Source organism: Triticum aestivum, chromosome 6A (genome assembly GCF_018294505.1).
Source record: "Triticum aestivum cultivar Chinese Spring chromosome 6A, IWGSC CS RefSeq v2.1, whole genome shotgun sequence".
NCBI lineage: Eukaryota > Viridiplantae > Streptophyta > Magnoliopsida > Poales > Poaceae > Triticum > Triticum aestivum.
The window spans coordinates 301,941,087-302,013,175 of NC_057809.1; the positions used below are offsets into that span (position 1 = coordinate 301,941,087).

Genomic DNA, 72,089 nt, shown 5'->3' on the forward strand with positions numbered 1-72,089 from the left:
AGGCATCTACAGACTAATCTACAACGTTGCAGTGAAGTCATATGAAAAAACCACCAAAAAAGGTCACACAAAAAACATGGTGTATATAGCAATGATACTCTAGCATGCAAACAACACATATATTCTGATGCTGATGTCGAGCGTAATTATATTTATTTATAAATTCTGCATATGCCTTATTTATTTATGCAAATTTCATATTAGTTTTTTAATCAACAACAGATTCTATAGTATATAAAACTTTCTTGCAGACAAGCAATTTGAATGGCAATCTCGAGTCATGGATGGCAAGGAATAAAGAAGGAAAAGAGATAGAGAGCGGTATGTATGAATGACCAATGATGAAAAAAAAGCTAAAACCGTTGTGAAGCCTATCAACTAAACAAAATAACTAAATATTTGACCCATCTGCAGAAAAATACACACAAGGAATATAGAAAAATGCAAACATGAAGCAAACACAAAAGATAAAAAAGCGCCATAAGAAAGGTATAAAGACGAAAATATGCAACCATAGTAAAAAAAGCTTGAATAGAGAAAATTACAGCTAACCATGAATTAAGATGCAACACAACAAGAAAAGTTTCAATTGCAATGGAAAATCCTGGATATATCACGACACAACATGAAGTTATACATCTACGTATACGACAAGGACTTCACGGTTAACACACACAACATGCTTAGACGCTAGGCGAAGTATACGATAGTTTTATTGTGTGATATCAATAACTCAACAACATAAGTGTTGCATGTATTTTTTTATCATCATTGCGATGGTTAAAATACTGGTGAGATATGTGTTGTCACTATATATTGACAGTCTAATACAACGTCTTATTAAAATGAGACGAAAAACATCATGTGTGCTCTAAGTTCAAAAATCCTTTGAATTAGCAACTACTCCTGAAGAATGTGCTTCAAAGTTGAGAAAAAATACACTCGGCGAAAGTCCTCCATGCATCACCCTTTCTTCAATCACTCCCTTCCCCCTAAGCAATGCACGGGCATGTTTCTTAGTTGTTTTTTAAGCAATTATGTCCGATTGGACGATCGATGTTAGTTGTCGTGTGCTCAAGTTTGTGAGAACTGGAACCAGAAGATCCAACAGAGATATACCTGCTGCTGTTCCATAGTATCTACTTCATGTCATGCAGAAAAGAATTCTATGCTACCAGGTCTCACGCGAGACTCATTCTGATAAATGACACGTGGCATTCACAAATCACAAAACATTTACCCCACCCATCACTTGAAATCAGGAGGGAGAGATTAGATGCTTTGAGATTTGTGAATGACACTTGTCATTTATCAGTGCGGGTCTCACCTGCTAACCGTGAGACCTGGTCTCAAATAAACTTTTTCCGTGTGGTGCTGTTCCAATCAATCCGGAGACTCGGATCAAATTCTATTACCCGCCGCAGATATACCGTGGCATATATACGTACTAATATTGCACGCTCCCTTCCTCCGCTCGACGGACCGCCCTCCTTCCCTCTCTCTTCCTCACCCACGCGTTCGCCAATGGCGACGACCCTGGTGAGACGTGTGGAGTCGTGGGTGCGGGACCAGGGGGCGCGGCTGCCACCCTGGGTGCCACCAATCGCCGTGCCGCGGTGGCCCTGGCCCCCGCCGTCGGCGCCCGCGTGGCCGGGCGACCGCCGGCGCCAGAGGGAGCGCATGTTCCGCGAGGAGTTTGAGCGCCGCCGCATCCAGCTTCGCGAGCTCTGCCGCGCCGTTCGCGTCGACACCATCGCCGAGCTGCAGGAGCTGCTCTGCGCCATGGTCCTCGCCGAGTGCGTCTACAAGGTTCCCTAACCTCCCACCTTCCCTAGTCGCCTTGCGTTTGTGTGATAAGGTTCCGGTGTTTAGATAGATCCGGAACGCTGGTACGTACGAATGATGTGGTGCAAGTGGGAAGATGAAACCAATTATTTTTCAACAACGTTAGAAGTTTGAACGTTTTGGTCCAGTTTTCGCAAAAAGAGAGAACCTTTTGGCCCAGTAATTGGCTATGGAACTAGTAGCCTCTTGTGCTCGGGAAAGGTGAATCAGAGTTGGCAAGTGTCTATAACTCTATGTGTATCAACCAAAGTATAAACTTCCCAACTCGGGAAAATCATGTGCAGTTGATGTAACTCACATCTTGTGCTATCCCGCACGAAAAGACATCTTTCCAGTAGTTGCTTGATATGGTTAAGTCTGCATCAACTCTTTCTTGGCTTAGTATAACCTATCCGTGTACAATTTCTGAATTTTATGACAATTTCATTTGTACCTGTACATAAGTCGATTATCTGTCTGTTCCTCAGAAATTTTATCCTATTCCTGTATATATGGTATAAACACGGAGAAAGAAAAGAGAATGCCTAGACTAAGAGGAACTTCTGTGATGTTCCACAGTTTTGTCTGAGTCAGTCTGGCATCTTTGCTCCAAGGGGTCATTGTTGTCCTAGTTTAGTTGAGTGTGTTTGTGTGTGTGCGTGCGCGCGCGTGTTTTTGCATTGGTCACAAGTGCTGATATGACAATGAGTATTATATATTAATATATGTAAAACAATGCACAAAAGGATCCACAAAATCCCAGTAAGGAGGCCACACGCCTTATGAAAATTATTGCAACCAAGTCGACATTAGCATTTTCCTCTTCTTTTCTTTGAGGCCCTATGATAATTTATTGAATGCGCCCTTTGGAAATATCAATGTCAGTGACCATAAGCTTCCTGCATCTGTATTTATTTTTGGGAACTCTGTCAAAAAATACATACGTTCATGTTATGTGGGGAACCACATATGGTTCGAGGGCCCCAGCCCTGGCCGCACCACCCCTGATCCAGCCAAAGTGCTGCAGCCCCAAGCTTATTGGTGTGTGCGTGTGGTCCAAATTTTTTGGCGCACAAGTGCTTAAAGAGATCCCAAGATGGACGGCCCTTTGCTTTAGCATACTTGTGATACCACAAGTGAGCATCTCCAGCAGATGGAACGATGCCAACCAAGCCTGATTTGCATCTGGAGTGCACTGGTGTAAGAGGATTAGAGAGTAGGGAGGAGAGAATTGGTGGAACCGCTTGTTGTTTTGCTGAGCCTCGAGGGCTAGTATATATAGATTACAAAGACTTGGAGGGCAAGAAGCCTCTTCTAGAGATAAGGCAGGAAACATATAGGAGAGAAATCAATCTTAACAAATCCTGACCTACCGTAACCTATACTCTAACATCCCACTCTCAGTCACAACGGTAGCACAACGGTAGCAGAGCATACAGTGAGACTGGATAAGAAGCCGAAGGTCAGTCAGAATGATCGATGCGTCGCGGATGTTGTGGCTGGAGTGAAAACCGTTGCTCAAGCAATGTGGTGTAGCCGTTGTCAAGGTAGCTGTTCGAGGGACGTCGTGGTCGATGTCGAGGTCCGGTTTGACGCAGCGCGCGACGCGTGTCCCGTCGTCTCTCCCAACCTTATCCCCTCGCCCTGCGAAAAAAAAACCTTATCCCCTCGCGATGCCCATCCAGATTTCTTCCGAGTCTTCGTCTTCCCTCGCCTCTCTCCATCTCACATCTCGCTGCTGCCCCGCCCACCATCTTCTCCCTGCCCACCATCTTCTCTCATCTCTTGCGGCAAGTGGCTTCCGGCGAACCTCGCGTTGCCTGCTGCCAGGTCGGCGGCAGAGCTGCATTGCAGCAGGGCGAAGCACGAGGACGCCGCTGCCGTGCCGGCGGCGGAGCTGCGTTGCAGCAGGGCTAAGCACGAGGAAGCTGCTGCCGCGCCGGCGGCGGAGCTGCGTTGCAGCAGGGCGAAGCACGAGGACGCCACTGCCGCGCCGGTGGCAGAGCTGCGCTGCAGCAGGGCTAAGCACGAGGAAGCTGCTGCCGCGCCGGCGGCGGAGCTGCATTGCAGCAGGGCGAAGCACGAGGACGCCGGTGCCGCGCCGGCGGCGGAGCTGCGTTGCAGCAGGGATAAGCACGAGGAAGCTGCTGCCGTGCCGGCAGCGGAGCTGCGTTGCAGCAGGGCGAAGCACGAGGACACCGCTGCGTCACTGGCGGCGGAGCTGCATTGCAGCAGGAGAAATGCTGCTGCCACGCCGGTGACGGAGCTGCGTTGCAGCAGAAGAAGCATGGGGCGCTGCTGCCACATATGGCGGTGGAGCTGCGTTCCGGCAGGAGAACCACTGGAACGTTGCTGCCACGCCCACCGGTGGTGCTGTAACGGCCATGGAGGACACCGTTGCCATGTCCGACAGCGGAGCTGCATTGCAGCAGGTCACCAGTTGCAGATGCACTGCCACAATCCAGCAGCGAGGCATTCAGTGCGTCTCGCTGGAGCTCGTCGCCCTACCCAGCACTCCCTGTGTGCGTGGAAGAGGAGAATAGAGCGTGGGGGAATTTTTTTGTTGTGATGCGGGAGCAGGACGAAGCTGCGGCAGCGTTTGCGTGAGAAAGATGCAAGTATAAATCCAATGGGTGCGGGGGCCTAGATCGGACGGCTGGTGAGCCGACTGATTTCCCCCTGAAATCAGCCGGCTTACTGTCACGTCCTTGCCTTGGGGCGAACCCTAGGATTTGGGACTGGTGGGGTAGGCAGCGACTTGAGGAAGAAGAAGGTCAGAAGAGGCAAAGAAAGGCAGAGCACAGAGGAGATTGAGGAGAGTACTATCTCATTTCATATGATTGTCGATGCCGGATGGCTTACAGGCTGGAGAGCATTTATACAGCCTCTCTCACACACACACACGCTACCCTATTACACGGCCCACAGCCCGCACAGAGGGTTTCGGCCCAACACTAGAATTCTATCTTAGCCACTATTGCTTGCCACAGGCCCAGGTGCTTGCTTGCACTGATCTGCATCGCCAGATTGAATAGGGGCGATGACAGTGCCCTCCCCTTGAGATGCAGCTTGTCCCCAAGCTTCCGCCTGAGGAAATCTTTTCTGCAGTGAAGTGTAGTCTTCCCAAGTAGCAAAGTCAGCTGAGAGCTCGCCCCAGCGCACCAGCACTTGTAACAGAGCTGCGTTACCTTTCTTGACCAGCCGTCGATCCAAAATTTCTGACGGCGCCAAATCTTCAGTGTCCAGGGAAGGTAATTTGGGTAGGGACTGAAATACCGGTGTGTGGTCTGGTACCTGTTGTTTGAGTTGGGAAACATGAAACACCGGGTGGATTTGAGCATCGGATGGCAAATCCAATTTATATGCTGCAGGGCCAATCTTTTCCAGAATTTGGAAAGGTCCAAAGTACTTAAATGCTAGTTTGGGGCAGGGTCTGTTGACCAAAGAAAGTTGTCCATAGGGCTGGAGTTTCAAAAATACTGACTCCCCCACTGCAAACTCTCGGGGAGACCTGTTTCTATCTGCATCTGCTTTGAACTTTTGCTGAGCTCGTTGTAGGTGTTGTTTCAAGTGCTCGGAATAAGCCTGTCTTTCCTTTAACCATTGTTGCACATCAGGGGAAGCATCTTCCGGAGGTCTTAGGAACTGTCCCATGTGTGGTTCCTGCCCATAGAAAGCCAGAAAGGGAGTGCAATCCAGAGAAGAATGATAAAGTGGTATTATACCACAGCTCAGCCAAAGGCAGCCAGTTATGCCACTTAGTAGGAGAATCGTGCACAGCACATCTGAGACACATCTCCAAGCATTGGTTCACTCTCTCTGTCTGCCCATCTGTCTGAGGGTGCCTGGCAGTAGACATTTGCAACTTAGGTCCCCAGATAGCAAGTAGTTCTTTCCAGAAGTTGCTGGTGAATATTGTGTCTCTGTCTGAGGTTATAGTAAGAGGCATGCTGTGCAATTTCACCACATTTTGCATGAACATTTGAGCCACAGTTGCAGCTGTGTAAGGATGTTTGAGGGGCATGAAGTGGCTGTACTTGGAATATCTGTCCACCACCACCAAGATAACACTGAATCCATTTGATTTAGGCAACCCTTCTATGAAATCCATAGTTACATCTTCCCAAGCTCTGTCTGGTATTGGTAAGGGATTGAGCAGGCCTGGATATTTACAATGTTCATGCTTTGCTTGTTGACACACCTGGCACTGTTGCACAAAGTTCTGCACATCCTGTTTAATGCCAGTCCAATGAAATAGTTTCTTGACCCGCTGATATGTAGCTTGCATCCCACTGTGTCCACCAATAGGAGATGCACGAAAAGCTTCAATGAGTCTGGTATGTAGTCCTGCATTGGAACGCACCCAGATTTTCCCATGGAACCTCAACAGTCCTTGTGTCAGAGAAAATCCAGGTTCTGCATCCGGTACCAATGCTAATTTGGTGAGTAATTCTTGGGCCGTAGTGTCCACTGCATATGAATTCACCACTTCTTGGACCCAGACTGGTTGTGCAGTAGAGATTGCTTGTACTGCAAATGCATGCCCCACTCTGGAGAGAGCATCAGCTGCTCGGTTCCCACTCCCTTTCTTATACTGAAATTTGAATTGTAGTCCTGCTAATTTGGCCATTGCCTTCTTTTGCAAGTCAGTGTGTAGCACTTGTTCCTCCAAGTTGCAGAGACTTGTGGTCTGTTCTTATGACAAATGGTCCTCTGCTGAGATAAGCTCTCCATTTGTCCACAGCCATCATTACTGCCATAAATTCTTTTTCATAAGCGGGTAGTTGCTGATTTTGCACTCCCAGGGCTTTACTGAAATAAGCTACTGGGTGACCTTGCTGGCATAACACAGCACCAATACCAGTGTCGCATGCATCAGTTTCTATTGTGAAGGGCTTGGAGAAATCAGGTAGTGCTAACACAGGAGTTGATGACATAGCAATTTTCATTTTCTGAAAAGCTAGCTGAGCTGTATCTGTCCATTGGAAGGTTTTAAGCTGGAGCAGTGAAGTAAGTGGTTTTGCCAAAGTGCCATAGTGAGGAACAAACTTTCTATAATACCCAGTCAGCCCTAGGAATCCTCTCAACTCAGTGAAGGAAGTTGGTTGATGCCACTGTTCCATTGCTTTTGTTTTCTCAGGATCTGTTGATACCCCTTTGTCAGAAATGACATGGCCCAGATAGTTCAGTTGTTGTGTAACAAAGCAGCATTTGCTCATCTTTGCATACAGCTCATTTTCTCTTAAGGTCTGCAACACCTGTTTCAGATGTTCTTCTAAGGTTCCACTAAACACTAGAATATCATCCATAAAGACCAGGACAAATTTTCTAGCATACTTTTTGAAAATAATGTTCATTAAGCACTGGAAGGTGGCAGGTGCATTGGTCAGCCCAAAGGGCATAACCCTGAACTGATATTGCCCATTATGTGTCTCGAAAGCAGTTTTCTCCTCATCAGCCTCAACCATTCTGATTTGATGATATCCAGACCTTAAGTCTAACTTAGAGAACCACTTAGCTCCAGCAATCTCATCCAACAACTCTTCCACTACAGGCATGGGAAATTTATTCTTGACTGTCAAGTGTTCAATCTTCTGTAATCTATACAGAACCTCCAAGTGCCATCTTTTTTTCTGACTAGAAGCACTGGTGATGCAAATGGAGACATGCTGGGTTTAATTAATCCTGAAGCGAGCATTTCATTAACCTGTCTCTCAATTTCATCCTTCTGTTGAGGATTATATCTGTAAGGCCTCACATTCACCGGTGCACTATTAGGCTGCAAAGATATGGCATGATCGGACACCCTATGTGGAGGCAAGTGCTTTGGATCTGCAAAAACATCAGCAAAATCTGCAAGTGTTTTGGATATGCACTCTGGCACTGCATGGTTTTCAGTTTCTAGAGAAGGAGACAACACAGCAGTGGCCCAGATGTCATTCCCTTTCTGCCACTTAAGCATCTGGTCCATTGTGATGGCTTGAATTTCTGTCTGTTGCTTCTCCACAATCCCTTGCAATTTCACTTGCTGTCCTTGTTTTACAAACTGTAGCCATTTTTCCTCCCAGTGACAAGTCATAGCTCCCCATTGAGATAACCAGTCCATACCAAGGATTGCATCATAGCCCCCTAGATCAATCACCTTCATATCTGAAGTAAAAGTGTGCCCACTAATCCACCACTTCAAGCCTGATAACTCAGTATTACATTGCAGTTGCTCTCCATTGGCTACTTTCACCTTCATAGTTTGCTTTAACGCTGTAGCTTTATGAGTGAGTTTGTCAGCTGTTTGTCAATGAAAGTATGGGAGCTGCCCGAGTCCACCAGGAGCAGCATGACCTTGTTTTCCACTAGAGCTCTGAGTCTGATGGTCTTGCTGTCAGCCGATCCTGCTATGGCATTGACAGATAAGTAGGCTGCTACTTCCTCTACTGCTTCCTCAGCCGCAATAGCATTTAGTATCTCATCAGAAAGTTTCCCTTCAATTTCTTGTGCTTCCAGTGCTTTCAGCTGCATTGGTGGTTTGTTAGCACACACATGGCCCTGGCTATACTTTTCTCCACAACTATAACAAAGACCATTGGCTCTTCGAAACTCCTTGAGCTGTTTGGCACGCCAGAGATCACCAACAGCAAACTGTGGCCGAGAGGAGCTTTCTTGTCGAGGTGCTATAAACTTGGTCTGATTGGTCTGTTTCTGAAATTTTGGAGCCCGCACTTTCTGACGCTCTAACATAGTCTCCTGTACCAAGGCGTATTCAGCTGCCAGCACCACCGACGAGGGCAACTGAATTTCAACAGCCGACCGGATCTCCTCCTTCAATCCCAGAACAAATTGAGTGACCAACATAGTTTCACTGATTGCTGCATCGTACAATCGCACCTGATAGACCAATTGATTAAACATGTTGCGATACTGCTGCACTGACTCGTCCTGTTTCAGCAGCAGTAATTCTCTCAGACAGTTGCGGTGTACATTTACATCAAATTCCTGCAGAATAGCTGTTCTAAACCGAGGCCAATCTGCACATGCATCTGTATGCTTACAAGCTTGATACCAATGGGTAGCATTTCCTTGTAAATGCAGGGACGCAGACATGAGTTTAAATCCTTCAGGGATTTGATACAGCTGAAAGTAAACCTCACAGTTATCCAACCACATGCGCACTCCTTCGCCATCGAATCGGGGAAACTCCATCTTAGGCATCCATGGCCGCTTGGAGCTCTGCTCGTCAGGAGGGCGTGGAGATTGTGGCACTCGTCCAGGATCGAAAGGTCGACGGAGCGGGGGAGGTACCTGGGCAGCGGACGCTGCCTGCGCGGCGGTCGGGGACGCCGCAAAACAGCGGGGCTGCGCGAGCCGATCCAGATCCGCGTCCTGAGTACCGTGGGACTCCTTAATCACGCGTGCCACATGAACCTGTTCCTGGTGGATCTCCCCGATGGACGTGACCGAGAGATCAACCTTGGCTTGCACTTGGTCCAGGCGCTGCACCTGCTCAGAGAACTTCGCATCGAGGCCATCGAGCCGCGTGCTGATCCCGTCGATGCGTGCGACTTGTTCACCGATCCCCTTGAGGGCTGCCAACTCCTTCCAACACGCGCTCCTCAAACGTCGCCATAACATCCACCAGATGCCGGGTCTGAGCTCTCGGCTTGAACAGAGCCGTCGTCACCCTCTTTAAACCGGACCAACGCCGATCTCGGATTTACAGGCGACTACCGAAGCAGCCACACAACCGATCGGTCGATGTTACAGTCCGATCTCGAGGAAGCGGGGAACAACGGATCGACGAGGCTATCTGATACCAACTGTCACGTCCTTGCCTTGGGGCGAACCCTAGGATTTGGGACTGGTGGGGTGGGCAGCGACTTGAGGAAGAAGAAGGTCAGAAGAGGCAAAGAAAGGCAGAGCACAGAGGAGATTGAGGAGAGTACTATCTCATTTCATATGATTGTCGATGCCGGATGGCTTACAGGCTGGAGAGCATTTATACAGCCTCTCTCTCTCACACACACACGCTACCCTATTATACGGCCCACAGCCCGCACAGAGGGTTTCGGCCCAACACTAGAATTCTATCTTAGCCACTATTGCTTGCCACAGGCCCAGGTGCTTGCTTGCACTGATCTGCATCGCCAGACTGAATAGGGGCGATGACACTTACGCCTAGCAGCGGCCTTTCCATTGATTATATTGCCTCCCTCTAGCTTACAAGAGTCCTTTACACAGGACACGACTAGTACTACTTTGACATACCCTGGACTCTAATTGGAATCTGACTGAAACTAGACTACCTTACCATAACCTGGAGACTACCAAAACAGGGGCATCCTTCCGGACATCAAACTGCTCTTGTCTAGCCACAACCTAACCTGCCCCTGCTGCCTTGCGCCTAAGGAATTCCCCACATAACACCCCCACCACCCGCATGCAATGGGCAAAGCATTATTATGATGGCAAGCACCGTGAGCTGGCATTTGACGTCGGAGATTGGCATGGCTTCGCTTTCACCATCGTGCAGCCGCATCGTTACCAGGCTACAAGCATGGCAAGTTGTCTCCTTGCTTCTATGGCGTGGCAAGCATGCAGTGGGCAAGTTGTCCCCACAGAAGTCATTGGATCCGTTGCATATAGACTCGCGCTGCCTGCTGGTACTCGGCTCCATGATACGTTCAGTGTCAGTCTCCTCAAAAAGTTTGATGGTGACCTGCTGCCCACTCCTGCTGTACTGCCCGCCATTGAGAATGTCGTTCGGTGCATGCACCAGCCAAGGTTCTTCAGTCCAGCCTTCGCCATGGAGTGAAGCATATCTTTGTGCAGTGGGTTGGGGCTTCTGAAGATGATGCAACATGGGAGCCTTTGGATGAGTTCATTGCACGTTTTCCCTCATTTCAGCTCAAGGACGAGCTGTTTGTGGAGGGAGGGAGAGATGTTATGTGGGAAACCACATATGGTCGGAGGGTCCCAGCCCTGGCCAAATCACCTCCCTGATCCAGCCCAAAGTGGCCAGGATTCCCTTCCTGCTACAAGTTATTTCTTTAGGTTCAGAGTCGTACTAGAGGATGACGCGCGCTTTGCCGCACCGTCCTTCTATGGTGTGTTAAGCCTCTCGTTTTCTTACACGGGTTATTATTGTCAGTTGGTTCGTTGTGTATTTCATTTAAGCTATGAGGTAGCTATTTGTGTGAGAGACAGCTGGATGTGCGAAGCTCAATACAATGCCAGGACAAAAAAAAAATTCATACAACGCATGTGCTATTCCGTTTGCTACTTAACATTTTGGTAAGTATATGGGAACACACATGGGATATGGGAACATACATGGGCAATACGTTAGCATTAGCTAGTCCCAAAATGGTAATTATCCATCATCTTTCCACTGGCCTGCTCTTAGCTAGTCCCAAAATTTAAATCAAAACAATTAAAGTTTGGGCCAATCTTGTCGGCACCACATTGTATGATGTGTTGCACATGTACAACAGCATCGATCTCACAGGAGTCTGGCATGGTATTGATGTCAAGAAACCCACATCGTATGACTCAATTTTGTTCATCCGGAGGATACTTGAATACATCATAGTTGTTGCCTACTCAAACATTTGCATTTTTGTCTCTGAATGTCCCTTTTCAAGTCCACACATCCAAGTATCCCTCCAGTAACTGAGTAAATTATAAACTTGGATAACTGTCTAAAACATGGCTACATTCTATATAGTGATTGAGGCGGGGACAGAGACAGGGGCAATGAAACATACCTTTCGCTTAATGTAAGAGAAACAAACTATAGTAACTGCGAAAATGGCTAATTATAACGCCATGCCCATAGTAGAACAAATTGGTAGCTTGTATATTTGCACATACCACTCACATCTAGCAACGCATCTCAAATACATGTAAAAGAATGGTTGGTTGCAAAAACATTCAGAAAGTTAAAAGGAAAATGAAGCAGCAACCTTTCTTAATGGTAGCATCATCTCGTCATTAGCAATAGAAATAAGGACCTACCAATTCTTTGTCCTTAGGGATGCAGAGCGGCACCTGGCCCGTCCTGCTCTATAGGCAAAACAGGTCAGGTTAGTTATAGCAGTTTTTTAGTGATGTAGTTCAGTTTGAATTAACACCATGCTTTTGGAGGCTTATGCGGAATGATGCCCTACACCCCTATCTGTACTTAACCAAAGAGCTAAAAAGATTGTTGGAGAGCAGTTGGAGACTACTTGTTATGCTCAATAAGGAGAGCTAAAACAGTTGTTTGTAGGAACCATTCATTGTGCTTAACCTGAAAAATAAAAGAAATTACTGGTAGCCTGAAATCACTGAATCCCCAATAATACATGGCTGAAATAGGAACACTAAGTTAGCAATGACGACAGGTTAATCTTTAGAAACAAAAGTAAGAGTTCATGCCATTACAGAAAAGTAGTCACAGAACAAAAAGATAAGAAAACCAAAAGATATTAGCAGCCCATAATCCAAAGTGTAAATAGACTTAGCATTGACGATGGCGACAATGACACTATAATTCAGCGTCCATAAATATTTCCATGTGTCTTGAACTACTTCTCTCAACTGAACATAGTACTATTTGCCCATGGATTTTCAGGAGTACACCAAAATCCTACTGAAAGAAAACAATTGATTGTGGACAGCCTTAGATTAAGTGGGTGACATGTAGAAACAATTTAAAGCACAAAACAGAAAAAAGAGCAAGATAAGAAAGAAAAATACCTAAATGACACAGTGGGGACTACAATAATCTCATAGCCTCCTAACTGAAAATGATCAGAAACAGATTGGATCCTAAATATCCCTGCTGCACCAACTGCTAGCGAATAAATATGAATCAGAAGGGAGCAGTTAATCGGACGCCCTACTTGTTTGTGCATAAACAGTATAAAGCTTTGTCGTCACCCATATTCTTTGTGCATCATTATGAAGTATTGGAAGTAAATGAAAAAATATTACATTATCAAAGTATATATTTAATGAGAAATTGAGAATAGTCAAAGCTCTTAAGTTGTATCACTTTAATCAAACATTTACTTCACCTTAAAGTAGTAAAGTCACTATCAGAAACAATGTAAAGTCCTCTCCACACAAAATTAATCAAGTGTGTGCTCTTATACATGCATTACTGAAATTCTAAAAGTATAAAGAATTTCAGTTTTCAGAAGCATTTGAGCATAACCCAAACAAGTTTTCCACCTCCCAACAGAAGCACTTGAGTATAAGCCAAATAAGCCCCCCCCTACCAATAGTTTTTTCTGTACAAAAAAACTGTCGAACCATGTATGCTCACCTTCAGCTGCTTATACCATAGAAATACACCTAGTATGCTTTGTCCTACAACTCTACCAATTCAGTTAGACTACCCAATAGTTCAATCTAAGTTATGCTTATACATCGTATTTACTTCAAAATTTCCATGACAGTATATACGTACAAAGGGAAATGCAGAATGAAAATTTCAGACCAAAACATGAAGGAAAAAAATCATGATTGAAGTAAAGCTTCAGCTGCCCTTTGTGCCACTCGTGAAGCTTCTGTTTTCAAGTGCAGCTTCCCATCATTGTTAGCACTTATCATGGATAAACACTTTGTGCAAGTAAAAAACTTCGGTGTTATTTACGAATATCAAAGAAAAACATAGGCTACATACTTCAAAACATATTTCTTACATGAATGCCCCAGGCATAAAAAAGAGTCTTCAGAATGTCCGATTTCCCATCTCTAGCAGATAAACATGGTTCAGCCTTTGTGGAGGTCGGTAAAGCTGAAGATCATTTGCCTCGCAGCTTGTCATATCTAGATCCCTGATATTCACATCTTCAGAAACATGCTTGTCATTGTCTTGCAAATAGGAGATGCTCGTAACCATTGGAAACAGTAACTTGCATGTGCCCTTGCTAAGGCTCCAAGATTCAAGGTTGCCTACATCATGTATGTGAAAAATAATTTTAAACCACAAAGTTGAAGAAATAATGCATTCGAACATCCTGATAAAATCAATCTGCACATCCATGTGAATTTCAACTAATTGGTAAGATTTACATATCTGCAGTTAGCGAAGGAAGCAAATCTGGATTGGACAATCTTCTCTTTGATATGCATCTGCTCCATCTCATAAGATTGGAACTCTGCTACTTGCCCCTTTTGGACCAGAGACAAAAAAAAATACTCCTAAGCAAAACAGAGTTGCAATGAAGAGCAGCAATACGAAAAAGGAAAAGACAGTGGTACCTCTAGATGATCTCCTAGTCAGGATCTGCAAAATAATAATTATCGGACCATCAAGGACAGAGAAACCTTGGAACCTGACGGAAGGAGCAGGCGAATGGAAGACAGAGACGCCACCGTAACACGGGTCGGTGTTCTAGGTTAATAAAGCGTCATATAACATCATTGTTCTTCCACCTCGACTCAAACACATATGAGCACCGGGCTAGAAGATTGAACCTCGTTCGCCTGCACAGGTTCTCCTCCCCCCATCCCCGAAGCGAGCTGATGTTCCACAGAGAGAGAGAGAGAGAGAGAGAGAGAGAGAGAGGGAGGGAGGGAGGGAGGGAGGGAGGAGAGGGGGGGGGGAGGGAGGGAGGGAGGGAGGGGGGGGGGTGGGAGGGAGGGAGGGGGGAGGGGGAGGGAGGGGGGGGGGAGGGAGGGAGCTTGAGAGATGCATTCGTTGCGCTGCTTCCAAATCATCCACGGCGTTAGGAGGGCAATGGAGGCGAGACCCTTGCGCATCGGTGTAGGCGTGTTTTGCTTGGCGTGGAGCCACCAGTCCATGAGTCTCCTCCTGATTTGGCCCTGCGATTGTCATCCTTAGCCAAGCTAGGATCTCATGCCCCTGGCGAGCAGGCGAAGCGAGCCACGGAAGGCCACGAAGACCGCAATGCCCCCACACAATTGACACGCGGAACACCAAGTTTGAAACCGGCACGCCTTCCCCTGCGTCCTCCCAATGACCAGCGGGGTCCACCGCGCTATCAAAGCCTGGAGCGCCCACAGCTTCCTATTTCTTGGGAGCTTAGAGTTTGTAGTGATTAGGTGCAGAGTCCAGATTAGAATTTGTTTCAGAGTCAGATTGTTTTTCCTTTGAGTCGGCTTGTCAGCCAAACTATCCCTCGTATATATTGTGCTTCTAATAAAGCATCAGAATTCAGAGTAGTACTTTCTATTAGGCCTAGGGTAATTAGAGTTTGTTCCAGTTCCATTGAATCAAACATGATAGCAGCTCAAAGTTAACGATCCTTGAAAGATTATGTGTATTACACTATTATGTAGCCTAGCTTTTAGCAAATTCCAACGTGTGATTTTTTTTCCAGTAACATGCCCCATATGAGACCAAGAAAGCTCCAAGCCTGTATCAACTTTGACTAAAGAGCTGCCAAATAACAAGTGCTGTTAATCATCTAAATGACCTGAGTGACAAAGGGCTCATAGTTAAGATTCCGCGAAGTGCTTCCTCATTATAAGTTTCACGTTGAGTTATCATGCAACGTAATTCATGGAAATGAAATGCTTAAGTGTGCAGTTCATCCATATCCATATGCATGAGGACATTCTCCCTTTCCAAAAAGGAAATGCCAATTCTCCTCAGAATCTGATAAAAAATTATACACTTGGTCCGTTGGAATTCAGGCGATTACCAAATTTATGTGAAGTTATCTTTACTCTAAATACTTTATTCCAGACACCTTACCATCTAATTCTTGAAACTGATCCAAGCCAATCTAGACAAAGGAAGCAAGAATGCACTTTCCATTTCCAGCAAGTTTAAATATCTGTATACTTTGATGTGTTTTGGAGTTGCCCATTGGAGTATAGAACCCTTCCAAAGGTCTGACTAAACAATAATAGAAGAGTCATCGCCAAAGTTTGGACCTGCAATACCTCTAAAAAGATCTAATTGCCTAAGTACATCTATGATCTGTCCACCAATACATACCTTTACTACTCTAGCAGCATGAGGAACATACATTTATAATATTTCTTCATAGAAAATCTACCGCAAGAATATCTTGTTTGTTGTAGAACTTGTGAGGTTAAGCATAAGTACCTGATTTGGCCTTCTTAAATTGGTTATTGCTTGACGAGCTGCTAAGAACTGAAGACTCCACTTCCGGAGGAAAGCTCTTCTAGTTAGTCTCACCCATAAAGTACACAACTTGCTATTCTCTATGGCCTTAATGCCTTATGTAATTCTGTAGAGCATGTGCTCTGGATATTCTCAGTGTCTCTGCAGAAATAGTTAGGTGCGGTGAAAAAAGACCTGCATTGGATGACAGAGCATTAGTCCTGGGCCGCCTGGCACATTTGCCCATCATGATTATGTTAATCCCCTCACCTCTTTTTTCTTAGAAAATGGAAGCTTTATTACCCCCGGCCTCTGCATCCTTAGATGCATATAGCCTACCTTATTACATTGTTTATTACAAAGAAAAGAAACTTGATCTCACCAAAAGAGGGCAAAGTCAAAAACATGAACCAACTATGACGATTCATGCCAAAGTCAAAAAATCTTCTCCCATTTGACATCTTCAATTCTTCTACTTGTAAAAGCTGACGAAGGGGTCGATGTTGCCCAGCTCAGCAGTAGCATCAATAACTGTTCCTTTTTTTTTATAAAGTTCAGTTCATTTTCTTATGTTACTCTGTCACCTTTTTGTGCATGGCAGAGGCCTGTTTCTGAGATGATGAGATATATCAATAAGTTCAAATCTGATTTTGGTGGAAACATTATTTCACTTGAGCGTGTTCAGCCATCCTTGGACCATGTACCACATCGGTAAGCTGTAAGCTAAACTTCACACTTTTTTTTTGCCAACATTATGGGCGTTCCTTCTCGATAAACCTTTCTAATCAAGCATTAAGCTAAAATACGATGCAACTATGCTTGAGTAAGTCTCTAGTTGTTCAAGTAATCATGTGCTGTTCTTGCTTTGCGTAACCTCTTTTCACGCCATTCACATTTCATGGAGAATGAGCCTTCCCTGGAATGATGTGGATTGTGGTACAGTCTTGACAATGCTATAGTAAGGTTCTCAGAATTCCATTTTTAGTGCCGATTCCCCCTTTGCTCTGAATATGGAGTGGACCAGCCATGTGAAATAGGATTAATTCCAACATTACCAGGCTGGAATTCGTTCTTGATTAACACAGTTTTGGTGCCGATCTTTACGACTTCTCTGCGTTGTTAAAGAGTATTTGCATGGCACCCTATATATTGCTATGGTGACATGGCCTAAGATAAATTCACTTAATGAGAGAACCATATGAGGTAGAATTTCACTCATCTTTAATCAGCAAATTATCCAGATACATTGCATATGACCCCCGATATATCTGAAACCAGAAACAAACGCTTTCAAGATTTTTTTTCTGTCCGGCGCCACTGAGCAGAATCTTTAGGACAGTTGATGTAGGGTGGAACCCTAATTGGTGATCTTTTCACACTTGGAGGGGGAAAGAGAGCAAATCAAAGAGGAACACATGAAGAACTCTCAAATAGACAAGATCCAATCACACATATGCTAAATCTTCTCATGCTATTGCTGCTTTTTTTTATCTATTTGTTGGTGAAATCATGTAGATATCTTTTAGCGGAGGCTGGTGACACTCTATTTGCTACATTTATCGGCACAAACCAATACAAGTAAGCTTATTTTTTGGGAACTTAAAAGTATGAAAAGTTTGCTGCGTTTACAATTGCATCAAGTTCTCCCATATTTTTGTTTCTAGAGATATTATTGCTGATGTGAATATACTCCAAGGAACCATATTTCACGAGGATACAGCTCAGGATTTAGCTGATGCTATTGACTCTGAGCAGAACAGCGACCAATTTGGTGAAGAAAACATTGGGGTATCCTGTCGAGAAAAACCAAAACAGTTCGGGAAATCAAAACCTGCTGCACACCGAGTATGCGTTAGCTGCAATTTTTGTTCGAAAAAAATTCTTGTCTTTTCTAGGAACTGATTCAGCGCTATTATGACTTTTAACGCAATAATTCATGTAGGGTTTTTTAGCTCGTGCTAAGGGAATCCCAGCACTGGAGCTATACAAACTTGCACAGAAAAAGAACAGAAAACTTGTTCTTTGTGGTCATTCGCTTGGCGGAGCGGTAGGCAATGCCTAACTTGCATTATCTTACCCTTTTTTTATTACTCATGTGTCACAAACTGTATTACAGGTAGCTGCTTTGGCTACTCTTGCTATATTAAGAGTACTATCCTTGTCGTCTCCAACTAAAGAGGCTAACAGGCTTCAGGTGAAGTGTATCACGTTTTCTCAGCCACCTGTTGGGAATGCTGCATTAAGAGAGTAAGTTTGGTTAGAATGGGCATAATGTGCTACTTGACAGGGTGGTGTAATATCGTAAATATACTTTACTTTATTTTATTTTAATTATTGTGAACCAATTCTTAATTGCTCCTCTTTTCATGCATTAGTTATGTTCATCGAAGAGGATGGCAATACTACTTCAAATCGTACTGTATTCCAGAGGATGTGGTGCCCCGTATTCTGTCACCTGCGTACTTTCATCACTACAATGCCCAAACACCCGAAGCATCTTTTGCAAATAGAGTGGATGCAAGATCAGAAGAAAATAAGAAAACAAGCACCGAAGGTGCCATGGATAACAATAGGGAACAACTTGTTCTTGGTGTTGGCCCTGTTCAAAAGTCACTCTGGAGACTTTCAAAGCTTGTTCCCGTTGAAGGAGTGCGGAAGAGTTTAAGTGTACTTAAAAAACAAGCAAATATTTTTGAAAAGGCATCCACACAGTTGGATAGTTATTTGCAATCGAAGGTTGATGAATCGGAAGAAGAGCCGTGGTCTCTTGAAATTCAGGAAGGTTCAGAAGGGATTGCTCTTACCCCTTTATCTGACAATCATGGAGGGACCACTGAAGAAAACAATAGGACTGAAAAAATTAATTCATCTAAAGTTGGATGTTCCAAGCGGTGGAGTAGAGTGCCTTCTTTGCCTTCATATATACCATTTGGTGAGGTCAGTATTATCCTTCTGATTTATTACTCCCGTGTCTGGCTCTTATTTGTAGCTACTATTGGCAGCATATCCAGTGTCCCTTTATGTCACATGGTATGGTTACCGCGACACTCTTTTATGCATATCACACCTGTACATGGCAAATCTTTTGTTACACTGTAATCTTTACCAGCATGATTTTCTCAAACTGTTCTTAACCTATCAGGCCATTGCTAAACAGCTACAACTTGTTTAGAAGAATATTCCTACTTCTTGTGTATGTTAGCTCTGTCTCTAGTTCTAAACTTTGCCACAATACATATTCTCTGATTATTATTTGCTTTTCTTCCACATTTGAAATATTTGCATTTGTTATTTGTTATTATTTACCTCGCAAAACATGTGTAGTCTTAGACTTGCCCAATGCTTAAAATTGAATGAATGATGATGCCTGTTTTGATCGGAACATTCTTGTTTATTGACTAACCTGGTATATCAATTCATTGTAAGCTTGCATGCATGTGGTTCCATGAGCATTGAATAATTATGGAAGGATCTAGTACTGACATAACCTTATTTTCCTATTTACTGTGAAGTACTCCCTCTGTCCCAAAATAAGTGTCTTGAGTTTGGTACAAATTTGTACTAGAGCTAGTACAAAGTTGAGACACTTATTTTGGGACGGAGGGAGTAGTACATAAAAAGTGAACAATAATATTCTTCTTTGCTTTGTTGAGAGGGATCCGCCTCTTTATATAGTAGACAAGACTTGAGTGACAATCCAGTAAGTCTATACCAACTCTTATATGAGCTCTAACCTGACTAGACTATTTCCTAATAAAGTTGCTTAATCTACCACGACTCTAATTAAGGGATAACACTCCATGTTTGATGGGCTGGCCAACATAACATCTCGCCGTATTTCGTAGCTCTTTGAGCTTCGCAAGTCGGATGGGGACAACGTGCCTTGCGGTTGCTTGTTCCTCCCTTATCAGGTTATCATGAGCTTCCACTTCTATTAATGACAATGATTATTGTTTTACGTTTTCCAGCTTTACCTGTTGGGAGATTCATCAGTTACTACACTTTCAGATTCAGAATACTCGAAGATGACGTCGGTATGAACTTTTAGTTTCAGTCTCGTCACCTTCTGAAATAAAATGTACAGCTAATAAATATATGTTTTTTTATCACAAGAAACATGTATAATTTTTTAAGATAATGGAAGCTTTTATTACCCCTGGCCTCTGCATCATAGATGCATGCAATCACACTTATTAGAGAGTTTATTACATCATCAAGAAAAAATGATCTCGACTACTACCTCCATCCGCTTTTATTGAGCCGGAGAGCCACGATACCAAGTTCGGATTTACTAGGTCGTTGCCTCAATGTTCTTTTGCTTCGTTTAATTTTCTGATAGAATTAACTGGGAGACGTACGCTTCGCTTCGAATAACGAAAAGGCTGGCGCCTTCATTGGCCACACATGGGCTTTGCATGCGCACGTGAAGCCTCATGAGCGGGCGAACGCAGCCGTTGGCGAAACTCCTGATTCTGCCGGCCGGGATTAATTAGCGCCAATTAGTGATGGGGTAATTAATAACGCCTAAATCCTTTCAATTTTGCTGGCTGGCTCTTTAAACCTAGACGCAGGGACTAAAAAGATGAGACCAAAACATCCAGACCAATCACCACCAAAAGATTTAGACCACCAAGCAAGACTACATCCAAATCAAGACATAAATTCCCTGGTAATCCATTCGAGCTACTTGGCGCCAAGCTCCATCAGCTCCTTGCACTACTCCATTTGTAAGAATGCCCATGACCGCAACCAACTGGTACACGAGAATAGGACCTTCATACATAGTGAACTTTTGCTTGGAAGATCTATCACATAAGCATTATCGTTCATCTTTCTCTGAGTAGAGTAGGGCCCATACCTTCACTGCCTAATCTTCTCTTTAACACCTAAAGGCAGTCTTTCTTTTGAGAGGTAGACCATCACCTTGTCACATGTTGTCAACACGTGAATAGACTCAGAGGGGCAGCAACAATTTTTAGATAAATTGCGAAAGCCAGGATTTGAACTCAAGACCTCAGACTCTGATGCCATGTTAAGCTTCATGCACTAGCAAACACAACCAAAAGTACGAACTGATGGAAAGGGCTAGGCAGTCCACATATACACTTCAACATCACCGACATGGAATGATTTCCGCCTCCTTTTGCACTCAGTGAGTGGTTTATATTTCTGATTTTGTGCTTCCAAAACACTGCGAAATTCTTCATAATTTAGTGTAGTTATCTGCAAAGGACAATGTTGATTTTCTGTTTCCCCTTGATGGTAGCATCACCAAGTCCACCACATGTGTTTCCCTCGAAAAAAAAAAGTCCACCACATGTGTTTGAACTTTAGTGTAAACAATAGGAAAAGGACTCCTTCCTGTGGACCTATGCTTAGAGTTGTTGTAGGAGAACTCCGCGAAAGATAAAGCCAAATCCCATTGGCCCTTCCTTTCTCCACAAATGCAACAATCAGATTACCCAAAATTTTCTTCACCACTTCTGTTTGCCCATTTGTTTGTGGATTGACAGTGCTAGAAAATTTTAATTTAGTGTTGAATTGCTTCCACAAAGTGACGCAAATTGCAGCAAGAAACTTGCTACAATGGTCTGAGACAATGGACCTTGGAACTCCATGAAGTCTGACCACTTCACGAAAGAAAAGATTTGCCACATGATGAACATCCGTTGTCTTGCAGCATGTAATGAAATGAGCCATTTTAGAGAATTTGTCAACGACCACAAACAGAACATCACTCCCTTGTCTGGTACTTGGCAAACCCAAGGCGAAGTCCATAGAAATATCCTCCCATGGAGCAACAGGAACATGCAAAGGCATGTATAACTTTGTGTTTAGGACTTGGCCTTTGCAGGTTTGACATATGGGGCACCATTGAACAAATTTTCCAGCATCTCTCTTTAGTTCTGTCCAATAATAACGAGCCTCTAGGTTAGCAATAGTCTTGTCACGTCCAACATGGCCATTAAGATCACTTGAATGGAGCTAACTTCTTGGGATGTACAAACGATCATTTTTTAAGAGATAGCCAACTTAAACCAGGTAGTCATCACCTAATGGCTGGCCACTGTTGTGCTGTACCCGAACATGGCCAAAGTTTTCGTCATCCTCATACAACTCCTTTATTTGGTCCATACCTGGAAGTTCAACCCTAATTCGTCCAAGGGGTATGGTATATATAGTCTAGGGGGTAGATGGGGATACATGGGCTGAAACCCTAGTCTCTGCACTTGGGCAGGTACCGGATGTCCGGCCCTCAAAAGAAGTCAAGAGACATGCATGACAACTCAAAGCATCGTTTCTCGCTTGGTTGCTCCAGATTTATGCACAATGAGATAGTGTCACACCTGATGCGAATACATCAGTGGACTAGATAGGGGATGAGATTATATGGGCCAGAGCCCAGTGGGTGTAGTGGGCCGCTTGTGGCCAGCGTGTGTGTGTGTGAGGACTTGTACTTGGTGACCACAAACAAGACAGGAGGAAATGAAATACGATCTGAGCTCTCTCATCCCCTTCCTTCCCCTGCTCACCTACCTGCTTCCTTCCTCACCCCGATCCCCTTTCCTGTAAACAATGCTGCCCATCTTGCAAGCATGCGATCGGCATGCTTTTGATTTCTAAAATGCTTTAAGGATTGATGGTCAGTGTAAACAATGAACCTTTTAGGCAGTAAATTGACTTCCCAAGGTTTTAAAGCTCTGAAACAACATACAATTCTTGCTGACAAGTGCTCCATTTCAGCCATGATTGGCTTAACTTTTCACTGAAGAAAGCAATGGGCTTCCTTTCTTGAGATAAAACAGCTCAAATGCCTACTTCACTTGCATCGCACTCCAACTGAAAAGTCTACTTGAAATCAGGTAGCACCAAAACAGGAGCTTGTGAGAGTTTTTGCTTGATCTCTAGCTTCAGCTGCTTCTGTCCATTGAAACTTTCCTTTCTTCAAGCACTCGGTAATTGGTGCCTTGATATTGCTGAAATTCTTCACAAATCGCCTATAAAAGGTTGTAGGGCCATGAAAACTTATTACCTCAGAAATGGTCTTCAGAGTTGGGCCATTCTCAAATTGCCTCAACCTTAGAATTGTGAAGGAGGCTATGTTTCCTTTCCTTGTACCCAAGTCTTATGTAATATATATACGCCCCATGGGCTATGCAACAGAGATAAGTTGCATCCATAACATGGTATCATGACCTCGATTCAGGGCGGGCCTAGCCTAAAGGTCAAACGCCCCGATCCGGTGACTCCCGCCCTCGATCCAGATCAGACCGGGCCTCCAGGTCAACGCCCCATCCATCCTGATCTGCTTCATTGCCGCCATTGTCCAACGTCCGCCAGCGTGGCCTGCGTGTTCCGCCAAAACATGAGCCATCCCCTGGCCAGCGTCTCCACCACCCCTGGTCAGCGCTCCCGTCACCTCCTGGATGGCGCGGCCCCAGCCACCTTCTGTTGCGTCGCACGGCTTACCCCGGTTGCTGCTGCTAGCACACGGTTCTGCCTGCTTGCCTTCTGCAGTCACACACCTCTCTCTTCTGCTGCTGGTTGCCTGCCGTGTGCTTGTTCCTGCTCGTCGTGGCCAAGTGCTGGCGCTGGCTGCTTAGCACTTGGGCTGCTCCTGGTTGATTCCTGCTGCTACAAGGTCAAAGACTATTACGTGTGGCTGCTGGATTTTGGTTTGGTTGCTTTGTTTCATCACCACACTCCATTGAAAAAAAAGAGTGAAAGAAAAAAAAAAGAGCAAAGAAAAGAGACAGAAAAAAAATGTTCTCGTTGAGTACGCATGTCCCTTGATGCCCGCTGCCTCTTGATGGTGTTTCTTACATTGACCCAATCTCACACATGCATCATCTCTCGGTGCTTACTGCTCGTCCGCATTCGATGTTGTTCCCTTCGGCGTCTTTCGCAGGCTGTGCTGGTCTCATGGTTTTCGTCAGTGGTGATGATCGCTCTACACCTACTTCTATAGGCCACACTTCAGCGACTCCTCTTGCGACCTCTGCACATGGTGATCATTGCTCTACATCGTCTCTCGTGCTTTTCATGGACTACGCCTCGTACACATGCCTTCCCTTAGCGCTTGGTGCTTGTCTGCATGTTACCTCGTCTCCTCCGTCTGCCTCTGCAGATGATACTTGTTATGCTACACCGCCTTATCTATCGGCTTCCACTCTTGCATCCATGATGGCTTGCACTTTCTCAGTGTGTGCTCCCTAGCTTCTACGTCTCTATATTTTTCGCTGCGTCCATCAAGTCCGTTGCTCTTCTGTTTTTCTCATGCCATGCAAGTCCACCATACCTTTGTCCGTCAGCCTTTTTTTGGTCCTTGTCCTTTATATTGGATTTTCGTGGCCGCTTTTTGCATTGTTGATCTACAACCATTCTCTTGCCGCCGAGCTTCTTTTGCGGCCGGTTTTCTTGGGCTATGATTTTGTGCACAATGCTTCATTCTCTTGATGTACCATCTTCTTTTGACAACCCTTCTTCTTTTTGATACTTATCTTGTATCTTCTACTGATGTGGTGTCTTCCTCTGATGCACCATCTTCTTTGTTATCTCCTTTAGCTTGACTCGACAGGTTTTGAAGACTTTTCATGCTACCACGACATTCTCAAGACGCCGATTTTGGATTATCATTTTTTTCCCGTGTTACACTTTTTCAAATGCAATGCTATTGCATACGCTTTGCATTTGAGGGTCTAACATGTATAGTTTGTCTTATCGTCTGACATATTGTCATATTGGATCTACTCATTTCTGTTGCTCTGTTATGGCAAAGGCATTTGCAGGTGCAGTCTGTTATAATGGAGTTAAGAGAGCGTCTTCAGTCACACTCGATGAAATCCTACAGAGCCCGCTTCCAAAAGTAAGATTTTTGATTGTGTTCAACAAGTACAAATTATCACCCAAAACTTTCATCACTCATTAGCCAACTCGAAGCCATACATGGTTTTTAGAAGAAAAAGGAAAAAGGAGGACAATTCTTTTTTGTGAAGGGATTAATATTTTGGAAGACAACAAAGGAAATGTGCATCATTTCATATCTTCTTTCTGCTGGAAAGCCTTTGTTTCTCATAAAGGGCTGTATAAAGTATTCTTTATTCCACACAGTTTGTAGGCAAAATAATGATAAGTAGGTCTGCCAAGACTAGTGGCAAAATAATGATAATTAGGATTGATGGTCAGTGTAAACAATGAACGTTCCTTGTATCAACTAAGTCTGAAACTACGTTTAGCTTAACACATGCGGTCAAAAATTCATTCATTGCATTAATTTAGTCGGATAAAATTTCAAAGCTGATATTATTATGTTCGCAACAATGGCTTCACCTTTTCAAATTTAGCTTTCCTTGCTTAGGATTTCTGGTGTAGCATGGGAAGCATTTGTTTATCTGCATTTTTACTTTTTTAGTCAGTTATTGCTCTCAAAAGACCACTCAGCACTAAAAGTTGTCATCTGTATGACTTTATGCAGAATGTATCATGTGTGCATGTGTGCAAATGCCCCCCTTTTTACGGGCATCGAGCAACTACAACAATTTTCGCATCTACAACAGCTACTTGGTCTGACAGCTACTGATTCTGTTGAACTTGGTCACATTGTGGAGCCTCCTGCCATTAGAACTGCGACTTCTATTCTTCCTCTTGGATGGACTGGCCTTCCTGGTGACAAAAGTGCTGAACCGCTGAAAGTAGATATAATTGGACATGGTCTGCATATGTGCACTCTTTTCCAGGCTCAGATAAATGGAAGCTGGTATGTTTTGGCCTGGGCCAGATCTGTACAAGTTTATGAGCTCAGCAAAATCGATTTTACTTGATCAAGCATTGTAGACTTGCAGTTGGTTTTTTCCTATATGCTTTTTTCACATGTTCGTCTAGAACTGTGTTGCCTTGCATCTTATGATACACCATTTTTTTAGCTAAAAAGAATGTTAACGTCATAATACTCTGAATGCAAGTTATTGGAAACTAGCAATCAACTAACTCGGTATCGAATGGGGGCAAAACCAGCATGTTTTGTATAAGAAAGAATGAAAGGTAAGGAATCAGTCAAACATTAAAGTGATAATCACCAAATCATACCAGTTTGGTCCCTGAAGTTTAAAATGGGCATGCTAGTCCTTTGAGGCTTAACAACCGATGAAGGACATCCATCTGATGGCATGTCTCACAGCGTGTTCATGCCATGTCGGGCTCTCCTTAAGGTTGTTGATTCATTGCTTGATCTGCATCTTTTTTTGATGTTTTCTTGAGCTGTTTCGTGCTTGATCCTTAGTTGATACATGGAACATTCAAATTCCCTGATAAAAAATTAATGATGCGTTTCAAGAATGTCGCAATGTAGAGCCTAGAGAAAGGGGCAAATTGGCCTTTTCCTGTGTGACTGTTGACAGGGGAGGGATCTGAGAGAGAAACGGTGCTGACAGAGCATTGACATGTCACCCCAGTGGTGTCTTTGACTCACAGACCAAAATGTCCGTTTTTAAACTTCAAGAGCAAAAATGAGGGACCAATCCAGTCATTAACCAAACATTAAATGCATCCTTATTGTTTTATATACCTTTTTAAGAAGTTGGAACATCACATGTAACATTTAGCACCCAAAAGTAACTGTAACTTTGATAGTAGTTCACATAGCCAATATGTTGCTTCATCTCTTAGCTGAAAAACAACTATGGAGTATCAAATATCTTCAACATTTTAATTGGGTATGGTTTGCAGCATAAGAATGCCTCTTGGTAAAACTATACATGCTATCTGCAAATACATCTTCTATATGGAAGCAAATCATATAATTATGGTTGCATAATAATAATGTTTTGTTGAAGAAACATTTTCTATGTCTGCATGCTGTACTTGATCAATAAGTTCCCCTGTGAAAAAAGTTTTGTTCTTTCAGATTGTGCTTTTAGGGCGTGTCAATTTCTTAGTAGTTTGCATGTATTCCCTTGTTTAATCAAAAGTATCCATATGCAGGTATTCAACGGCCGTTGAAACCCTACCATCAACGACATCATATTCATTGGATCAGGAGGTGCAACCTACATTGCAAAAAATGCGGATTTTAGTTGGACGTCCACTAAAGCAGCCTCCAAATTACACTAGTGAGGACTTTATGGTTCCTGTGGTCACAGGTGCTATGAATCCAGATTATGGAGTTGAGCCCTTTGAAGATAAAGGTTGTTGCAAGGGTTTGAATGAAGTTATTATATATGGTACCTGTGATTTTGTAACAATATGTAAAGAGGTCTATGTTAGGACCCGGAGAGTGCGATTGCTTGGACTAGAGGTACTTCCATATCTTTGGGTGTGTGATTATTTTCTTATGTTCCATGGAAATACTAAACTTGGACGTATATTTATGCATGTAGGGCGCGGGTAAAACTTCCTTAATAAAAGCAATGTTAGGGCAACTTAAAGAAAGAAACAATGCAGTCCTTGAGTGCATACATGTAGACTTGCATGGCAAGGCAGTATCAAATGGATTGTGCTACTTAGATTCGGCAACAGTGAAGTTGCAGGTAATGCTGTTATTTTTTGCTCTTTGCTCACCAGTTTTAGAATGCAATTCTATACCTTTTCTTTTTTGCGGGGAGAATGCAATTCTATACAGTATTATGAAAGCCATATATTTGATAATAACTACCTCTGGTTTTGTTTACTTGACATTCTTGATCTTTCATGGTGTCCAAAGTTAAATTGACTGTTGGTCCTGTTGTTTTGGAGATAAGTGGTTTGAGTACTATAAGTTATGTTTAAACATATAGATTTAGTACTTGGATAATCATATGTGCAAACCTATCTCCCTTCTTAATCTTCTCTCCTACTTAAAAAGAAAATAATGTTCCCTGTTGCGCTCTTCCGTCGCCACCCCTATCCCCATGAGCGATTTTTATCGCACACCCATGCTTTATTTTGTCAGTCAACTAACCCACCTGGTTTTATGGCAAAATAAAAACCTTAAAACCTCCCGGTAAGGCGCAGGGGGGGGGGGGTCCCCTCCCGATCGGCTTCGATTTAGTACTTAGACTCATAATCCATGGACCCACATCATCTTGATGGCGATCTTTGGTAGGACCACTTAGAAACCCATTTAGGCTTCTCTTTGGTAGGACCACCTCATCTTGACTTGTTGTCACCTTCTCCTTCCGCTTGAAGCTTTGTGGATCATGATTGTAAAGCCCCAGGAGCGGCACTTTCCAGATCTAGAACCTTCACTAGCATCCGCATAGTATCGACCCAGGACGCCCACGAAACACAACGTGCATGTTACAACATACACACCATGTGGGTTGAACGGTAGGTATCACAACACATTTGCATAACAGATCCACAACAACATATATACACAACAACTCCGAAGATTCAAATTTAACAACGAACACAATATGAAGGTCTCATGACCAAGATACATCTCACGATGGAAGCAGCGGAATATACTTCCAGCAGGTAAAGCATAGCAAATGCCTTAAGAAGGCTTAAAGAAAAGCAAATGTCCTCCATATCCCTGCCTAGGCCACTGTCTGGGGGATAACCATAGCTAACGTCGTCCTTCACCAAGAGATTTACCTGCTCCCAAATGCTACTATCTAATTTGCAACATCTGGGTCAAAAGAGTAAATAAAGCAAGGTGAGTACTCAACTGTGCTCGCAAGACTTACATCAGATGTATGTACACATGCAACACTCATGGGAAAAGGGGTATATGGTTTCAAGCGGCAACAGGCATTAGCATCCTATGGAGACACGCTATAACTTTCGTCTATCCAAGATGAGGTAAGAGAGCGTATACAAGGGAAAGGAGCGTTAGATCAACTACTCTACTCACCTATCTAACTGCGAACATAACACTGCCTTGCAATATTACAAGCAGGCATAGTCATGCTGAGAATGGAAGTAAAGGCAATATAAGGGTGATAATTATCAGGCCATGCAATGGATAGGTAAAGAAGGCTCACTACATCATCGTTATACTAATGCAAAAACAAGGGAGAAACCAATAGAATGTGTTGGGAATGGACAAGGAGGTTTTGCTTCCCTGGAAGCCATGCTTGGTATATTCTCAGACCTTGCATCGTTCCTCACAACATCTTCGGATCCTAACCGAGAAGAAGCAGAAACTCTAGGAAAGCGCAAAGGATGCATTTTACTACCACGTGGAAGATCGAGCATGCTCATGATATGCAATGCATGACATGGCAAGTGTTGATGCTTGAAAGATCCAATTCAATTATTAAACAAGTGAAGTGAAGTATGATTTGTAACTAAGATGCAATTGAACTAAACTCCACATTTAACTTAGGTGTTAACTTGTATCAGCTAAACAATTTTAAATGTGGTTAGCATGGCATATGATTGTGTTTCTGTTAAACTAAGGCTAGACTAGTCAAATTAAATGGAGTAGAACCACAAATATAGCACTTCCTAACAAACTCCATATTAAAAGAAAGGCTTTAATTATGGTTGAACCCTAAATGTAATTTTGGAAATGATTAACATGCCTCATAATGCTATATTAAAAATCTACACTTTTTTCTTGTCAATTTGGATATATTCTACCTAATTTTGTAAGCTAGGGATAATTAGTTTGAAATTTATGAATATAAAAAAATCATTAATGTTATTTAAATGAATATATGAATTTAAAATGCTCAAACGTGAATGCAGATGACATCTGAATTCTACACAGTTATTTATCAAAATAGACATATTATTTGCCTTATTCTGATTTAAAGAGAATTAAATATGAATTATAGAGAAGTTTATATGAGTTTCTGGAATTTATAATTCAAATCTATTTGAATTATAATTCCCAGAACAGTTTACAGACCCAGAGACTAGCCGCAGAGACTGCCAGGTGGGGCCAAGGGTGTTATACTGTGCAGTGACACGGCAGGGGGGCCACGTGATTTTGTCATGCAAGTGTGGGCTAGCCCATGAGGCTGACCGGTGGAATAGGGGGGCCCACGTGCCAGGGCTATGGGTTTGATGATTTTTATCACTGAAGGGGTGCCGGCTAGAGTCACTAATGGGTGGGACCCATCCATGCCACGTAGGCAAGTCAGATGTGGCCCTAGGGCCCATGTGTCAGTGACTGCAAATAAATCAAAAGGGGGGGGGGGCAAACACCTCGGCTAGGATTCGAACCAGCGGCGTCTCGCTCGACGTGGTTAGGTTCTTCTGTAAGGAGGTACTCGAATCCATTTTATCTAATCGGCTCGGGCGGGACTTCACCGAGGCGAGCTAGCCCGCGGCTAACTCAATTGACCATAGGAGCAACGGTAAGGGCCTAGGTGATCTACGTGCTAGGTGGCATCGAATGGTGCAAACTACGCTACCAATCGTCGATGGATCGACGCCGCGGGAGACTGCTTGAGTGCTCGTGCGTGCATGGTGATAGAGCTCGAGTCTGAGCTTCGATCTGATGCCAGGAGGAAGCTACGTGTGCGTGCGGTATTCTCATCTTATGCTTCCAACTAGCAAAGTTAGAGTCATCAATGATAATTTCCCTCGCTAGATGCCATATTCTCCTTAGGCGGTAAAGCCAAAGCAATGAGTCAGCTTACCAAGGATTCATTAATGGAGGACTTTGATACGACTTGTAGGGCTGTTTAGTATAGTCTAGAGGAGGGGGGGGGGGGTTGAATAAGACTAGAAGCAATGTGTGTATTGCCTAGCCCTTTCCATAAGTTCGGACTTTTGGTGGCGTTGGCTAGTGCATGAAGCTTAACACATCGCTAATTGTTTTGAAGTCAGAACTATTTTGCTTTACGTGTAATACTTGGTTCTGAAACAATGAAACATGCAACTGGTTGGGATTATTATCATAAAAATAAATTTTGGTTGTACTGTGCAAGGGAAAAGTACATTATTCTATCCTGTGTAAAACAATTGTTCCATCTTGTACTAACTTGTACCACTTGACAGATTTGGCAGTTGTAGTCGTTCCATCTCGTAGAAATTTCTGTCTTGGTGGCCTCTGGTTTATGTTTTTGTAAGAGCAATCACCAAATCAACTTTCATGTAATTAACTCTAGCTCTTATCCAGTGAGTTCTATCATGATTGATATATGGAGAGTTGTAGTAGGTATGTGATGTAGGGTAGAACCCTATGGCCCGATCTTTCATGATAGGAGCGGAATCCCGCGAAGAACACGAAGAACACGAGGAGGAAACACGAGGGGAAATCACAAAGGGGCACAAAGAGGAACACTCAAACCAACAAGATAGTCACACATGTGCTAGACCCTCGAATACATAGAACGATACACGAATCCACGGTCAACTAAGGATGATACAAAAGGGTAGCCGGTTCTTCTCCTAGAGGAGGTCTTGTATCCACAAGGGGATCTTCCCGTAGAGGGGTCTTGAATCCAAAGGGGATCTTCTCCGTAGAGGGGCCGCGGTCTCTCTCGTGGAGTAGATCCGATATGGATGAGCAATGCTCTATCTCTCAAATGAGCTAAAGCAATGCTAACCCTAGTACGGAGCTAAGGGACAAGTATATATAGTCCAAGGGGTAAGTTGGGGGATACATGGGGTGAAACTCCTTTCACTGCGCACAGGCAGGGCGGTAGTACCGGTCATGGGGGCGGTTGTACCGCTGGATGCTCAGGTACGGGTTCCTGGAGGTGCTTCCGGATGTGCTCAGCGGTTGTACCGGTGCTTGGGGCGGTTGTACCGGTCAGGTGGCTGTTACGTGGATAAACCGGTGCTGCACCGACCTTGCACCGCTCGATACAGAAGCTTGGCCGGTTGTTGGGCGGTGGTCGAGCGGTTGCACCGCTTGTGGGCCTTCAGCGGTAGTACCGCTTGGTGTGGGCGGTAGTACCGCTCGGGCTGTAGCAGCTGGCTCTCTTTCCCTTGCTCCCGCGCACACTTGGCCTTGGTCCTTAGGCTCTCCATGGTCTCCTCGGATGGACCTGAGTATGCATAAGGTCCGCGCTTGAGGTAGCATCCATGTCTTACATGCGGAAAGGGAAGATTCGGAAAGGAGCGAGTTCACCTTGTGTCCAATGGTGTATACTTGAGGTCTCAACATGTGGGCACTAGGGGCTTGGGGAGAAGTCGTAGTGTACATGGGGATGATCATAGGATGCTCCGCATCATCCCCTCCCCCTTGGGAAAGATCCGACCTCGGATCGAAAACCAAATCACCATGGGAAAGAGATGGCTTCGCCGTGTAGAAGCGGATGTTCACCAAGTAGTCATCATCGTCAAGCTTGGAGTGGGCACTCTCCAATGTCGCACCGTCTAGTGATTCCTTCAAAATGAGCAAGGACAACAAACACTTGGAAAAATAAATGTGGTTAGCGTTAGTGCAAAACCAAGCATTCAAGAGGTGATTCACTAGACAAGTGTAGCCATCATGCAAAGCATATGGTGTGACAAAGGATTGTGACGTGGTATGTAAGCATATCAATCTAGAACAAGCAAAGAAATCATGGGGACAAGCATGTGAATGTGAGGTAGTGATGCAAATATGTGTGACAAGAGAAGAAGCATCTACCTCAAATTCATAGTAAGCATTCACAAAGTGCTCAATAAAAGGTCTATGGTAGGCATAGGAATCATTCATAACACCAAATAAAATGAAGTGTCTAAACATATGGGTCAAGTGCAAGACAATCCAAGCATAATGTGCATGGGGTGTAGTGAATATAGTGTGGCACTCAACACAATAGAAAGAGCAATTGTTCATCATGTGTGAGGCAATCAAGTCAAGCATAGTAATCAAGTCGTGCAAGCTAGTAGTGCGAAGATGCAACATACTAGAGTAAATCATGGCAATCATGTCATGAGAGCAAATAATAGGCATAGGCAATGCACATGACATATCGCAAGCACGAACACAAAGCAAGATGAAATTATCATCATAGGCATGGGGTACAAAGCAAACATAGCAATAGCAAGCAATATCTCCACCAAGCTTGCAAATACACATACAAGTATGAGAATCAATCATCATGTGTAATGCAAAGCATGGGTCACGAATGTATGGCAAAAGCATAGTAATGAGCATATCATGCAAAGTGAACATGGCAAGATGGGCATAGAGTATGTAGTGGACAATAACCTATAGCCAAGTGAGGGTCATGTAGAAGAATTGCGCGAAGTCTTTGCGCGAAGAGAGCGATGGGAAAGACAATCCATGGGATCCCAAGTCATCGTTGCTCTCTAGAGCTCGTTTTGTCAACTCGTGGGATTGCGAGGTTGACAAGTATCCATGGGTACCTACACAAAAGAAACACAAACCAAAGAAATTGTGTGTGGTAAATGTACACATCATCCATCATGATGTGTATGTGCACGTGAGAGTTAGCACAAGATAAGCATCGCTCAAAGAAATTTGATGCATGGTATAAGAACATGTCATCCATCATGAAAGAATAGTTATTGTGTATAACACGATGGGGATGCAAATTGAGCATACAAGTATAAGGATCATGCAATGGATGGGAGTTATCAAAATCTCCTAAAATGTATGAGGAAACTATGGGGGTCTCATGAGCAATATCGGAAACATCATATGGAGAAAATGGACAACATCCAAAACAATGCATATCCGAAGCTAGGTGATCATGGTATGGCATATGAGATAAAGGATGCAAAGGGAGCATATCAATATCATCACAAGAAAAACAAATGCCGATAACCATGGGCTTGTCATCTATGCCATATGTGCAAATTGGGTTTATGTTAATGGCATATGCATAGTCACTATGAAGAGATTGCAAATATGACATGTGATTGATCTCATGCATAGCATATGACAAATCAAGCGGATTGGCAAACATGATATGACCGAGAGAATTAGCACAAAAAATCCTATGTAACATGGCATCACAACTAAGAGACTCCACATGGCAATCATCATACTCATCATAAATGGGTAAATCATCGCATGGGGAAATCATACTAGCATGAAGCATGTCAATAGGGGGATCAACATCATGAAAGCAATCAATGTCAAGAATGTCCACTAGTGGGACTAGAACATCACCGTCACCTATGTTACCGTTTTCATTCCACTCAAGTGGTGTAGGTGAGGTGGAAAAGACCAAATGGTGGTCATCTTCATCTTGATGGAACCATGTGGGGGGTGCATCATATTCCACCATGGCCATCGTCTTGTCCAAAGGTAGGACGTAGTCGTCGTGAATCGGCGCGTCATCATAGATTGGACCTAGCACCAAATGAGAAGACACAATAGAGGTAGAGGTCAAGTCGTTAGTGTTGAAAGTGGCCTCGCATGACCTATCAACTAACTCACTCTCTCTATGTGGTGGTTCACTCACTCCCTCCGAATAGGTGCACTCAAACTCACATATGGTGGAGTCACTCATCTCACTCAAGTGGTGGGGGTTGTGGCTCTCCTCACATGGGAATTGTGGCAACACATATATGGGGTTAGTGGTGAAGTCACTCTCACTCTCAATATGGTGGCACAAGTCACTCAAGTCATCATACGTCGCCGTGGTCGAAGGGAAAATTCCATGTTCAACCATCTCGTTGTCGTCACCGTGTATGAAGGCCGAAGATGGCACATCATCACTCTCGCCTCCTAAGATGGAAGCATCATCCTTGCTCGCCACCTTGTCGCTCGCCTTCAAAGCTTGGTCCTTGAGGGTCTCCGTAGTCGTACTCGTCGCCGCACCGTCTTGAAAAAGAGTCATGGAGGACTCGGCATCGTCAATGCCACAAAGAGGGATGGCGTCGAACTTGGGAGTATCATCTTGGAGCTCGTCGGGCTTGGACATCGTGGTGGTACTAGCCTCATGCTCGTTCTCATGGAGCTTGGTCGTCGCGAAGTGAGCTTGGGGTAGAGAAACTTTGGCCCTCATGAGTTCTTGTTTCGCCTTGAGAGCACCAATGTAGTTGTCGTCGAGGGACTTGTAGTTCTCGAGGAAGATCGTCTTGGAGATGTCGTTGTGCAATCCCATCATGAAGTGAAACTTCATCGAAATGGGGTCGTCCACGCCGGCTCGTCGCAAGGCAATCTTTATCTCCTTGAAGTACTCGTCGATGGACTTGTATCCTTGGATGGTGTTCTCCAATTGGCGTTGAAGTTGTTCCGTGTAGGTTGGGGGCACAAACTCTCGTCGCAAAGCTCTCTTCGTCTTGGGCCAACTCATGTCGTAGCTCTCCAAAGGTGTGTGAAGCCACCATGTGGACGCGTAGTCGTGGAAGTTCCTTGTGGCGCACTTCACTTGATCTTCGGGAGGGACTTGATGTAGCTTGAGGTAGTCGTCCATCAAACGCTCCCACTCGAGATACTCCTCGGGTTCTTGAGTCCCATAGAAAGGAATCGTGTGGTCGATGTCGAGGTCGTAGTAGCTCGTGGAAGTCGCGGACTTGAGCTTGGGGAGCTTCTCTTGAGCGTAGTCTTGAGGTGCTTGTTGGCGAAGATGCCATATATCCGAAGGCGAAGAGGCCTTGAAGTCGCTTGGCGAAGATGCCAAAGTGGTTGGTGTAGCCGTAGCTCCGTCTTGGTGGTGCTTGTCTCGCGGTCTTCTCTTGTGGTCATGAAGTTTGGACTTGGCGTGAAGTAGGGCTTGTTGCGACTTGTAGGTAGGCGCATCTCGAGCATCTTCATGATGATGTTGTCGTTGTCGTGCTTGAGCTCGATGTAGATGTCGTTCGTCGTCGTCGTGCACATGTTGCTTGGAGGTGACTTGTCCTTCATGACTATGTGGATCACGAACATGATGGTGGTCGCCATGGAGATGTGGACGTGGAAGACTTGCGCTTCTATTGCTTGGGCGCTCCGAAGAGGATCGATGTGATTGCCGCCGCCGTGAAGATGATGAAGGGGAAGTAGACTTGATCAAGGCCCGAATCTCCTCCATTCTTGCATCTTGCTCCTTCTTTTGTGCGGAAAGCTTGTTGTCGATGTAGTCCCTTTTCCTCGCTTCGGAGTGGCGAATGTCGATGGAGAGGTTCTCGATGCGCTCTCGCAATCTTGATTGTGCGCCTTGCATTTGTCGTTGTAGACCGAAGATTGACGCTTTGGTGATGTAGTTGTTCACGCTGTCGTTGTTGTCGAAGACCGAAGATGAAATGCCTTGCCTATCCATCACTCCAAGAGAAAAATGTGAGTGGTAGAAAGAGAAGAACGAATACCAAATGTACCTTGACCGAAGTTGAAGGTGGATCAATGATCATTCCAATGTGGAACAAGGAAATAGCACAATTGGTACCAATTCTTGTCGGTTTCTCACACCTACACAAATAAGGCTTATGGTGGAGCTCGGTGAGGATAGTGGCACAAAAATTTGATGTAAAATGTTAGCAAGAGTCAATAATGTTGAAAGAGATTCACAAATTCGCAAGTGTAACACGTAGACCAATAGCAATATGGGTGGCACACGGAAACACACACACGGATAGATAAATGGGGTCGTGCAACCAAGGATGAGCACAAAATGTGGAATCCACGGAAAACGCTCGTATTGCACAACTCAAGAGAGACGCTAGCACGATTGCTCAATAGGCGGATACGACACTTGTGCACAACCTATAAGATGCAAAATGTATGAACTTCTATCCCAAGTATGCTATATATGTATGGCTCCCGGTGTCATGATCCAAGATGATCTTATATGACAATGTGGTATGATGCTATGGCACTTGCTTACAAGCTCTTTGTTCACTCTTGTACTTAAAAGCTTATTCTCTTTTTTTTTTATATGTATGGCCACTTTGCGAAATGCACAAACCAAGATAGCTATTGTGTATATATGCGGGAACAAACTTGTGGCACAAAGGATGATATGATACCCAGATGATACCGATATGGTATGGTATGTATGTAATGGAAGGTGTAGACCACTAATGTGCACAAGTAACGTTGCCGGCAATATTCAAAGGCTAGTCTCGATAGGCAAGTAACGCAAAATGGGCTAGGGGTTATCAATGCAATGGCAAGGGAATATACAATGGAGGGGTACCACGATACCAAGATGATATGGAGGTTACCGTCCGCGGTGATGATGAGTGGCGGTGATCTTGATGACGATACCAAGATGATGGAGACTCGTCCCTAAGTAGCCAAAACACCTTAGGAAACGGGAAAATCGCGAACTCAAAATATCAAATGTCAAATGGTGGTAGCGGGAACGCGGTGGTGATTTTGTGGAAGCTCAATGGAATTGCGGAATGGCAATGATGGGTTGTGGAGTACGCAATGCGAAAGTCGAGGGTAAGGTGGTGGACTATACACGGTGTCGGAGTTGGAAGCACAGTCCCTAAGTAGCCGAAACACCTTAGGAGACACAACTCACAACACAAGCAAAATTGGGTTAAGTTGGGTGGTCGGAGTGTATAGTGGTCAAGCCTATGCGGAAGTGGTGGTGGTGGTTGATGAAGAAGCGACCGTCCCTAAGTAGCCTAGACACCTTAGGAGACTCAAATCACTCCTCAAGCAACCACTAATGTGATGGGGAACAAAATTGGTTAGGTTGCGGAAGGCTATGGTGGTGTAGCGGATGATGTGGTGGAAGCCCTAGGCAAAGATGCCAAAGTTCCAAAAATTTGATGGAGTCAAATGGTGTTGAAACCTATGTATATGGATGGAGGATGTCAATAGCTACTCAACGAGCTAAAGAACGCGAAAATCGGACTCCGGATGTGAAAGTTATGGTCAAAATTGTCAATCAGCCGAGGCTAAAACTGGGAGGGGCGGTTGTACCGCTTGGGTGGGCGGTTGTACCGCTCCTGAAGCGTCCTGGGGTTCCAGTTTTAGCTGGCAGAAGTATCAGGTTATGGGGGAGCGGTTGTACCGCCTCGGGGGCCGGTTGTACCGCTGGTGTCGGGAAAAATTCTCAGATCTGGATCGGGGATGAACTTGGGGCGGAAATGGATGATCTCGGGTGCAAAATTTGATGGATTTCGTGGATGGAAGGTGGGGAAACTTGGGGAGATGCTAGATCCACTTGAAACCAAGCAAATCCATGGATCAAAATCAACAAAACATCATCAAACCAACAAATCACAAAAAAATTTGGGGCTATTTTTGGTGGGGATTTTCGAAATTGGGAAAGAACACAACAAAATTAGGCTAGAAAACAACGAGGGGAGGCTCCGAAATCGTGATCAACCTTGCTCATGATACCAAGATGATGGTATCAAGAGACAAGCTGGCTCTGATCCAATATGATGTAGGGTAGAACCCTATGGCCCGATCTTTCACGGTAGGAGCGGAATCCCGTGAAGAACACGAAGAACACGAGGAGGAAACACGAGGGGAAATCACAAAGGGGCACAAAAAGGAACACTCAAACCAACAAGATAGTCACACATGTGCTAGACCCTCGAATACATAGAACGATACATGAATCCACGGTCAACTAAGGACGATACAAAAGGGTAGCCGGTTCTTCTCCGAGAGGAGGTCTTGTATCCACAAGGGGATCTTCCCGTAGAGGGGTCTTGAATCCAAAGGGGATCTTCTCCGTAGAGGGGCCGTGGTCTTTCTCGTGGAGTAGATCCGATATGGATGAGCAATGCTCTATCTCTCAAATGAGCTAAACCAATGCTAACCCTAGTACGGAGCTAAGGGACAAGTATATATAGTCCAAGGGGTAAGTTGGGGGATACATGGGGTGAAACCCCTTTCACTGCGCACAGGCAGGGCGGTAGTACCAGTCATGGGGGCGGTTGTACCGCTGGATGCTCAGGTACTGGTTCCTGGAGGTGCTTCCGGATGTGCTCAGCGGTTGTACCGGTGCTTGGGGCGGTTGTACCGGTCAGGTGGCTGTTACTGGGATAAACCGGTGCTGCACCGGCCTTGCACCGCTCGATACAGAAGCTTGGCCGGTTGTTGGGCGGTGGTCGAGCGGTTGCACCGCTTGTGGGCCTTCAGCGGTAGTACCGCTTGGTGTGGGCGGTAGTACCGCTCGGGCTGTAGCAGCTGGCTCTCCTTCCCTTGCTCCCGCGTACATTTGGCCTTGGTCCTTAGGCTTTCCATGGTCTCCTCGGATGGACCTGAGTATGCATAAGGTCCGCGCTTGAGGTAGCATCCATGTCTTACATGCGGAAAGGGAAGATTCGGAAAGGAGCGAGTTCACCTTGTGTCCAATGGTGTATACTTGAGGTCTCAACATGTGGGCACTAGGGGCTTGGGGAGAAGTCGTAGTGTACATGGGGATGATCATAGGATGCTCCGCATCAGTATGATAGTGGTTTCATGTCTTCTACGCCATGATTATTGAACCCCAGAGTGTACATAATTAAACCATTACGAACTTTTGTTCTAACAGGACCTACCTTTAGAAGTTAGGCGCTTCAAAGAAGAACTGCAGTTAGGAATGCATGATCTCAGCAGGAAGACTGACCTAATTATTGTTGTGCATAACCTAGCACATCATATTCCGCAGTATTACCAGTCCAACTCTTCTGAACCTCAGCCAGCTCTTTCACTTCTTTTGGATGAAGCCAAGGTTCTTTGTGTTCCCTGGATTCTTGCAATAACCAACAAATTTGCTGTCAGCGTGCATGAACAGAGCACATTAATCAGTTCAGCTATGGAAGCATATAAAGCTTCTCCTGATAACACCAAGGTTGTCAACTCTTCTCCATTTGTAATGCCAAGTGCTAAAAATAGTCTGCATCCCATCAGTTCTACCAGTGGCGATTTGGAGGAGGATTCTTTCGGCAGAGCCGCTTTTCACCCAGTAAACTTTGCGTTGTCACCATTTCATAGGAAGGACATTGTTATGCATGTGGAGGGTGTTTCTGCCCTTCAACAGCATCTACATCAAGTGATTGTGAGTAATGAAGAACCAGCTTTTGAGGTACGTCTCTTTTGTTGCATGTTTATGTTTAGGCGAAATGGGGAAACAAACATAATTCCACATGAACAAGGCAGAAATTACCAGGCTTGATAGTGAGGTGAGTGCAATACTATACTCCCTCCAATCCGTATTACTTGTCTTAGATTTGTCTAGATACACCGTATCTAGATAAATGTAAGACAAGTATGGATCGGAGGGAGTACCAAATGCATCTTATCTGTCTCAAGGGTTGAGCTTTTTAAATTTATCTGGCAGCAAACAAGTTCTTCCTTTAAAATCCAATAGCACATTGGCCTGATTTGACCACATGAAAAATTTCCGAGTGAATTGCAGAAAACCACCACATTGAAGTGTAGTGTTGCAGAAAAGACTCTTCTACGAATTTGTGTCAGAAAACACTGATTTTTGTCCTAATCATTTGTAGAAACCACCTAACCTTCTGTTCGGGCATTTTAACCTCTATTATGACATGTGGGTCCTGCATTTGATGACGTGGCATAACGTTTCGTGTTAGACGCCGTTAGACTGTCATTTTTCCAAAAAGAACCTTCCTCCCAATCCCTCCCCTACCCGATCCAGATCGCCACCGGGCTTCCCTCCTCGCGCCAGCTGATGTCATCGCTGGCGGCGTGCGTGCAGGGACATGGTGAAGTGTGCCAGAGAGCGACGCCGGGGACGTGGAGCAGCTGCTCCGGCTGGGCCACTGGACCTCGTGCTACTCCGCCGCGAGCAGGTCATCCGGGAGCGGCGGCGGGGCTTGTCTACGCAGCCGCCCGGTGTGGCGACCTGCCGGAGCTGCAGCATGCCTGCGCCCTCCTCGCCGTGCCGGAGCTGCAGGACACCCGCGCCCTCCTCGCCGCCAAGTTCGGCAGGGGCTTCACGTCCACCGCGGCAGAGCTGCAGCGCCGTGCCTCGGGACCAGCCTCTAGCACCCTTCCTCGGCGTCCATGGCAGCAGGCTCGCCTGCGCCTTGAGGATGCCCTTGCGCCGCGGCGGTGCCCTCTGCTCCCGTTCCTGGCGACGAGACCCATCACCCATGGCCGTTGTACTGCTGTTTTGCTGCTCTGCTCGGTTGCTGGGTCAGCCCAAATCCATGGAGGGAGTTGATTGCTTTTTGGTTTTTGATTGAAGGGTGTCCCTGTAAAACTACAGGGACTGATTTGTAAATCCAGAAAATCCCTCATCTAACATCGTCTACCATGAAACGTTGTGCCACGTCATCAAATGTGGGACCCACATGTCATAATAGAGGTTAAAATGCACAAACATAAGGTTAGGTGGTTTCGGCAAATGGTTAGGACAGAAATTAGTGTTTTCTGGCACAAATTCGTAGAAGAGTCTTTTTTGCAACACTACGCTTCAATGTGGTGGTTTTCTGCAATTCACTCAAAATTTTCCAGTATGCCATAGGATGAAAATCTAATACGAGGGTAGCTCTCGACGATGTGTTCGTATGCAACAAGAATCATCACCTCATTTTGGAGTGCATTATGTATATTTCTTACTGGCTGTAACTCTGAACACCGCATGCTTGAACAGGAGCTTGCTCGTGAGAAATTGTCCCTGGAGCTTGCAAGAGAGAAGGCGGTGTCTCGTCAAGCAAAGCAGAACACACGAAAAAGAGATGGATCTGTCACAGCTGCTGCAGTAGGTGCATCACTTGGTGCAGGCCTGGGGATTGTAATGGCTGTAATAATGGGAGCTGCATCAGCCCTGCGGAAGCCGTGATGCATTTAATTCGGTTGTTTTATTAACGTATAGTTGTATTTCATGCTTGTTATTGAAGAACGCCTAGTAGACGGCACTAGTGTAAGAGCATCTACAACCAGGATTGCCTAATTTTGATCCCCAAACATCCGCAGATGAACCCGGTCACTCGTTTGGGCCTACATTTATGTATACATGCAACCTGTCCGTTACATCCTTTCTAAATTATCCGGTTAAATGCATGTGAATGGTGGAGATGAAGAGGGAAAGATAAAAGAAAAAAAGAAAAAGAAAAAGTGATTCAGGATGGGTCGCATCCTACTTGAAAGGCTGCCCGGGCATGCCCGAACATCCCTGTATTTGGTGTGGATATGGGGATTTACGGACAACCTGATCATATAGGGATAAAATGGGGGTTCGGTTGGGTGGCTTTTTCCCCCCTCTCTCGTCTGGACAGTGACGGGATGGCGATTGGGCTCTTTGATAGGACATTTGAGGAGTCCGGTTGTAGATGCTCTAAACAAGGGAGATAATCGCTCCAATTCAAAATAATTGAAGTTTTATATTTGTTCTATCGGCATCTCCAACACTAGCCCTCAAAATGGACATTGTTTGTCCATACACTGGATATGGCCATCTAACCCGTCCTTTAAATGTTTGCTTTGTTAATTTTTCTTTCCGCGACACTCAAAATGACACACCATTTGTTTCAAAATAAATGTCGTGGTTCTAGCATATCAAATCTTTGATGAGTGAAAATATTCAAATGTGGGAAACTTTATTTTTGCCACTCTAGCTTTTGTCCATTTTTGCTTATGCCACTCTAGAATTAGACATATCACTTTTGCCACTTTTAGCTTCCGACAATACATTACAAATGCCATTTCGTGGCAAAAGCAATAATTTTTCATTTCACTTTTGCCACTTCAGATTTTGACAATGTATCATAATTGCCACTCTAAAATTATTGTTTTTGTCATGGAATGACAATTGTGATGTATTGTCAAAAACTAAGAGTGGCAAAAGTGAAATGTCAAATTCTAGAGTGTCAAAAGCAAAGTGGTCAAAAGCTAGAGTGGCAAAAACTGTTTTCTCGCTAAGTTTTAAAATAAAATAGTTGAAACATAAATTCAACTCGTATATATGTTCTAGTTGTCCCCTTTAATCGACCACAAATGCTTAATCAAATCTTCATTGAACTGCCCATGTTCTTAAATTCGAGACCTTCGACATCATCTTCATCTTCAACCTTCATGATCATGTTGTGCATGATCACACAACATGTCATCACTTGTTGGGTCTTCGGATCCCATAATTTAGTAGGTTCACGAACAACTGCAAAACAGGTTTGGAGCACTTCAAATGTTCTCTCCACATCCTTTCTAGTTCCTTTTGGGCAAAGTGAGCTCTTTTTTGATCAACTGGATTAGAAATGGTCTTTAGGAAGGTCACTCATGGAGGATAGATATATGCACTCATGTGAATTGACAGTATAGTTGCACGAAGGAGCTTATCCTTCAGTCAACCTAACAACCAATGGAGACTGGTGCAACACATTGATGTCATTGTGAGACCCGAGCATACTAAAGAAATCATGTCAAATCCAGAGGTTTTATGATGCAATTGTTTCAAGCATGATGGTGGGCTTCTTAACATGGCCCTGATACCCTGTAGAGCTTTTGGGCTATTTTTCCATCCTCATGCTTAGAGTGCCATGAGCCTTCAATGTCCGCGACAGTTGGTTCTCTCAAGTATTGAGGTCCAAACATCTCGACCACCCCAACAGCAAATCTAACCATGGCGTCTCATATCCTCTCAGACATTCGAAGGTACTCGTTGATACGTCTCCAACGTATCCATAATTTTTGATTGTTGCTCCGTTTGGTTTGGCTAATTAGATTGATTTATCTTTAGTGGGAGAGGTGCTTTGTAATGGGTTCAGTCTTGCGGTGTCCTCACCTCGTGACAGAAGGGGTAGCGAGGCACATATTTGTATTGTTACCATTAAGGGTAAAATGACGGGCTTTATTCATATTGCTTTAGTTTATACTGTCTACATTATGTCATCTTGTTTAAAGCGTTACTCTGTTTGTCATGAACTTAACACCAAAGATGCATGCTAGATAGCGATCGATTGGTGGAGTAATAGTAGTAGGTGCAGAATCGTTTTGGCCTACTTGTCATAGTCGTAATGCCTATATGCCATGAATAACATCATAACTATGAGCTTTTCTATCAATTTCCCAACATTAATTTGTCCACCCACCACATGCTATGTTTCAAGAGAGAATCTAGTGCGGAGCATCCTATGATCATCCCCATGGACCTACCTTCGTGTCCCCAAGCGCAAAGTGGATCGATGACACGAGCACGTGCAAGAGCTATCGAGACAGAGGTGGCATCTCTCCTTAATGAGCTTCCGTATGATCCACGTGAGACATGGCTACTACCTCAATCCAGAATGCTATGTGTGCTTAGGTACCAAGAAGACCCTCTCGGAGATGCTCGAAATGAAGACGAAGTCATAAAGTACACGAACGAAGGAGAATGATGGAAGGAACCGCTGCAAGACTACAATGGCCGGACATCCGGTGCCTGGAGGCCACAACCACAGTAGCAGTCCAACAACCGAAGAGCTACATGGCCCGGACATCCGGCTCCCGCTAGAAAATCTGGCTCGATGCCAACAAGAGCACTCGAGCCTGGACCATCTCCAGGGTGGACATCCGGCCCCAGCCCCGTACAACCGGCCCGACGGGAGCCGCTGGACATCCGGCCCCTAGCCCGAACATTTGGTACCTGCGCGTGCTTAAACTAGCCAAGAGGCCATGTATCCCCTCTTCCCCCTTCTATCTCGTGGACTACTATATAAGGACCACCACCTCCTCCTAGCTAGGGTTAGCAAAGGTTAGAGCTCATTGAGATAGAGCTTTTGCTCATGCACTTACCACTCCCATGGAGTTCAAGACCTCCATGTGAGAAGATCCCCCAAGTGGATTCAAGACCCCTTCATGAAAAGACCCTTCTAGGATTCAAGACCTCTCTCCTTCAAGGATTGGGTTGAACTAGTTACCTTTTGTATCCTCTTGTGGTGATTTTGGATCCTCGTATCTCCTATATGTGTATGTGGATTTAGCATATGTGTGATTGGATCTTGCCTATTTGAGAGTTCTTCTTGTGTTCCTCTATGATTTGTTCTCCCCCTCCAAGTGTGGAAAGATCGACCATTAGGGTTCCACCTTACATCAGAAGCCTCTAGTAAAAACTATGGCCCCCGGGTATACTTTTATCATATTACAAAAACCAAAAATACCTTGCTGCAATTTATTTACTTTTATTTTGTTTTACAATTTATATATCTACCACTACCAGATTTAATCCTTGAAAGTAACGAGTTCAAGGGGATTGATGTAACGCCCTCGATGCGGCTATATCTCCCACGTGTAGAAGCACGACTTAGAGGCATAACCGCATTGAAAGCAATGTCGCAAGTGAGGTAATCTTCGCAAACAACCCATGTAATACAATAAGGGAAAAGATACATAGCTGGTTTACACTCGGCACATCACACAATGCATAAATAAGTCATTACATGCATCCAAATACACTCAAGGTCCGACTACGGAACCAAAATGAAGATAAACCCCAAATGCAACATAGTCCCCGATCGCCCCAACTGGGCACCACTACTGATCATCTGGGAAAGACACGTAGTAACGACGAGAGTCTTCATCGAACTCCCACTTGAGCTCGGTCATATCATCTGGAGCGGTATCATCGGTCCCTGCATCTGGTTTTGGAAGGAATCTGTGAGTCACGGGGACTCAGCAATCTCACACCCTCGCGATCAAGACTATTTAAGCTTATAGGAAGGGTAAAGGTATGATGTGGAGCTGCAGCAAGCGACTAGCATATATGGTGGCTAACATATGCAAAAGAGAGCGAGAAGAGAAGGCAAAAGCACTGTCGAACAACTATGATCAAGAAGTGATCCTAGAACAACCTACGTCAAGCATTACTCCAACACCGTGTTCACTTCCTGGACTCCGCCGAGAAGAGACCATCACGTTTACACACACGGTTGGTGCATTTTAATTAAGTTAAGTTTTAGGTTTTCTACAACCGGACATTAACAAATTCCCATCTGCCCATAACCGCGGGCACGGCTTTCGAAAGTTCAAATCCCTACAGGGGAGTCCCAACTTAGCCCATCACAAGCTCTCACGGTCAACGAAGGATATTCCTTCTCCCAAGACATTCCGATCAGACTCGACAACCCGGTTACAAGACAGCTCGACAATGGTAAAACAAGTTCAGCAACACCGCCCGAATGTGTCGAAAAATCCCGATAGGAGCTGCACATATCTCGTTCTCAGGGAACACTCAGATGAGACATCCTACGAGTAAAACCAACCCTCAAGTTGCCCCGAGGTGGCCCCGCAGTCTACTCGGTCGGACCAACACTCAGAGGAGCACTGGCCCAGGGGGTTTAATAAAGATGACCCTTGGGCTCCGGAAACCCAAGGGAAAAAGAGGCTAGGTGGCAAATGGTAAAACCAAGGTTGGGCATTGCTGGAGGAGTTTTATTCAAGGCGAACTGTCAAGGGGTTCCCATTATAACCCAACCGTGTAAGGAACGCAAAAATCCGGGAACATAACACCGATATGACGGAAACTAGGGCGGCAAGAGTGGAACAAAACACTAGGCATAAGGCAAAGCCTTCCACCCTTTTCCAAGTATATAGGTGCATTAAGATAAACAAGATAATATGGTGATATCCCAACAATAAACATGTTCCAACAAGGAACGATCTCCAATCTTCACCTGCAACTAGCAACGCTATAAGAGGGGCTGAGCAAAGCGGTAACATAGCCAAACAATGGTTTGCTAGGACAAGGTGGGTTAGAGGTTTGACATGGCAATATGGGAGGCATGATAAGCAAGTGGTAGGTATCGTAGCATAGGCATAGCAAAAGAGCGAGCATCTAGCAAGCAAAGATAGAAGTGATTTCGAGGGTATGGTCATCTTGCCTGCGAAGTTCTCAGAGTTGCCTTGATCCTCGTAAGCGTACTCAACGGGCTCCTCGTTCACGTACTCGTCTCCCGGCTATACCCAAGCAAGAACAACAAGCAAAAAGGAACACAATCAACCACGTGCAATGCTCAAACAACATGATGCAAACATGGTATGATATGCGGGATGAGGTATGAGATGCATATGCGTGATTTGGAAAGGAATGATTGAACCTGACATCAACTTGGAAAACCAAGAGTGCCACTGGAAAGGTGAGTTGATTTCGGTTGAAATCGATATAAAGATCACCGGAATCGGATGCACGGTTTGGAAATGACAAGCAAAACAAATATGGCACCGGTCTGCGATAAACAGCAAGTAGCCTTCTAAATGCAACAAGATAAATAAGCTACTGCACTCAAACATGGCAACAAAATACATGGCAGGGATCCACTCATGATGCTTGACAAAAGATGAACACTGAGCTACGACTAATTCACTCATTAACAGGTTCAAACAAGCATGGCAAAAGTGCAAAAGTTAACAGGTTTCAGACTTAGTGAAAATAACAACAAGTCAGGAATTTAACATCAGGAAGCAATGTTTAGAGCATGATAACTACATGCTACAGGAACATATCATGGAAAAGAAAGGCATGGCATGAGGCTACTAAAAGCATATAACAAAAGTCCCTTAGTGACCATGAGCCAAAAGGGATCAGAAAATACAATTGCAACGACGTGAACAAAGCAAAAACATAAACAGATTCAGACTTAGTGAAAAACTGGAGCATGGCAAAACAGATAACGAGTAAGCATGTATACGAGCTCGATGCACTCACTACGAGGCATTGCATGACAAACTAAGCATACACCCAGCAAATAGACATGTCATAGAAGCTAGACATGGCAAGAACAACATCATAACATGCACGGATCAACTACAACAAGCCCAGCAAAATTGCTAAACATGTTAACAATCTGCCAGGAACATTTTATAGCAAAAGTAGAGCTCGATTGACTCAAGCTAGGGTGCTCCATAAATTCAAACAAAGACATGGATGGATAGAGCACCACAATATCTACAAAACATCCTTACTGATCATGCTTAAAAGAGGCACGGATCACTAGGAAACAACATGAACATATGGCATAAAAATAATGACAGGGTAAGGACTTAGTGAAATTCTAAGTCCCTGAAATCAACATCATTGAGTAAGCTACTTTGCATGCTTGTGCTAGTCACCACAAAGATCACAAAAATAAATGGCATACACCCCTGTAAAGATGGCATGGCATTCTTCAAAACATATGTAGAGCTCAGGATCATAGCATGGACACATTAATCATGACAAAAATGACAAAAGTGCATTTGCTGAAACAGATCTGAAACTATCATCACATAGCCCTCTTCCAACAGCATTTCGGGCATCAAGATGAGCTCAAATGAAAATGATGCAATGAGATGAAATGATGTACTCGTCGAGAAGAACATTTCGATATGCTACACGCACGAATCAGAGCCACGATGAGGAAGTTATGATGCGTCAAAGTATGCAAATAAACTAGGGTTTCGGGGGGAAAAGTCAACCGAGTTTTGGATCTGGATCTGGAGTTACTGTAGCTTCACGTGAACCGAGGTTCGCCGACATCCACTGTTCACTGGAGAGGAGAGAGAGGCGACCGGAGATGGCGACGTCGATGGTCGGCGGGGTCGGCGAGGTCGCCGGCCGGTGCGGTTCCGGCGAGATGGCGGGGAGGAGGACGGCGGCGGGGCTCGGTCGGAGTCGGAGGAGGCCGTTCGGAGCGAGGTGTGGGCCGGTGGTGGCGTGGATTGCCGCCGGCGTGTCGGCGAGGGGCGGCGCGGTGACCGGAGTAGGTCGGGGCGGTGGCGCGCTGCGGCCAGGCGCGGGGAGGGCGGCGCGCGGGCGATGGGCCGCGGGGGCCCGGAGTGGGCTCGCCGGCCGCGCGGTGGGAGGTGGCCGGCGCTGCCACATGGCGGCTGCTCACTGGCTCGGGGCGGTGTCCGGCGCGGAGGCGGACTTGTGCGGCGGCAGCGCGAGCGGAAATTTAGGGTTAGGGGGAGAGGAGACCCGAGATTTTCGTGGAGGGATCTATTTGTACAGGTAGAGGGAGCTAGGAAGCTCCAAATGAGGTGCGGTTTTCGGCCACGTGATCGTGATCGAACGCTCTAGATGATGGAGGAGGTTTAGGTGGGTTTTGGGCCACTTTGGAGGGATGTTGGGCTGCAACACACACGAGGCCTTCTCGGTCCCTCGGTTAACCGTTGGAGTATCAAACAAAGTCCAAATGGCACGAAACTTGATAGGCGGTCTACCGGTAGTAAACCAAGGCCGCATGGCAAGTCTCGGTCCAATCCGAAAACGTTTAACACCTGCACACGAAAAGAGGTAGAAAGGGGCACCAGAGGACATAGGAGCGCCGGAATGCAAAACGGACAACGGAGAAAATGCTCGGATGCATGAGACAAACACGTATGAAAATGCAATGCACATGATGACAGGATATGAGATGCATGACAAAGACAAAACACATGGAGACAAAAACCCGACAATGATGAAATAGAATAACTTAGTGCCAGAAACGACAAGAGTTGGAATACAAATAAGGTAGGTTACATCCGGGGTGTTACAATTGACAACCCTCTTGCCCGCGTTGGGTGCAAGTATTTGCTCTTGTGTGTGCAAGTGTTGTTCACTATGCTTGGTGTAATTCTCCTATTTGTTCGATAACCTTGGTTCTCACTAAGGGAAATACTTATCAACTACTATATTGCTCCACCCTTCCGTTGGAGATGTGCCCTAGAGGCAATCATGTGATGATGATATTTCCCTATGTATTCATGAGCCTTTTATATTATACTTGAACGTCATCAATGATATGTATCAACAAGTGTGTGACTTGTTTGTGGAACTATGTATTGTATGATGAACATTCTAATGGTCCCTAGTTGATAAGGCTATGCAGACACATATCCTTGACTAGTATACGACTCGGTTGATGACAATGTGTCACAAGTCATGTGCATGGAGATGCTAAACCAATAGTGTGGACTCAGGGATGGAGATCACCGAGTCTGACAGACCCACTTTGAGATGTAGCGATATATTGTCATATGTTAGCCTTAAGTATAATGTCTATGCCATGTCCTAGACCTGAGGTCCTCGCATGTTCTCGAGATGAGGATCGACTCACTTAGGGTCTATCAAACGCGACTCTGTAACTGGTAGTTATAAAGGTAGTTTTCAGGTGAGTCATGAGACATGCCGCGAGACATGGTTGACCAAGATGGGATTTCCCCCTCCTATACGAAGAGATATTCTCTGGGCCCTATTGAGTGATCAGATTCGGAAAGCATGGCCATGTGACTTGGGTTAAGTGTCAACCTAGTTCGGGAATCTGTACCACGATTTCGAGAAGAGAGGTCGAGCTATCACAAGGGTGACAAGTACTCACCTTGAGCTCGACAACAAATATCACGAGTCAAAAGGAATGTTGCATATGACACATTGTCGAGGTTCCTCAAACAACTTTACGCACACATGGGAGTTGGCACATTCTGCTAGGAGCCGCTACCAACTATCGACTCTGGTCGTGTCCATGTGTACGTGAGCCTATAGGGTCGCACACTTAAGGGGGTGCAACCAATTCAGATTGGATCCGAGTGGAAAATGGAAGCAGACTCCTAGTGGGCTCAAGTGTTGAGCCCACCTCGGAGGTCTATATAAAGTGGAGTGGGCACACCACTTAGGGTTGATCCTTTTTCCACCCCGTAAGAGACACCACCGCCACTCCCCACGCACATACCGTGCGGCCGGACCTAATAGTCCGCCTCTCAATGTTGCTCCCCGTACATGTGGATACCTTGGAGGCATCACATCTGCGGTGCTTGGACGAACCGTTCGAGGGAACCGTGAGGCACTGTTCGCATGAGATCATCGTTCGCGAGTCTTCGCTATTCGCGGGAGATGGGCAATGCGAGGAGAAGACGGGTCAGGAGAACGACTACACGCATCACCAACTCTACTTCCGCTGCGGTGACTGCGTGTCTAGTGGTAAACCCGATCCCATGATATATTTCCAGCAGCATGATCTTGGGTGTGTGGTAGAAAATTTTAATTTGGCACTAGCATAGCGTACCGCGTGTGCCAACAGTGGCATCAAAGCCTCCACTGTGTGGTGATAAATTCAATGATATGCATATGAGATATGTAGATCGGTTCAGGTGCGGGTCAATGAGACCAACCGCGGACGTCAGTGTTGAAGGTTGGTTTCATGATCTTATTTCCGTGATCGTGACGCAGAGGTTGTGACACGAGTTACCCCTACCGATCGGTTTCCGCCATCGGGGTAGATAGTGGAACGTAAATCCGGATGCAGCACGCGAAGATCAATGAGATTGATCGAATCGGAACATAGATCAACACCGTGGAAATGTGATTTCTGTAGTGTTAATCTGTTGGAGCGGTCTTGGTAAAATGGTTGTAACTTCTGCATACGAAATCCAATTTTGCTCCACGACCTGTCAAACTGAAGCTAACAAAATGTTGGATTAGTGATGAAATATCGGACCGAGATTTCGGTGCTTCTGGCTAGGCCAAAATCCTCTTGGAAAATAGAGCTTCAGAAGGTTTTATCTTCGGTGGTAGAACAACTGACTTGTTTTTGCAGGGAATGCTTGTGATTTGGTAACCCATGAATGTTGCTTGTACATTTTTATTTCGTGACCTACGTGTCATGAGTGCGGCGACCGGCAGAAGCCATATGGTTGTCCCATTATTGTATTAATGACTTGCATGTCAACATGAGAAGCCATGTAATGCAATTTACTCTCAGTAGCTATTAGTTTGTGATAGCATAGTACCTTATGTAACACTTGGCAGCTGACACCGTGGTGTGGATATAGAGATCACCACGAGGACAACCATGCATGGAGATGGAGATCACCATGGGCAGGCTGCGCACGTGGAGATGGAGATCACCATGCGTAGTCAGTAGGGGCTATACCATATCACACATATATAAACTGCCTATGAAAGTTTATCCTTTTTATGCACCCTTCTTTTGCATGGTAGATTTTTTAAGTAGGGTGATCCCTCAAAGAATGTCAAGTATAAATGCCTCCCCAATTGCTGCACCTTCACATGTCAAGTATATTTAGTGGTGGGCCTATAAAATTAGGGTGCCACTAGATCTCCTTGAAGTCATGGGTTTGTGTCGGACACTTACATGTGAAGCATTGGTTGACTTGTCGTGGCTATCAAACCAGTTTTGGGCTATGAGGCATAGGAGTTGGCGCGGCATGAGATGCCCCCAACAACAAGAGTTGTATGGAGATACGATTAGCAAGAGTTGCTTACCGAGTGATCTTCTCTTCTAGCAGTGACGCAAAAGCTTACTAGTTGACATGTTGATCTTGGATCTTGAATCACTAAGTATCAAGTGAGGGATGTTGATTTTAGTGGGAGTAATGATATTACTAAAATGTTTAATATGAATTACCTTTCATGAATACATGTCTTACTGTTTTGCATATTCCTGTTGTAGACCAATGGCACCACCTGCTCAAGTTACTCCTTTTGCATTGAAATCAATCATGGAAAAATATAAATTGAACAGAACAAACTTTACCACCTGGTATAGAAACCTGAGAATTGTTCTTAGGCATGAGAAAAAGGAACAAGTTCTTGAGAATCCGCTTCCAGAGGAACCTGCCGATAATGCTAATGCCACAACCAGGAATGCCTACCAGAAACTCGATGAATCAAACGAGATCAACTGTCGCATGTTGGCTTCTATGGAGCCCGATCTGTAGTAGCAGTTCAAAAATATTGACGCTTTCAATATGATCGAGAACCTCAAGAGCATGTTTCAAATGCAGGCTAGGACCTAAAGGTTCAATGTCGGGCGATCCTTGATGGATTGTAAGCTAAAAGAGGGTGATCTAGTGAGCCCGCATGTGATCAAGATGATCGGGTACATGCAAGCTTTGGATCGGTTGGGCTTCCCACTTGGGGACGAGTTGTCCACAGATACAAATTTGGGTTCTCTTCTAGATAGCTATGGGACATTCATCTCGAGCTACCATATGCATGGGATGGAAAAGAAGCTCACTGAATTGCATGGGATGCTCAAGGTGGCAGAGCAGGATATCAAGAAAGGTACACATTGTCAAGTGTTGATGGTACATAATCGGCTAAGTTCAAGAAGAGTTGGTCCAAGAAAAAGGCTAAGGCAAAGGGCAAGGAGAAGGAGGCAACTCCAACTACCGCCGCTGCGCCTAAGTCAGGGAGTGCCTCGAAGACTGTTTGCTTTCATTGCAAGGAACCCGGACACTAGAAAAGTGTAACATCCCAAAATTCTAAATTTTGGAATGTTATATTAATTAAGTAATAATGATTGCTTGTGTGATTTGTGTGTGAAATTGAGTGGAATTTGAAACTTTTAGAAAGTTAAATGAGAGGGAATAAAAGGACTTTCCCAAACATTCATTCTTGCTTTTGGTTCCATGGAATTCAAAATTTAAATTCAAATCAAACCCTAGAGTGAAGATAACATGACTTCTTCCATTTGAAATAAAAAGGGGTTTTTGGAAGATTTGATTTCATTTGAAACTATTTCAGACTCATAAGCTTTATGCCACTCAAGGATTTTCATGAGAGAAGATATATGACTTCTTAAAATTTTATGAAATAGAGTGGGGAGTAATGAGTACCAATTTCAAAACTTATTTGGAGCACTCTATGGAATTTTCTCTTTTCGGTTGGAATTTCAAATCATCTCAAAATTCTCTGAATATAAATACCAAGTGAAGGAAACATGACGCTTCAAAATTCAGAGAAGCTTTGAGAAGTATTTTAATAAAGAAAATAGAAAACTATTTGCCAAAGATTTGAAAATCAAATTCAAATCCAATTTGAAGTTATTAAAAAAATATTTTTATTTATTTGCTTATGAAAAATAGTTCATATTTTTCTTTGTTTTATTCTAATAATTTTGATATATTTCTTGTCTAGAAAAAAATTATCTTGATTTTTATTTTCCGACTTTTACTCTCTGACTTATAAGAAAAAAGGGCCAGCCGCGCTAGGCCAGCGCCAACCAACTGGCCCAACAGCAGTTTCGGCCCGCGGCCTGCCTTCCCCGACCGAAGTGGTACGCCCGTACGCCTCCACCTCTCGCTCGCCTTTGCAGTAGTTAACAGGCAGGGCCCACCTGTCAGTTTCTTCTTCCCCACGTCGAGGCAGGACTCCTGCCCGAGCACGACGCCGAGCACCGCCGTTCAAATCCTCCCGGGGTGCTGTCTCCATGACCCCTCACGCAAGCCAGGACCCCTATATAAATCCCTGGACACCCCTCGTCCGATTCCCAACAAAATCCCTCTCTTTTCCCTCGGGATCGCGTACACCAAGCTCACAAAGTTCGCCGGCGCCGCCGCAACTCTGCCGTCTCGCCCCACGCCTTTCCGACGCTGCAGCCAAGCACGCACACCACCATCGCCTTCCCCTCTTCATGCCGCTTCTCCCCTACCTTGCAACAATGCCAGAGGACCACCGGAGTAGGCACCACGACCATGCCCGAGATGCCGCGACCTCCTTCTTCGACGACGTCGACGCCCACCACCGCGGTAAGCCGTCTCTCCCTCTCGTCCGTCCGATCTAGAATAGACCGCTGAGATTAGATCTAATTGTTTTTTATTTTTTCGAACCGGTATGCACTAAGTAGTGAATGTTCCCTGTTTTAGATATGCAGCGAACGGTTTTCATCCAGTAGAGATTTGACACGTGGCCAGGGACTTATTTGTAGATTGTTTTTTATATTAGTCCCTGATTTTCATACCCTCACAACTTTTCAACCGTTTGTCCAAATTCAGTGAATCCAACACCAAATTCTTCATCATGCTCCCATCTATCCAGAGCACTTATAAAAAAAACTTTTTGAAATTTTAAAATTTGAATTAGATCAGATTCAAATTTAAACTTGTTATGGATATAACTTGAGTTTGATAACTCCGATTTAATTGATTCTTTTTGCAAATCAGCTCTTGACATGTACTTTCTGTTAAGATCAAAATCACATAATTTTGCTACTATTAAAAATATGTTTTCGTCTAGAAGCTTTATTTGATGGTTTTGAAGTTTTTTGAAGTATTTTCTCGTTCGTTTGGATCTTTGAGTGATTGCTTATGTGTGCAAATAATTGCTTGCTTACGATAGATTGATCGGAGTATGACAAGTAGAACTACTAGAAATTATTGGTGCGAAGAATCTTCATCAATCGTATAAGGAAAGTTCACACCTTGATCATACTTTTCTATACCCAGTTTTTACTATGCATTAGTTCACCCTTACAAATTTGCATGAGTAGGATCGGGAATTGGGCTTTGCTATGTAGTTCATGAGGTAGGAACCTATGATCCTTGAAACACCCTGGGATTATTCGTTATGTCATATATTTCTTAGCCATGCTAGTAGATGGGGATTGGCATGTGTGATTCATGAAAGAAGAGAGAGATAATAATTAAGGGTAACTTTAAGGTGGAAACATTAACACACATCTGGGTGGAGTGGTTGGGGCACCCTGGAGAAACCAGTGGCTTACCCGAGCACCTGGAGAAACCAGTGCTTGCCCAAGGGGATCCCGGAGGACCCGTGAGATCACCCTATGGAATGCCACCCATGCTCAAAGGGATCATACGATATTTCATGCCTAGAAACTTTCATGTGCAGCCACAAGGCATTATGGGCTCTGGCATAGTTGAGTAAGTTATGGGAAACCTTTCCATGATAGGCTAGCAGATGTAGGGGAATTGTAGATGTACCGACCTATCTATCGGTTAAGGGGACCTCTTCAGCAAGACTATGTCTCGATCATCCGATTCTCAAACCAGGCAGTGCGAGGAATTTAACGGAGGAGATCGAGTCTTGTGGGGAAAAGTGCGCAAACCTCTGCAGGGTGTACAAACTAATCATGATTAGTCGTGTCCCCAGTTATGGACAACTTTGAGTATCTAGAAGTGGATTATTGGTTGATCTCATCACGTTACTTAATTAATGAACTGGGTTATTAATGTTTTGGGAATTTTGGGTTTGAGTTGGAGGAACCTTCTCAATATTGGCATAAACTTGGTAGTAAAATAAAATTTATTCCTTTGTTGTAGGAAAAAATTAGCTTTATGCAAAATTAAACTTAGAGCCTCCACCAGCCAAATATGCATATAGAGATAGACATTTTCATCATTATTCTATGGTGTGAAATTGCGAGTACATTCAGTGTACTGACCTACATGGCAATGTCTCATGTTGCAGGAATCATACGACGAGTAAGTGATACGTTAGGGTTACGATGTCTACACTCCACATTTTGATGTTACTTCCGCTATATGGATTGAGGTAATAGTATTTATGTTACTTTTTACATGTGATTGCACTCTTTTATAAATCCTCGAGTACTGTGTGTGTCAGCATACCGATCTAGGGATGGCACTTAAGCATAGAGACTCGATCCATTTGGGTCGGGTCGCTACAAAAAGGAACTGTAGGAAGTGGCTTGCCGAGAAGGGCAAGAAGACTGGAAGTATGACTTCTTCAGGTACACTTGTTGTATATGTTATAGACATTTATCTTTGTTAAGGCATATCTCTCTCGATGTAGTTTTGGTGATTGATGACAATATGTTGTCACATCCCTAGCTTCTGGTGCTGCCTAGTGTTTGCATCTTGCTTGCATCATGTTTAAATTTCTGAAAGTTGAATTGGGGAAAGCTGAAAGCCTTAGAAATCATTTTAATAAAGGGGCAAGCATCCTAAAATTGTAATCAGTGAATCCAAAATACCCTAGAAATAGTTCTAAGAATTTTGGAAAGAGTTATAAATCAAACCAAAATTTTGGAACATTTCTAAGGAATTATTTGGGCTCTGATTTTAAATCAATATTTTATTTGGATTTGGATTTATATTCTTAACATATGGAATATAATTTCAAATAACTCTGAATGAGTTTATGTGCTTTTGGATAACTCCACTGTGCAACATATAAATATTCAGGGGATTTTTGTCACTGGTTTTGGATTTGTTTTATTTGAAAATAGTGGCAAAAGAGACTAAATAAAACAAAAAACAAAAGGAAAATAAAATAGAACACAACTTACCTGGCGCTCTAGCCCACCTAGCGGCCCATCTGAGCTGGCCGGCCTAGCCCACCTCCTCCACTCTATCGTCTTCCTCCCCCTCGCCCCGAAGCAGCTCGGTGGCGAGCGCCGACTCCGTCCTGGCCACCTCCTGCTTGCCACCGAGGCGCCCTCGATGCGTCTCGAGACGCCCCGCAGCCCCCTCTATCTCTCCCCTCGCTCTCTGTTCTCTGTCAACCTCTTTCCCCTCCTCTGCTTCCTCTTCTGAGCGCGCCCGAGAGCACCGCCGTGGACCACCGCAACCACCGCCTCTCCCTCCTCCCCTTGAGCAGTCCAGGAGCTCCGAATCATCGCCATAGCCCTCTCCGTCGACTCAGGTGACCGGAAGAGCCCCGACGCGTCGTCCTCGACCTCATCTTCTTCCTCGGCCATGGGAGATCGCAGCCGGGATTCCGGCGCCGTCAAGCCTTCCTCGAGCACGCTGACCCTCTCCCCGTCCTCCCTGTGAGCTACTGCATCTTCCTCCCTCTCTCGTCTCTCTGCTTTTGCGCCCCAGCTAGCTTCACCGCCGTGCTCGAACCTCGCCGCCACCGTGCCATGTCGCTGCCGCGGCCAGAGCTACCTCCGCCCGCTTTTGAGCATGTCACCATTCTCACCGTGCTCTCAGGAGCCGAACGCACGCACCAGCTCCTTCTCCTGTGCACCGCAGCGTCGTCCTCACCGACGCCGAACTCTGGCCGCCGCCTTGCTCGCCGCCGGCGCTGCTCCCGGCCACCCTGCGGCCTCTCGTACGGTCCTTTGGATGCGGACGAGCAAGAGCTACTCCCCGGTGCCCTTAGCTCGCCAAACCACCACCCGTAGCTCAAATCCGAGCCGAGCCGCCATCGTTTTGGTCGCCGCCGGCAAGGCTCCGGCGACTGCCGACGTGGCCGTCATTAGCGGCTAATCGCACCTCTAATTAACCTCCAGTGAAACAGACATCCGGGCCCCACCGCCTAACTGACCGGCTAACTAAATAAGATTAAGTTTAATCTAATTCTAGTGGGCCCACATATCAGTTTTGACTATGCTGATGTGGCCGTTGACCCGACCCCACATGTCTGTGACTCTAGCCAGCGCTGTGTCACTGACCTACGGGTCCCACCGGTCAGGTTTGACCCGGGCAGCCCTGTTGACCCTGCTGACATCACCCTGACGCATTGCTGACGCAATAAGTCATTTCTGGGTTAAAAATAATTCAGAAAATTCCAGAAAATAGTATAAACTTCAGAAAATCATAGAAAATAATCTATAACTCCAAATGAAATAGTTTATATATGAAAAATGATTAGAAAAATCCAAAGAATCTGAATATGGCATTTTCATGCATGTTTGAACAAGTTAACCTCACTGAATAGGACAATTCATGATTATAGAATAAATGGTAATTAGTTTTGGAGTTGGAATTTGCTATAGGTTTGAATTCCACTTCAATGAACATGACTAACTGTTGCATTAGGTCAATTCAGTACTTTAATATGACATATCATTCATATGATTGTGCATTGCATTGATTGTGGTTCCTTTTGTGTTTGCCGGTGGTTGCTCCCCCCTCAGTAGACGTATGTTTCGGCGATATGATCGATGACACCGATGAAGAGTTATACTATCTCCAGAAGTGCCAGGAAAGCAAAACCCCCTTGTTCATTCTGATACAATCCCACTCTCTCGCTCCTGCTCTCTTTTACTGCATTCGGACAACACCGATTCAACTGTTACATGCTGCGGTAGTTGAACCCTTTCCTCTGCATGACCTGTCATTGCCACAGTAAATAGATGAAACCCACTAGCATGAGCAGGAGTTGTTTGAGCCCTATTGTGCCTACTCATTCATGCTTGTTTGTCATGCCTACTACTGCTTAGAGTTGAGTCAGGTCTGATTCATCGGGGATGAATTGGAATGTGGTGAACATGTCCTACCATTGAGAGCTAAGTGTGTGAACACGATTTGGTAAAGGTAGCGGTGAGAGGCCATGTAGGAGTACATGGTGGGTTGTCTCATCGCAGCCGTCCTTAGGAACTGAGTTCTGTGTTTGTGATCCATGAACAGCTACTACCACGCATTGGAATGCTTAAGTGCCCCTCTCGACTTATTAATCAACCTGATCTCTGTCCAGGAGTTGCAACTAGTTTCTGGTGTTTGTAGGTAGTGTTAGTAGTCTACCAAGTGGCACCCGGTACAGGTGGGCTTGGGACAGACTAGGCACAGTGGCACGGTGTACCAAGTGGCACCCGGATGGTGGGCTTGGGAACCCTGCTCACATCGTTTGGGGCCGTGAGCGACACCCCGGCCGGATCTCCTTGCGGATGGAACCCGAATAGGTGATAAACCTGGACTAGAGACTTGTTGGTTAGTCAGGTCGTGGCCGACTCCCTCGCCAGGCTTCCGCTTGAAGGTTGCCGAGATACATGATGTGTACATGGTGGTAAGTGGCGAGAGCGTGTGTGAAGAAGTACACCCCTGCAGGGTTATCATTATCTATTCGAATAGCCGGATTCCTCGGATATGGAAACTTGGACCCCTTGCATAGTTCATAGACAAGTGAAAGTTGATACTCTAAAATGCGCAAGATAAGCGTGAGTGCTATGGATGGCGTTCTCGTAGGGAGACGGGAGCGGATCCATAGTGGTGTATTGATATGGTGAATATCTGGACTCGTGTGCGCCACCTCAAAAGAGTTACTTGCAGTCATAGTTTAGGTTAGCCACTGAGTCAAAGCTGGCTTGCTGCAGTCAAACTCCACCACCCCCTTTGTTGATACTGATGCATATGTAGCTAGTTCTGATGTAAGTCTTGCTGAGTACATTTGTACTCACGTTTGCTTAATTTATGTTTTGTAGAGAGACTTCAGTCTCGCTAGTAGTTCCACGTGGACTTCAACATTTAGCTTGTTACCTCAGCTACGATCTTGTGCCCTCGGCAGGATCTGGTAGATAGTCAGGCTTCTCAGCCTTTTTCATTTGTAGATGTCTGTACTCAGACATGTTAAGCTTCCGCATGTGCTTTGACTTGTATGCTCTGAATGTTGGGTCATAAGACACATGTTTGTATTATCTGGCTCTTCGGGGCCTAATGAATAAATATTCCGAGTCGTAGAGTCTTGTTGTGATGCCATGTTGTATTGCACATATTGAGCATATTTTGTGTATGATTGAAATGCTTGGTATGTGTGGGATCCGACAACCTAGTTGTTTAGCCTTGGTAGCCTCTCTTATGGGGAAATATAGTCTTGTGCTTCCATGAGCCATAGTAGTCCGCTACAGCCCGGTTCACCGGAGTCCTGCTAGCCCATCACTACTGCTCCGGAACACTTGACCGGCCGGCATGTGATTCACTTCGTTCCTGTGTCTGTCCCTTCGGGGAAATGTCACGCGGTGACATCCGGAGTCCTGCCTAGCCTGCTACAGCCTGGGTTCCCGGAGTCCTGTTAGCCCAGTGCTACAATCCGGATTCACACGCTGTTGACCGACATGCTCGATGTTGATTCATGTATGCATGTTCCCGTAAGTCAGTGCCACTTTGGGTTCACGACTAGTCATGTCGGCCCGGGTTCTCTGTCATATGGATGCTAGCGACACTATCATATATGTGAGCCAAAAGACGCAAACGGTCCCAGGCCATGGTAAGGCGACACCCGTGGGAATATCATGCGTGAGGCCGCAAAGTGATATGAGGTGTTACAGGCTAGATCGGTGTGACTTAGAATCGGGGTCCTGACAGCTTTGGTATCAGAGCCTGACTGCCTGTAGGATTACCAAGCCAAACTGGTTGAAGTTGAGTCTAGAAATGCTTTAGTTATATATGGGAATGGATTGTGGGAAGGAGCGTAAGGCTCTTTTTACTCCTTATCCTCATGACCTTCTGATCTGAGTCATCTTATCTTTTCTACAGGGTTAAGAACTAGGCTTTTCTTCTATCTCTCAGGATGACGTGTTACTAAACCGTAGTTGCCTAGGATTGTTGAGTTCAAGCCTCAGTTCAGTTCCTACTACTTCCATATGTTCATAGCTGGCCTCAGAACCTTGATATTGCGATGTTGAGTGGTTATGCCACCATTTTTGCAGGATGTCTCAAATCTTTTCGAGCATTTACAGCCGTTATGCTGTCCGAGTCATTCCAGGTTTCTAAATAATCTGATGCATTTGAAAATCCTTCCTCCGTTCCCGATGTCCTTTTGGTCAGAATAAGCACACTAGCCAATGAGTTGAGGTACTCTGTTGCCTTGACATATATGTTGGAGCTATTATTATGACCCTAGGTGTCTTAGAGAGTCACCTAGTAATCTAGCAATGCTTTGTATTCCCGGTGTGATGATTCTGGCCATTATTCTCGAAAGCACCCCATGATGCCATTTAGTAGTAGAAATTCTACTCCTGGGTTTCTGAGCCCAAAACTCACCCTACTTACTTCATGTTGATAGTGTTTGTTAGCTCCTTTAGGATATTAGTAACCTTGCGATAGTCCTCGAGGTCCGTGGTATTTCCTTCTTCCAAATACCATGAACCATTAAGGAAGAAGTTCTTTGAACCAAAAGATCACCATTAGAGTACTGCTGAGGAGTTCTCCATTAATAATTGTGATTCTGCCAGTTCTACCTTTCTGCATGGGTTATCCGGAAGAAATATGTTGAACTCGTTCGACATACTAATCTATGCATCCACAACTCAAAAAGTTTGCGGACTAATCGTGTGCTTTGTGCATTTCAGAGTTTCATCCTTTGGCACGAGACGATTTCTTTCCCCTCGGAGTGTTATTCAAGACGGTGTAGCTCTTTCGTTTCTCTTTTGGTGGACTAGTTTCGTAGGAGGCACCGTCCTATCAAGAGGGGGTATACTTTGGTAAGGCTAGGGTGGAATCAACACATATAGATCCTTTTCACACCCTCTGAGCCTTTCCGCTTCAATGGAGAGCTCATTTCCCTTCCTTTGTGCTTGTTTTGGGTCCCAGCGGTAGTACCGCGGGTCCCAGCGGTAGTACCGCTCAAGAGCCATAGGCTGCAGTACCGCTCGGTAGCGGTAGTACCGCCTGTGGGTCCTCACCGTAGTACCGCTGCGGCACCAGGCTCCTACCGCGTCGATTCGAGGGGGTCGCCTCTCGTTTCGGATTGTGCGGCACTAAGCAGTAGCAGTAGATGCGGTAGTGCCGCTCAAGAGCGGTAGTACCGCCATACCACCGCGGTAGTACCGCACAGTGGTCCGAATGGCAGTACCGCATGGGGGAGCGGTAGTACCGCAGTCCCAGTGGTAGTACCGTTGCCCTCAGCGGTAGTACCGCCCTCTGCGGGGCTGTTCAGGGGGGTAACAGTTGGATTGTTCCCCCCACTATATAAGGGGGTCTTCTTCCCCAAAGTTGACTCACCTCTTCCCCCAAAGCTCCATTAATGCTCCAAGCTCCATTTTCGCCCGATCTCTCTCCCTAGCCAATCAAACTTGTTGATTTGCTCGGGATTGGTTGAGAAGGCCCCGATCTACACTTCCACCAAGAGAAATTTGATTCCACCACTAATCCCTAGGGGATCTTGTTATTGTTGGGTGTTTGAGCACCCTAGACGATTTAGGTCACCACGGAGCCATAGTCCATTGTGGTGAAGCTTCGTGGTGTTGTTGGGGCCTCCGATTAAGTTGTGGAGATTGCCCCAACCTTGTTTGTAAAGGTTCGGTAGCCGCCTCCAAGGGCACCAATAGTGGAATCACGACATCTCGCATTGTGTGAGGGCGTGAGGAGAATACGGTGGCCCTAGTGGCTTCTTGGGGAGCATTGTGCCTCCACACTGCTCCAATGGAGACACACTTCCCCTCAAAAGGAAGGAACTTCGGCAACACATCCTTGTCTTCACCGGCTCCACTCTTGGTTATCTCTTACCCTTCCTTGTGCAAGCTTATTTGTGTTACTTCCCTTGCTTGCTTGTGTGCTTGTTGTTGTTGCATCATATAGGTTGCCCACCTAGTTGCACATCTAGACAACCTACTTTGATGTAAAGTTTAATTTGGCAAAGAAAAGCTACAAATTTTAGTTGCCTATTCACCCCCTCTAGTCAACTATATCGATCCTTTCAATTGGTATCAGAGCCTCGTCTCTTTACTAAGGACTTCACCGTCTGAAGAGTATGGTTGACACCATAGACGGTGTGGAGGAGCACTCCGGTGTGAATCCTTTCTCGTGTACGGGCGATGGGGAAACCGCGGTCTCTCGTGAGGAATTCAATGTGGCCTTGGAAACATTGAAAACCTCCATGAAGACCGAGGTTGAATGCATATTTAATAAATTCATAGAAGGGCTTAAACTATCCACCGCACCTTTGAAAGTGGGTGATCCCATTAACAAGGTGACGGATGCTAACTCCGACAAGGGGGATGCTATTAGTGAAAAAGCTCCTTCACCTAGTGGTATGAATGGCACTGGAACCTTTGCCCATGTGGAACCTCCACGTGTGTATGGTGGACCGATTCCCTCTACTCATTTGAATCATGCCGGTCCTTCCCCTAAGATTGTGAAAAATGAGGACTTTGATTCTTGGGTCTATCGGTTTAAGCGTCATTTAAATCAAGTGAATACTAATCTTTGGAGAATCATTGAAGAAGGTTTCTATCCACATGACCGAAGCAACTTCACTCCAAGAGAAGCCGTGGATAATCAATTCAATGAGAATGCTCTCTTCATCATCCAAGATGCAATTACACCCGAAGATCTTCACCTCCGGCCCTACACCATAGCCAAAGATGCATGGCACCAAGTTGTTTCTCTCTACTGGGGAAGTACAAGCATTCAACGCTCCAACTATGAAGTGGTGCAAGATGAAGCCGATGAGTTTGCAATGAAGGAAGATGAAGAACCTCGTGAGCTTTATCAAAGAGTAACCAAACTCGCGGTTTCACTCTGAGATCATGAGAGCAAGGACACGGATGACAATTGGATCAAGCACAAATTCCTCAAGGCAATGATGCCTTACCATAAGGCTATGTCCTCCATCATTCGTCAAAGGCCGGACTTCCACACTTTGTCCTCAAGTGAAGTCTTGGATGAGTTTGTGGCTATGAGCATCTTGGACAAGACCGCCGACAATGCGGTGCTTCGCTCTCAAAGGGCAAAGAAGCCCAACCTTGCATTGAAGGCCAAGGTTTGTGATGAAGAAGAAGAAGAAGAGGAAGAAGAGGAAAGCAACCACGGAGATACAAAGTATGCCTATCATGAACACATGGCTCTTGCTTCAAGGCAATTTTGGAGCAAGAAAAACTCAAGGACAAACTTCAACAAGAACAACTCAAGTGGCACGAAGAGCAAGCAATGTGTGAGGACTTGCTATAATTGTGGCAATGTGAGCCACTTTGTTGCGGAGTGCCCGTATGAGAAGAGGGAAGACAATGGTGGCAAGCTCATCCGAAAGGACAAAGCCAAGTCTTTCCCAAACAAGAGCAACTTCACCAAGAAGACCCCTCACAAGGTGTTGGTGGTTCAAGAAGAGTACCATGATGATGATGATGATGAAGAAGATGGTGAGTCGGTTGCCATGGCCTCCGTTGCCATTGCAACAACTCCACGAGTGTCTCTCTTCGACTCACCCAATGAGAACATCACCGCCAAGTGCCTCATGGCTAAAGCCACCAACAAGGTAACCCCCAACATCAAAACTACCATCATTAATAATCCTTCCTTGATGGATTGCATTGATGAATATGAGGGATCTAATGTGGAGGAAAATGAGTTTGAGTCCTTTATGGGTAAACTCAAGGGTAAATCCAAGAAGCATTTCGTTGCTCTCTTGGAGCAACTTGGTGAAGCCAATGACATGATCGAGGTTCACGAAGATACTATCTCCAAGATGGAGGGGCATAGTCGTGACTATGTCGATGAGATTTCGGATCTTTCCAATGCTCTTGAGGGAGAGCATGGTATTCGTTTGGCTCTTGAGGAGTCACACAACATTGATCACGCTAAGTTAAAGAAAGATTTTGATCATGCTCTTGTTGTTTCTCGTGTGCTAAACTCCGAGAAGGCCAAGCTTGGGGTTGATCTTGCTAGACTCAAAGAGGGGTTTGACCTACTTGACAAGGCTCACAAGGTCTTGAAGGGTGCTCATGCTAGCCTCAAAGAGTCTCATGATCAACTTCAAGTAAAGCTAACCAAGGAGAAAGCCACTTTTCCTCGTATGATGTTAATTGATAATGCAAATGCTACTAACCCATGTTGTGAGCACGTGCATCTTTTTCAGGAGAACACTAAGTTAAAGGTGCAACTTGAGAAAGGTCTTGTGTCTTGCATACAAGGCGAGAAGAACCTCAACGACCTTTTGACCAACCAAAAGGGAGTTGTGGCCAAGGAAGGGATTGGGTACGTGCCCAAGTCCAAGAACAAGAAGAAGAATGACAATGCCAAACGACCTCCTCCTCTCAAGCAAACCTTTGTGAAGGAGGGAGAGGGTGCTACTAAGGATAAGGAGAAGAACACCGTGAGGGGTAGTGATGCCAAGAAGGGCAACGCTTCCCTTCCCAACAAAGTTGGCGACTTTAACCCTTCTTATGCGTTGTGCCGTGCTAGAGATGGGCATGTTTATGCCAAATTTGTTGGTTCTCCTTATGAGTACATTGAATGGTCTATTTGAGTTCCTAAGACCCTTGTTACTAACATCAAAGGACCCATTACAAAATGGGTACCTAAAACCAAGCATTGATCTCTTGTAGGTGTTTGCTTCCGGTGGGGGTTCATGGTTGCTCGATAGTGGAGCTACTAATCATATGACTGGAAGCAAGGACTTCGTGGTGGACGTGCAGAAGATTCCATCCATGCCCACCAACATCGAGTGGGGTGACGCCTCGTCCTCTAAGGTATTGGGACTCGGCAAGGTTGTCATTTCTCATGATATTACGATCGAGAAGGTCATGCTTGTTGAGTCCCTTGCATACAATTTACTTTCCGTTCATCAACTAGCACTCATGGGTTTTGCCACCTTCTTTGATGTTGATACCGTGGCTCTCTTGTGGAGCAAGACTCTTAAAGTAGCCTTTGTTGGGCATGTCGAAAACGGTCTCTGTGTGATCAACTTTTCGGAGCGACTCACTAAGACCGCGACATGCCTAATGGCTAAAGTTGACGTGGGATGGCTTTGGCACCGCCGTCTTGCCCATGTCAACATGAGATCTTTGCAAAGTCTTCTCAAGGGGGACCATGTCCGTGGACTAACAAATGTTTGTTTTGCCAAAGATCGTGCTTGCAGTGCTTGTATCGAAGGAAAGCTACATGAAAAGGCTCACCCTCCCACAACTATCATTTTCTCGAAGAGGCCTTTGGAGCTCCTTCACATGGATCTCTTTGGCCCCCCATCTTTTGATAGTCTTGAGGGTAGGAAGTATTGCTTGGTGATTGTGGATGATTATTCAAGATACACTTGGGTATATTTCTTCAAAAGGAAGAGTGAGACCCAACAAACCATCATCGACTTTGCAAATGAGGCTCAATGTTAACACAATGCAAAGATCTTGACGATAAGAAGTGACAACGGCACCGAGTTCAAGAACTACACCTTGGATGAGTTTCTTAGTGATGAGGGGATCAAGCATCAATATTCCTCACCATACACCCCTCAACAAAATGGTGTAGCGGAGAGGAAGAACCAGCCGTTGATGGATGCGGCAAGGACCATGATGACGGAGTTCAAGTCTCCATACAACTTTTGGGCCAAAGCCATCAACACCGCGTGTCATGCATCAAATCGGCTCTACCTCCGCAAAGGCTTGAACAAGACTCCATATGAGATACGCACCGGGAACAAGCCCAACCTCAAGTACTTCCGGGTGCTCGGGTGTAGGTGTTTCATTCTCAAGAAAGGTGTTCGTTTGTCTAAATTTGAGGCTAGAGCTCATTCGGGCATATTTGTTGGTTATGCTACAAACTCCCATGCTTACCGTGTCCTCAATAAGTCCACAGGACTTATTGAGGAGACATGTAACGTGGAGTTTGATGAGAATAATGGCTCCCAAGTGGAGCAAAGTGGCTCTTGTGATGTAGGTGATGAAATTCCTCCCCAAGCCATAATAAGAATGGGTGTTGGTTTTATCCTACCCATTGAGGAACCCCTTTTGGCTGAAGGAGAAGGACAATGCTCAACTCTTGTGGAGCCATCACCAAGCCAAGGCGCACATGCTTCCGAAGAACAAAGTGAAGGCCCTCAACCTCAAGAACAAGACCAAGGGCAAGGTCAATCCCAAGATGGTGTTGTAACATCAAGTGATGCCCAAGGTCAAGTTCTCTCCTCCGAGAAAGTTCAAGATCAAGAGCTCCTTCGAGATCAAGAACAAGCTCAAGACGGCGCTCAAGATGATCAAGTGACCTGTAACGCCCCAAGACCATTGCGCCAGGTGTCTTCCAGTTATTCGATGTTGTTGCCTTGTCATTCGCTTGCGTGTTGCATCTTGTCATGTCATCATGTGCATTGCATCATCATGTTTTCAAACTTGCATCCGTCCCGGCCTCCCCATTGCTTCCGTTGTCCGTTCTGAGTCCAGACACCCTTGCACGCGCCCACGACACGTCCGAAATATTACTTTATAAGTGACCAGAAAATGTTCTCAGATAGGGTTGTAAGTTGGCATGTGGTGTTTTTATGTTGTAGATAGGCCGCCTGCCAAGTTTCATCGCGTTCAGAGTTCGTTTGGTGCCCCAACAGATAACTATAGCGGCATTATAGTCGGTCAAACGTCGGACATTTTCGGTCTCCGAAAACTGCTGCTAGGCCCTCTCTCTCTTCTCTCCTCTCAGCCTCGCCACAACCCACCTAGTCCATCTACCTACCCCTCTTCGTGTCCAGAGCCGTCCGATGCGATCACACGGTCCGAAAACCCCTCTTTGCATAGTGCATCGACCCCTCGCGCGCGTCCAAAAATTGTCCCGGACCCGACCCGAGCAGTCGTGACCGTTGGGTCTGGATCATCCCCAAACATCTACAAAACATCTCCATTTTTCTTTTTGGTCTTCCTAGCCTATTTATTCGCGACTGTCCGATTACGATCGGAGGGACGAGGTAGCCCCTAAGCCTAGTCCACCTGCTATATATTCACCGGACCAAACTCTAGTCCAACCCTAAAACCTAGGGAGCCCGTCCGGTCGCGCCGCCGCCACATCTTCCTCGGGATCCCCATCGCCCCAATCGAGTGCCTCCTCTATTTTTCCTTGATCCAATCCCCTCCGCCTCCTCCTTCTGGCCTCAGTCTTGCATGAGCACCCCGCTGCCTCGTCACTGCCCCCACTGTCGACCCTGAGCCACTTCCCTCACCGGGGACCGAAGCCACCACCAGGCCGACCCCGTGCTCTCTCCCTTGTTCCTCCTCCCTCCATTTTTCCCTCCCGTGGCTTCCTCTGCCTCTCATCCATCCTCTCTCTTCTCTGTACAGGTGCTCCCCATGCCATGGAAGCCACCGCAGGCCTCCACCTCGACCAGCGCCACCATGGACCAGCGCCGCCGTCGAGCGCCATGGCTTCCACTTCAAGCTTCTGTGCCGCCCGGAGCTCCTCGAGACCAGCCGGATCCGTGTGCTACCTCGACTCCAGCCTGTCAGAGTCGCTTCACCGCGGCCTCCCCTGCCTCCATGGACGCGTCCAGCACCGGAACAACATCACTGCCTTGTTCCTTCTCCCCTGCAGCCATGGGCGCCTCAAGCTAGGGCTTGCCTTGCCGCCCTTGCAACCTCGTCCTCGCCTTCGCGCCTCAACCGGCCTCGTCGTCGCCGGGAACCCCATGCTGCCGCCGCCGCGCTAAATCACCTGCTCCACGCCAGGCTCGGCTTCCTCTCGTCTTCAGCAAAACCAGAACGCCGAGGCCCTCCTCTTCTTCTGATCCGGTGCCGCCCCTACCGAGCTCGACGACCACTACCTGCAGGCCTCCCCATCGTTCCCAGCGCTGCCTACTCTCGCCGGCGACCGCAGGTTCACCTCAGGCTGCCGTGTCCCGACCATCTCCCTGTCGTCTCTCCCTTCTTCCCGTCCGCGTTTTCCCCTCTGAATTTCTTCTCTGTCTTTTCTTCAGGCAACAGCTGCAGCCATGGCCTTGTAGCACGTTTCCCTGCTCGGAGATCCGATCCGCACCTCCCCTAGTAGGATCTGGACCCAGGCGCCTCCCCGCGCCATCCCGTTGTTCCCCACGCTCGCTGAAGCCCTCAGCGCCGCCGTGCCTGCTTCCTGTCGAGCAGAGGAGGAAGGCACCTCTGTCTTGAGCCGTTCGAGCGCATGTCGCGCATGTTGACCGCTCGGCCTCCAAGGCCCAGACAGCGCCAGGAAGGCCCAGCCTCCTCCGCGGCCTGCCCGCGCCGCCAACACCCACCTGGGCCTTAGCCCATGGTGAGGCCCCCAACGCATCCTTTGTTTTTTTATTTCTCTCTACTGGCCCATTATGCTTCATATCCGGCCCGCAGTTATATTTTTTTTCTACTGCTCCGAATTTGCTTTTATTCCAGTAAAACAGTTTTGCAGAAACCCCCCCAAGCATCATGCATTTAATAACTGTTGAACCGTGCATCGGACTAAAACAAACTTAATATGAAAGTTGCTTAGAATTTTGTGTAGTTTCATAATATGTCTTTTTCATCCATATCTAAAATGTTTAAAATGCTGTTGGTTTAAATTTGCTTAAATAACTTGCTAAAATGATTTAATTCATAACTATTTAACCGTAACTCGGTTTGTAACAAACTTTATATGTAAATGGGGTGGAAAAATGCCTAGTTTAACATGGTGACTTTACTTTGCATGTTTAACAACTCTAAATTATGATTTAGGAAGAACAGTACCAAACCTAAAATATTGCACATGAGGTTTTTCCGGACTTGTTGTTTGTTGTTCCGGCCTCATTTAAACTTGCCTAGATAGGTAGTTTTCCATTTGCTCCACCTCTTGCCATGTTAATCAACATTTAATATTGTTGGGTACATAAACGGGAGAGAACTAAATAATTGTTGTGGTGTTTTGTCAATATGCAACTCATTGCATATTGATCTCCACTTAATTTGTAGTGTTGTTTGTTGCACTTTGCCATGCCATGCTTCATTAAACCGGACATGCATCATACTTGGTTGTGCATCATGCCATGTTTATGTGATGGGGTTTGCTTCTTTCCGGTGTTGGTTCTTCGGGTTAGTTCCGTTAATGTCGTGTTTGTGAGGATCCGTTCGACTACGTCCATTTGTCTTATTCATGGACTCGTTCTTCTTCCTTGCGGGATCTCAGGCAAGATGACCATACCCTCGAAATCACTTCTATCTTTGCTTGCTAGTTGCTCGCTCTAATTGGTATGCCGCGATACCTACCACTTGCTATATCATGCCTCCCATTTTTGCCATGTCAAGCCTCTAACCCACCTTTCCTAGCAAACCGTTGTTTGGCTATGTTACCGCTTTGCTCAGCCCCTCTTATAGCGTTGCTAGTTGCAGGTGAAGATGAAGTTTGTTCGATGTTGGAATATGGATATGTTGGGATATCACCATATCTCTTGTTTATATTAATGCATCTATATACATGGTAAAGGGTGGAAGGCTCGGCCTTATGCCTGGTGTTTTGTTCCACTCTTACCGTCCTAGTTTTCGTCATACCGGTGTTATGTTGCTTGATTTTGCGTTCCTTACACGGTTGGGTGTTATGGGGACCGCTTGACATTTCGCTTTGAATAAAACTCCTCCAGCAAGGCCCAACCTTGGTTTTACCATTTGCCACCTAGCCTTTTTCCCTTGGGTTCTGCAAACTCAAGGGTCATCTTATTTTAACCCCCCAGGCCAGTGCTCCTCTGAGTGTTGGTCCGAACTGAGCTGCCTGCGGGGCCACCTCGGGGAAACTTGAGGGTTGGTTTTACTCATAGCTAGTCTCATACGGTATTGCCCTGAGAACAAGATACGTGTGAATCCTATCGGGATTTGTCGGTACATCGGGTGGCTTTGCTGGTCTTGTTTTACCATCGTCGAAATGTCTTGTAACCGGGATTCCGAGACTGATCAGGTTTTCCCGCTAGAAGAAATATCCTTCGTTGACCGTGAGAGCTTGTGATGGGCTAAGTTGGGACACCCTTGCAGGGTTTTGAAATTTCGAAAGCCGTGCCCGTGGTTATGGGCAGATGGGAATTTGTTAATGTCTGGTTGTAGAGAACTTGACACTTAATCTAATTAAAATTCATCAACCGCGCGTGCAGCCATGATGGTCTCTTTTCGGTGGAGTCCGGGAAGTGAACACGGTGTTGGAGTTATGCTTGAACGTAAGTAGTTTCAGGATCACTTCTTGATCACTTCTAGTTCGCGACCGTGCTTTGCTTCTCTTCTCGCTCTCATTTGCCTAAGTTATCCACCATATATGCTAGTGCTTGCTGCAGCTCCACCTCACTACCTTTTCCCTACCCATAAGCTTAAATAGTCTTGATCGCGAGGGTGTGAGATTGCTGAGTCCCCGTGACTCACAAATTACTTCCTAAACCAGTTGTAGGTGCCGATGATACCGTGCAGGTGACTCAACCAAGCTCAAGGAGGAGCTCGATGAAGATCGTGTTCGTTGTGTTGTTTCGTTTCCAGTTGATCAGTAGTGGAGCCCAGTCGGGGTGATCGGGGATCTAGCATTAGGGGTTGTCTTTCTTTATTTGGGTCCGTAGTCGGAACTTGATTGTATCTGGATGATGTAATGCTATATTCTTGTATTGTGTGAAGTGGTGATTGTAAGCCAACTCTGTACCTCTTTCTTATTCAGTACATGGGATGTGTAAAGATTACCCCTCTTGCGACATGCCTACAATGCAGTTATGCCTCTAAGTCGTGCTCCGACACGTGGAAGATATAGCCGCATCGTGGGTGTTACATGACCACTCCTCGTCTCATCGCCGAGGAGGAATTGGAGCTCGTGCCGCCAAGATTGTTTCCAAGCTCTCCACCAAGGATCATCTCATGACAAATGTACTTATAAGCTTAAGAAAGGGGGTGAGCACTCGCAGACAATTAGCAAACTATTGTGAACATCACGCGCTTGTCTCTTGTGTTGAACCCCAAAAGGTCTATGAGGCCCGAAGATCCGGATTGGCTCAATGCCATGCATGAAGAACTCAACAACTTTGAGCGCAACAAGGTGTGGAGATTGGTGCCAAGGCCAATGGAGAACCACAATGTCATTGGAACCAAGTGGATATTCAAGAACAAGCAAGATGCTCATGAGATTATCATTCACAACATGGCTCGGTTGGTAGCACAAGGCTAGTCCCAAGTCGAGGGTATCGACTACAGTGAAACCTTTGCCCCCGTTGCTCTTCTTGAATCCATTCACATGTTGATTGCATATGCTTCCCATCATAACTTTAAGTTACAACAAATGGATGTGAAGAGTGCTTTTCTTAATGGTCCCACTAATGAATTGGTATATGTCAAGCAACCCCCCGGGTTCGAGGATCCCTACTTTCCTGATCATGTGTATCAACTCGATAAGGCACTCTATGGCCTTAAACAAGCCCCACGTGCATGGTATGACCAG

General features: G+C 45.4%; 1 protein-coding gene across 3 annotated transcripts; it reads left to right on the top strand.

The window, feature by feature from the left end:
* The first annotated feature begins 1,459 nt into the window (after positions 1-1,459).
* Positions 1,460-41,978, top strand: LOC123127459 (uncharacterized). Of its 3 annotated transcripts, XM_044547181.1 has the most exons (15): positions 1,460-1,809; positions 16,503-16,612; positions 17,417-17,479; positions 17,566-17,746; positions 17,844-17,948; positions 18,018-18,148; positions 18,277-18,838; positions 19,870-19,935; positions 24,691-24,767; positions 25,377-25,658; positions 26,882-27,194; positions 27,277-27,426; positions 39,166-39,465; positions 39,609-39,699; positions 41,239-41,978. In XM_044547181.1, exons 1-14 carry the CDS (start codon positions 1,525-1,527, stop codon positions 39,678-39,680), a joined length of 2,697 nt encoding a protein of 898 aa, XP_044403116.1. In that variant the 5' UTR covers positions 1,460-1,524; the 3' UTR covers positions 39,681-39,699; positions 41,239-41,978. The 3 variants fall into 3 exon arrangements, with proteins under 3 accessions (XP_044403116.1, XP_044403115.1, XP_044403117.1); XM_044547180.1 differs by having other exon boundaries at positions 39,166-39,699; XM_044547182.1 differs by lacking the exon at positions 17,417-17,479 and having other exon boundaries at positions 1,517-1,809; positions 17,598-17,746; positions 39,166-39,699.
* Positions 41,979-72,089: the final 30,111 nt, after the last annotated feature.

Bases quoted from the DNA above. Each gene is read 5' to 3' on its own strand.
- LOC123127459 (XM_044547180.1), top strand. From the start codon at position 1,525: ATGGCGACGACCCTGGTGAGACGTGTGGAGTCGTGGGTGCGGGACCAG. The intron at 17,949-18,017 runs GTAGGCAATGCC...ACTGTATTACAG, and splicing joins GTCATTCGCTTGGCGGAGCG to GTAGCTGCTTTGGCTACTCT. The intron at 18,149-18,276 runs GTAAGTTTGGTT...TTCATGCATTAG, and splicing joins GGGAATGCTGCATTAAGAGA to TTATGTTCATCGAAGAGGAT.